We start from the raw sequence: 72,089 nt of genomic DNA, 5'->3' as shown, positions 1-72,089 counted from the left end.
TCTTGATTCCTCGCCAAGACCGTTTGCGGCACACTTACGTAAGGTCTTACTTTTTGTTTTCTATGACTCAATAGGAAGCGAGATCTAATAAGATTGGTGCTGGTCAGGAGGTTACCCAATTCGAAATCGAATACTACCATGGAAACCAGAAACGCAAGAGCGAATAGAAATTTTGTGCAATTATCTGAAAGTGGGCATTGAGATAACAAACTCGCAAAGTAGGTACTGAAGGAATTGGGATTTTATTTAATGACACTGTATAACCTTTTCTATCCCAAGCCGCATGACAACTTCGTAATTAGAAAATAGGGCAAAATACATCAAATCACATTTAAATTATACTCAAAAAGTCGAGTTTACATTCAAACTATACATGCGACCTATTACACCTTACATAATTAAAAAGTGAATTTATTTACTCCTGAAAGCTGATGTGGCACAAAATCTAAAAATAAGTAAAAAAAAAAAAAGTGTGTTTTGAGTAAAATTATTCTTTTTTTCTTTTTCTTTTTCTTTTTAATTACGAATTTAGATTTCCCCCCCCCCCCCCCCCCCACCCGTCCCTTTCTTCTTCATTTTCCACCCACCCCACGCTTCTTCTTCTTCATCACGCCCCACCCCCACCGGTCCCTTTCTTCTTCACACGAGCACTTGTCCACTTCTTCTTCACGTCTTCTACTTCATTTTTTTTTCTCACCACACTTCTCTACAACTTAATTTCTTCATCAGTCCATTTTTTTCTCATTAAACCCATCATAAATTTCACCACCGGAGAAAACCATTGGGAAGATGATGAGTCCTATTGGAAACCCCGCGAAGTCTTTGCATATAACTCATGATTTATTTTTTAACCCATCGAAACTCATCGGAGAAGACTCTCATTATTACACTGATTAGCCACCTCCTCACCGGAAAACTCCCATCCTTTCAAAAGGACTTCAATGGAGGTTAAATGAACATAATCCAGCAGAAACATAAGACTCATTCCTTAGAAGAACAAAATGAGTAAAAACAAAAGAACTCAGAAAGATCAACCTACTCGGAATTAGACTTTTCCGACCAAATCGCACTTGGAATTTCTTTCAAATCTTACCAAATTAAACAAAAGAACCCAAAAAAATACAAAGCAAAATTAAGTCAATTCATTGTAAAATGATTAATGTCGCAAGTGTGGTGAACCAAATGGAAACATTTGCTTGCACTGCAATATGCTGCTGCACCGAAAATTACAACACCACCACCACCTATTTCAACACCCATCAAACAAAAATATGCAGAAAAAAGTTATTGCAGAAACAAGAAAACGAGTTGCTATGTGATTTTCTCGTTGAAATGCAATCGGCACAGATTTTTGGGTATTTGTGGTGGTGTTTTGGGGGAAGAAGAAGGTGGGTAATGGTGGCTTCGGTGGTGGCAGATATGGTGTTTCTGGAGGGATAAGAGATGGGGTGGGCGGAGTTCTTTAATGATGAAGAAGATATAATTATTGAAGGATTTCAATGGTCAATTAAGAATTAATTAGTGTAAAATATAATTAATAAAAGAAAAAACAATGAATAAAGAAAGGAAAATGAAAAGAATATAAAAATTAGAAGATTTTTTTAGGTGGCGCCAACGTGGCAGGCGAGTGTGTAACACCTCCCCATGTGCAATTGGTTATAGATGTATCAGGGGTAAATAAATTTACTTTTTAATTGTGCAGGGGGTAATAGGTCGCCTGATTAATTTGAGTGTGAACTCAACTTTTTTAGTATGTTTAAGTGTGATCTGATGTATTTTACAGGGCAAAATACATCATACCTATACTAGGGGATGATGGCCGGTGACAGCACGGCCTAATACTATCATAAGTTTTAGTAAAACTTACACAAATAACTACCTTTTAACGGCTTCTAACAAGTTATAGCTATAAGTTGAAGATTTACAGTTCGTAGCTGCTTTTGGCTGTATTTCAGTTGTATCTCGCGTTTTTTAAATACAGCGAAATACAGCGCGACTGTTGAATAAAAAAAAGGCTATATTTATAGCAATAAAAATCTTTTTCAAATTATATGGTAATTTGTATTAATGGTTCCATGATTTATGCAAACCTCATGAGGTTCCATTACAGTTAACGCCTCTCTATCAAAATTACTCCATTCAAAAGTTTTTTGCTAGTTTTTGTTGTATTCGGTTGTATTTCGCGTTTTTGAAATACACGAAAATACAAAATTTGGCAGAGTAAAAATAGGCTGTATTTATGGAATATATTCTCTTCTTTCATTTTAAATGGTAAGTCAAATTAAATCAACCATGTATCACGGCATAACGGCTGAAGTTCCATAACAACCCAGGTTTCTCTCTCCAAATTACTCCATTCCAGACTTTTAGAAATACTTCCAAATACAGAAAAATATACACTTGAATACAATCAAATATGGTTGATTGTTTAAGAAATATAAAATTGTAGTATGCGTATATACAATGGAATACAATGAAATGTATCAGAAACTATTTCGTAAATTAGAAATACATTGAAATATAGCGAAATATACTGAAACGGTACACTGAAATATACTGAAACAGTACATTGAAATACACTAAAAAAATGACGAATATACATTTTCTCCTTCGAAATACAAAGCGAATACAAAAAAATACACTATAACCAAAAAAAAAAAAAAAATTACAACCACCACAACTCTACCTTGATACTTCTAAAAGCTACAAGTTTTTATGTGCATTGCAGTGTCCTTTTTCTAACATGTTGCTTGGATAATTACTTATCACTAGCTTCACATCATATGCCAACAAAGAGACTTGAATAAACAAAGTTAATCTGAAATTTGTTGTAGGTTTTTCTCAATTAAAACACTTCTAAGATTCACCAATTTTGTTGTATAAATCTGATATACTATCTGCGGCGGGTTATTGTAAAACTTGTATTTTACACTTTATTGGGGTTGGCATTTTGTTAACATTAATACCTAAAGCATATGGAGTTCAGATATGAAGAACTAGAAGCTTAAGGTTTTTTTTGAGTTTGGAGATGGAGATGGTAGTTATAGTGGTGGTGGTGGTGTTGATGGCGGCGTGGGTGGTGTAGATAGAGAAGGGAGGGAGGGGTACGTGAGGGGAGGAGAATAGAGGCTGGAGATAGAGAAAGGGAGGGAGAGAGGCGGCACTGAGGGGAAGGGGAGAGAGGAGAGAGAATTTTTTTTAGGGTTTGGAGAAGATGATAAATCTTAAATGTGTAGTGAAGGAGAATAGAGAGGTACATGTATTTCAAAAGTTACTGGACCAGTTATGAAATGTAATTTTGGAAAAATAAAGCTATAAAAATTAAATAAAAAATAAGGTAGTTATTATTCATAAATAAGTCTTAGAGGTAGCTATGACAAGTAAATTTTCCTAAGTTTTAATCCCTTTTTATCATATTACTAGCATTAGAACCCGCGCGATGCGTGGTGGTAGCAAATTATAGTTGTAGTCATATCTTAATTAAAATATCACGTCAATTTTTATTGCTTCAATATTTAAATTGACATATTTGCTGAGATTATATATTTTCTCTTTGTAAATTTAATTTCTAATAGTTAAATGATTCTTTATGAAGTTTCTAAGTTGGGAAAAAACGCTTTGAAATCTAATTTTTATATTGCTTTTATTTCACGAATATTATTTTCAATTATTTACCCGTCCCAATCTATAACTAATATCTTTTGATTTTTTTTTATATTAATACTTAAGTTCTTTCCAAATTGTTACTCCTATTATGTCTTCTTTATACTAAAAAATGATTATTTTTATATTTACAATTAAACAAAAACTAACTACACTCAATTTTAAAAGTTTATATTTCAAATAAAATACAAAATAAAAAATATTCTTGAGTTGGAGGTCTATCGAAAACTGACTGTCTACCTCCCAAGATAGGTATCAGGTCAGTGTATGTTCTACCCTCCCCAAACCCCGCTTTGTGAGATTATACTGAATATGTTGTTGTTGTTGTAAAAACTCTCAATTCTTAAATAAATTACACTCTATATTATTGTACTGCTGTTAATATTGTCTAAAACTTGTCATGTGATTTTATAATAAACCACTTGGCTAAATATTATTACCCACTTCACACACATATAAGATTGAAACTTATTAGATCTCCTTATAATTAATCAATATGGTTCACACATATTTCTTGACACAGTAAAGCAGCAAAAAGATTTAAACTCTGTTGAATAAGAAAAAAAGTACTCCTAAGTAATTGATAAGCACAGACTTTTTGAATAAGATATACTTACTAATTAATTTTGTTAATAATATTTATACATTTGTGCACGTAAATTATGTGAAGCCCGGTATCACATATATATTCACAAAAAATACATAGCTTTTCATTATTAAATTATTGTAATTTCTAATTCTAGTGTCTTAATTTCTTTCCTCTATATTGCATATGCAATTTTTTTTATTTCTATGATGTTCACTATTCAATACGTGTTACTTAACTTCTTCTCATAAACTGTGGTAGAGTCAAAATTCTCAATTGTTTCATTCCTTCTTCATCTAATATATTCAAGTTTCATCGATTTAAGAATGGTTATTGCTTATGCCTCAGCGTGTTGTGTGTGTGCTTTCTTTTTTCTCAATTTCGAATAGTGTGCTCGAAGTACATGTTTGCAAATCATTTTCAAAGATAAGGATATAAAGAAGACTTGTTGCTTATGGACTTTTCTAAGCCTTACTTCATCTTTACTCCAAAAAATAAAAAAATAAAAACGAAAGAGAAAGAGAAGATTCATATTAGAATTAAAAGTAATAATTCTATCTAAAACAAAATTCACGTAGAGAAATAAGAAATTTCCACTCACGCACTAGTCAAGCTAGCATATTGCATCCTTGCTCCAAAAGGCTAAAACACGTTCAAAAATAGCAAAAAAGCTATGAGCTCTCTAGTAAAAACAAAGCTATAAGTCATGGAAAAGCGAGATATTGTTAGCTTACTCCGTTCAATTTCTTGTTCTTAATTTTCCACATATCCCTCTTCCACAATGGTCTTATTTTCATTTCTACGACCATGTTAGCAAACTAAAGAACTTTTCTTCAGTTTCTCCACGTTCACCATCTTCTGAGTCATAAAATAGAATTAACGCTTGTTACTGACATCAATCAACAATATATTAAAAAAAATTGAAACGGAAATCGGCTCTACAAAATTTGGGCTTCAAACATAGATTACCTTCAAAGAAGAATCGGAGAAACAAAAATTTAAATAAGTTTCTTGACTTTCTAGGAAACTATATATTTTTCAATGCACTGAACATGTTCTATACCTTATATGTAGTCAAAATAATCAATATTATGCCTATCACTGTTGGCACCCAATTTTACCTATTCCACTAAGGAGAGTATAATGAATAATTACCTCCCGCCCATGAAAACAAATGATATGATTTTCTTTTTCATCTCAATATAAAATTTCCTCTGTTGTTTGCAATAGAGAAGATATAAATGCATTTAAAAAGTTACAATGAACACCGCATCAGATAATACAATCATACATATCTCAACATAAAACTACTCGTAATGAACAAAAGATCATCATAAAATAAAAAGATTTATTTTACCTCTAAAATCATATTTCTCTGTGATAACTGCATCCAATATATCATAGCCTAAGCGATAAGCAGCCTCTGCAAAGAAAAAAACACAAAAGATGTTAGTGTTACTGGGAATGAAGCAAGCTGAGTGAAATTTTGTAACAACTAACATCTATGACATATTCAGTATGGGTTTCTTTATAAATTCTTGAATAGCAGTCAAATGTTAACACCTGTTAGGTTGTTAACATGATAGGCTAAAATTCAGCATCCAACAACTATTTAAATTCTAACCGGGAAAAATAAAATAATTAAATCTGTGTAAAAATATAGAAGGATAAGACCTATGTATTTGAATTTGAATAGAGAAAATATACTTGAATTATGACAAGATTATATTATAAAATGGATAATACCACACAATAAAAACCATATATGGTGGTTCCTTTTTTGTTGGTAAAGGAAATGTAAATCGTGGTATTGATATATCATGCACAGATATCATTTTCTTTTCAATTTAATATATTTCCTTTTAAGATGATAATTACTGTAGAAAAACCTCACAATATTTTTGAAAAAAATGCTACGAAATCTTAGGGATTACAGTTTTTATCTAGCCTTCTAGGTGTAACAGGATAATTGAAAAGAAGTTCAATTCAATCCAGATTCGATTTTTTTTTTTTATCTCAATTCAAAGTTTTACATATTTCAATTCAAATTCAAACTTTCTTATCTCAATTCAAATATTACTATCATCTTTCAATCTAAATTTAAATTTAAATCATATTAAATTTAAATCATATATTTTCTCAACTTAAATGTTTTTATTACAATGTTTATTAACTCTGTCTTAAAATTGCCAAGTGCCTTAAATAGATGATTTGAGATAAAGAAAATGAAAAAAAAAAAAGTGATAAGCATCCGTATTTTGAAATTGAATAGAGTTGGAAACTATTCTAATTCAGATTTAACATCAGATTACGTGGAGAAGGATTCTATAGATTGTTGGGTTCTATAATATATCAACTACGAAAATTTAGGTTTATCTATAAAAAATACTTTAAATATTAAGTGGTTAATTTAAATTATAAGTAGTTATTAGTTATTACAATTCTTATCAACTTTGTCTTAAAATTGCCAAGTGGCTTGTTATTAGCTTGCCACTTGGCTTAACCATATTGCTTGTACCTCTCCTATTTTATATAGATAGATTATAAATTTTTATATATTTTTTTATGTGAATAAATTTTATATAGAATAAAATTTAATCAAATACTTATTGGTTTATTTTGCATATACAAGAACTTATTAATACACGTTATTTAATAGTAAAATATATTTACCCTCTCACAAAGGTAGAATCTTATATGTATTCGATTTTTACATTAAGTTAACAAATACTTCCTCCGTTCGTTTTTTACTTGTCCTATATTACATGATATTTCTCTTAGAAAGCATTTATTAGAAAATTATTTTATTAAATTAATTTTATTACTTATGCTCTGAAAATCTAAGTTTGATTATTTGTATTTTATATAGTTACTTAATGATAAGGGTAATATTGATAGAATATAATAAATCCCTCTTAATTTGCAAATATGCACAAGTAACACGAAAAAAAAAATTAGCACAAAGGCCAAGTAAAAAGGAAGAGAGGGAGTATACGACATATATTTATACATAAAATTTTAGTATTTATTAATAATAAATAAATATAAATTATCACCTCATTAAATAACATAACTACAATAAGTTTACACGCTCTATATATAATTGGGTATTGATAAATATTTGCCCATCACCATCTTCAAATGGAAAATATGTTGTTAACCGAAAAGAAATGGAAAATATATTGAGGATGGACCTTTTTTTTTTTTGGACTTGTTGATAAGGCCCAACTAAGTCTGACCCCATGTGTTACGTGTCAATTTTTGAAAAGTTTAATAGGCTCCACCATATTCAATGACTTTGCAATATATGGCATATCAGTAATTTAACATAAAAGGATGGACCTTTTTTTTTGGACTTGTTGATAAGGTCCAAGCAAAACAACTTAGAAGACAACTTTCCTAAGCAAGCTCATTTGGAAAATGTTTGAAAGACCAAAAATACCCTTAATTTTTTTAATTTTTTGACAATGAGCTAACTTGTTGAAACCAACTGCTCTAATATATTTCTATTACTAGTTTCACGAAGCCCGTACTAAGCTCAGGTCCAACTCCAAATATAAAAAGTAATATTTTAACTAAAAAAATATAATTTATGTTGGTAATAATTAAACTTCAAATAAGTATATTTTCAATATATAAAAGCAAAACTTTCATTTCACTCCCTTAATATCTTAACTTTTATTTTGATGAAATTATTTACTTCAAATTAAATGCAGAGCCATAATTTGAAATATATGAGTTTCGAATCCTAATTTTTTAAGTTATGTAGTTCTAAATTAATAATTTATACATATTTAATGAATTTTTAAGACAAATACAGAATTTGAACCAAAGCGCTACCGAATCCGATCAAATCGGTAGCTGACACTCTAATTCTGCCCTACTTAAAACTCATTTTGTGTTTAAAAGATTAATTTTAGTTAACTAAAGAAGTGGTTTTAAAGATAACCCGATCTTGACTGATAATATTGTCTTCATTTTCAATATTATATGGCATCATTTAATAATTTTCAAAACTATCTGAAAACTATTTTTGTACTAATCTCGAAAAAACATATTAGCTCATTAAAGTATAAATATAGAGTAAAAGAAATTCCTACATATGAGTAAAAGAATTTTAAGAAATTCTCAAATTTCATAATACAAATATAAAGTAAAAGAAATGCTTATACGTAAAAATCTATAATAAGCAACAAATGAAAAAGAAGAAAACAAAGAGCAACAAGAAGCAAGAATATCTAGCGAAGAAATGACTATTCTTTAGGTTAATAGATAAGATCAATAGAGTAAAGCAACGGGAAAAATAAAGTGCAGCGGATAGGGTCGTTCCTCCCTTAACCAGGGGTCTCGGGTTCGAGCCTGGGTATGAAAAATCCTTGGCAGGGAGCGCTTCCCTCGATTGGGCCCTATGCTACGCGAATCTGGATTAGGCGAGCTCCAATGCGGGTACCGGATAGAAAACAGGTAAATAAGGCAGAATGTTCAACAGCTTTTAAAAAGTAGACCATAAGAATAAAAAATAAATTTGACTTTATAAAATAAGGTCATGACCTAGAAGTAATTAATTGAAAAGTTTGACATTTTTGGAAAAGTTTTGTGAGGACTACAAAAGCCCTTTTTTGTCCCTTCTATATAGTAGTAATATATAAGTGGCAAAGGAGGACGAACACAGCATTAACAAATTGTACCAAAAGTCTGATAGATTGTACTATAAATTTTGCCAATTTCATTAATGATGAATGGACAACGTGTTTGTACCAAAAGTTTAGTAAATTGTACACTTTAACCAAACTTCTTTTTCATCCCACTTGTACATAAATTATGGTACTAAATATTTATTCTCGTGTCCTATATACACGCGTATGCACTTCATTCTAATCCTCCTCTTTTGAGTGGCACATATTTACACTCTCATATTCAAAATAATTGTTTACTTAGCTTTTTTCACATCTCTTAAGAAAATAGTAGCTTCTACAAAAAAAATAGGTATTTTGACTAAACTATTCTTAATTAATAAATTCTTGCTTATTTATTGTCTTGAGTAAATAAAGTCAAATCTGGAAGAATACAATTAATTCCTTGATTATGTAAGTTAACACTTATTTTGAACCACAGTAAAAAGGCTAAGTAGACACTTATTTTGAATGGAGTACCTTTTTATTCCCTTTTTCCTTCTTTGACATTACTTTACTTATTTTTATTCTCCTTTGTATTCTCTGATTATTGTTTCTTTTCATTTATAAAATTATAAAAAAAAAAAATATTTTGACTAAACTATCCTTAATTAATAAAATTCTTGCTTATTTATTGTCTTGAGTAAATAGAGGCAAATCTGGAAGAATACAATTAATTCCTTGATTATGTAAGTTAACACTTATTTTGAACCACAGTAAAAAGGCTAAATGGACACTTATTTTGAACGGAGTACCTTTTTATTCCCTTTTTTCCTTCTTTGACATTGCTTTACTTATTTTTATTCTCCTTTGTATTCTTTGATTATTGTTTCTTTACATTTATAAAATTATAAATATAGAAATGGGAAAGGAGGACGAACACCGCATGCAACTTTGTACCAAAAGTTTAGTAAATTTTACACTTCAATCAAACTTGTTTTTCATCCCACCTGGACATACGTCATGGTACTGAATATTTATTCTCTTATCCTATATACACGTGTATGCACTTCATTCTAATCCTCCTCTTTTGAGTGACACATATTTACACTCTCCAATTCAAAATAATTGTTTACTTAGCCTTTTTCACATCTCTTAAGAAAACACTAGCTTCTACAAAAAAAAAAAAAAAAAAAAAAAAAAAAAAAAAAAGTATTTTGACTAAACTATCCTTAATTAATAAAATTCTTGCTTATTTATTGTCTTGAGTACATAGAGGCAAATCCGAAAGAATACAATTAATTCCTTGATTATGTAAGTTAACACTTATTTTGAACCAGAGTAAAAGACTAAGTGGACACTTATTTTGAACGGAGTGCCTTTTTATTCCCTTTTTCCTTCTTTGACATTACTTTATTACTTTACTTATTTTTATTCTCCTTTGTATTCTCTGATTATTTTTTCTTTACATTTATAAAAAAATTTACTTTATATTTTCATTTAGAAATTTGATAATTTACGATTTTATGTCTATCTTTCTAATTTTTATTTCTTTGTAACAATTCTTTTAATCTATAATTGTTGATATAAAAAATTCTAATGTAACTGATTTACCCCATATTAACTTATTTTTTTTAATTAATTTTAAAAATATTTTATTAGTTTTTCTTTTATGAAATCCAATATATACAACAATTGTTCTTAAGTTTAAATATGAACAAACAATTAGTCAATAGCGATGGATATCAACTTGTTGGGATACATATTAGATATTAAAAAGTTAAAAGAAAAAACAAGAATCAAAATATTAATTTTTCCTCAAATTCTTACTAATTTTCTTTTTCCCATCGATGAACAACTTTTATTGATATGTCAACAAGGAAAAAAGTCCAACTCTTTCCATCTCAAAGACTTAATTCTATCATACATATTTGAGATTTCAAAAGAAAATGATTTAAAACACGTGAAACTTATTTGCATTAATGTTAAAGTTAGAAGATATATTTAATTTTTAAACTCCACTTTTTAATTTTAATTAAAGTGATGGTACGTGAAATACATTTTGTATATATTAGAAAATTAGAATGCTACTAAAAGCTGCTTACAAAATACAAACCTTAAAGACTAGGTGAAGTGAATAACCAAATTAACCATGTTGGGCACCATGCATTGCACGAGCATACATTGCTAGTACAAATATAAATGTTACTCCCTATGTCCCAATTTCTATGACACACTTTCATTTTTTAGTCAGTTTAAAAAAGAATGACACATTTTTTTATTTGACAACAATTTAATTTTAAACTTTACCTTTTACGCTCAACGAGATGATTTATAACCACACAAATATCTTTGTCTTGTTTTAGACTATAAGATTCAAAAGTCTTCCTTTATTTCTTAAAATACGTGCCCAGTCAAACAACATCACATAAATTGGGACGAAGGGAGTAATAAAACAAGAAAGCACTCTCAACCATATTCCATAGCAACATGGCCCCCAATTCTCGGCGCACGTTAGCCATGTTCTCTCTCGGCGCACGCTAACCTTATCATGCAACACACCATGGGTAAGAAGAACACGGTTGCGAATCCTCCGGAACAAAGTGCAAGAGGTACAACAATGAGGAAGGGAACTTATCAAAGTAAGAGGAGTGATGCAAATTCCTCAATTTCAGAAACGGGTCCAAACACAGGTAACTTGCGTGCGCGATCAATTACTAAAATTGTACAATCGGGTCCAAATGGGAGTGTTACACTTCGAAAAAATTTCATGGCGCCATGAGATAGATAGACTAATGCAGGGTGAGATGAATATGATGTTTCTATAAGTAAGAAAGGTTATTTAACGATCCTAGTTAAGATTTCAAAGATGTTGGAAGTAAGAGGAGAAAGCACCTTAAGAAGGGCAAAGTATATGTGGTGTTTTGGAAAAGCTCCATAAAGTACCGGGCCAATGTTGAGTTAATGATGTCTTAAAGAAGAGTTGTAACTCTCCTTAGATTGGTAATGAAGTGTTAAACAAGTGTTAAGAAGGTTCCATAAGGATTGGAGATCGAACGAAGCGACGGAAACCATTTCAAGGAAGTGGAGTTATACGACCACTTATACGGTCCGTATAACTTTACACGGTCCGTATAACTTTATACGGTCCATATAACCCCCAGCAGGAAGATGTTTTTCATTGTGGTGAACCACGACCACTTATACGGGTCGTACAATGTTATACGGAACGTATAAGTTGTCACGACCCAGCTAGGGGCCGCGACGGGTACCCGGGGCTAACCACCGAGCACCACTCGTTCTATGTCTCATCATACTTATTTCATGCTCTTTTATTACTTTTATACTCAAATCGTAGGAAAATCATATTTCATATAAAACATAAATACTTATATATATGCCTCTTGGCCATTAAAATAACATTTATACTAATTAGCATCTCGTGAGACCATCTAACCCACACTGCGTATCTACGAGCCTCTACTGGAGTACTAAACATAAGGACGGGACAAGACCCCGTCATGCCCAAAATACATATACGTGAATATATACACAAAAAGATAATCATGAGCACCTCCGGAACAATGGAGTGCTCTCAAAACAGCTGACAGCTACTACGAATCTGGGTCGAGCTCTCCTCCTTGCCTACCTGTGGGCATGAACACAGCGTCCAAAGAAAACGGACGTCAGTACGAACATTGTACTGAGTATGAGAGGAATAACAATGAAAATACGTCAATGAGATGAATGAAGCATCAATAAGGACGCAACTGTATATGACTGTAACTTATAGAAGAAATAGCACATACTGACTTACTCATAATCATCATCATCTCATGTATGCAATAATGTATAAGCTGCCCGTCCATATAGGTACGGTGTGATAATGTATAAGCTGCCCGTCCATATCGGATCGGTGTGATAATCATAGCCTGCGTCCAGGCCTCCCGCGTCCGGGGTATAAGCTGCCCACTATAGTGGTGTGTATGTCTGCCCGTCCATATAGGAGCGGTGTAATATCATCATCATAATATGCTCATCCTTATATACTCATCATAATACATGCGTAAGAACTCAAGGACAACTATACTTTGTCGGGGTGACGTAGGGTCGTGATCCCCCGACTTTATTATGGACATCTACAAGTATTCTGCCTCACCTTGAAGGGACAATACATAAGGTGAGTGTATACAATACATGACATACTAGCATTATAGGAACGTCATAACATGAACTCTAGATTCTTTAGACTCAAGCTTATCATCATTGGACTCATAACATCTCTCGTCTCATATAGCTATTCATGATCATAGATTTTTGACTTTCTGGGATATATATAGAGAATTCATGTAGAGAAAGGAGAATCATACCGTCGGATTCATGCCATAGAAAGAAAGGACTAGCCTCACATACCTTTGACGTTTACTATTCTTATCGCTTGCTTGCTTCCCCTATGATGCACTCATGTATACCTTCAAGAGAATTCATGCCGTCATTAGCTAAGCAATTATAAGAACGGACTGCTATTTTTAGGGAAAATTGGGCAGCATTTCCTTTGTTTCTACTACTTTTCCCATGTCATATTTCAACTCCCAACACTCACAATACTACTCACAATATCACAATCCACAATCGTCATTTATGTACATTTAGCAAAATCCACCATTTTCTTCCAATTAACTCACATTTATGGTTTATGGTTCATCATCGCGTTTTCGCATATCTAATTCTTATTTCGTGGTCTAAATATCATTTATAACGTGTTTGTAATCTCAACATATCCATTTTCATGATTTTCATATAATCTCATCCATTCAAGACCCACTTCCCATGCTTTTCTACAATTCAAGTATACTAGCTTTCCAATACCTTAAATAATATGGTAATGTTATGAAATTTACCTCAAATGATAGTGGAACAAGCTTGGAGTAGAATTCCTCCTTTTGCACCAAAACCCTTCTTCACCTTCCTTGGGATTTCTTGAAAGAGATGAACTTTCAATCAAGTTTTATACACCTTGTTCCATGAATTTTGTGTTGTTGATCTTGATTTACCTTTGATTTTTCTTGTGGATGAATATTGGAGTGGGTTCTAGAGGGTTCTTAGAGAGAAGTGTGGAAAATGAAATGAATTTATGAACTTGGGTCCTCTTTTTAATGGCTTGAAATCTGATCCTTCGGACAATTCTACGCCCATTTTTACGGACCGTCAAACTGTTTGACGGACCGTCAAAATGGACCGTAAAATTGCCCAGCAAAAAATGGGTTTCTGTGACCGTTTTACGCTGGTCTGGGTCCATTTTACGGACCGTAAAAATGTTTTACGGTTCGTCAAAAATTTCTACGGACCGTCAAATGGTCCGTAGAACTTCTCTGCTCAGACAGTCTGTCGTATAATGGCCATAACTTTTGATCCCGATATGCTGTGAGGGCCCACGACCTATGGTTAGAAATCTCTTTCAAATATCTACAACTTTCATCCTGTGGTGTTTTTCCCAAATGCCAACTTTATAATAGCGTTTTGTCCCCTCCAAACCAGATCATCCGAAAATGTTTTCCTTAACTCGCCCTTTTGGATGGCTTATGCCCATATTTGGCTTATGGGTCCTTCTTGACACCTACTTAACACTTCATTACCAATATAAGGGACATTATAACTCTTCTCCAAAATATTATTAAGCCATCATTAATTCGATACTCGAAATTCTTACCTGACACACAACATATATCTTGCTTTCCTTAACAACTTTCGTCTCCTACCTCCAATGTCGTTGAAATCTCATTTAGAATCATTAAATATTATTTCTTACTTATCAAAACATCATATGCATCATGTCCTTCGTCAGTCAATTCACTGTGCATGAACGGAAAATTTTCCGAGGTGTAACATAAGTGTCCGTATAGTATCCGTCGGGCAGAATTTAAGTTTTTGTATAAATAGTTGCCTTGGTTCTTTAATTTCATTTTTCATATTCTACAAGCATTGAGATCTCAAAACCCTTCTCTAAACTTATTCCACCCCAATCCTAGATAAAGCAAAGATCAAGAGGCAAGAATCAAAGTGTTCGTACATTAGAAGGTTCCTTAGGGTTTGTAGACTACAAGAAAACTTAGGCATTATAGCTAGGGTTTTGCACAAAGTTGATAGCTGCTGCAAAGCTTGTTTCCATGGGATGAAAAGGTTAGTTTTCATGCTTATTTCATATTGTTGAGAATGTTTGGTTGTGGCAAAACTTAGGTAGAAGGAGGAGGTAAAAAATGAAGTCTAAATGTAGCTTTTATGATGTTTATGAGTAGTAATCTATATGCAGTCATGATTCTTAGTATGATATGGATATAACCATGTTATGGGACGTAATAATGGTGATGAAGAAGAATTATATGAAAATGTGCTAAAATGGGTATGAAGTTGCTAGTATGAGTTGAACATGGGGGTGAATATTGAAGGCTTAGTGTAATGTGATTACTTGAATTGGATATTATGAGTGTATTATGGATGTTATTGTGGTTGTTGGGAGTTATTTGTGATATGGCGGAAGTTGACGAAATAGGGGAAATGCTGCCCAATTTTCATTAGACTATGATTTATTCTAGTTTGAATTTAAAAGCATCATTAAGGCTTAATCATGGCATGAATCCTTCTAAATGTAGATTATCCAAGTTTCAACGGTGAACGCTAGATAGTTGAGAAGACAAAGAGGTATGTAAGGCTAACCCTTCTTTCAGTAAGGCATGATTCCTTATATATATATATCCTTTCATGAGTTCTATAATGTCCTCCAAATGATTCTATCTCTAAAGCTATTAAAGCTCATGACCCTCGATACTTTCCCGATTCCATTGCATCCTCTCTATGATAGTTGATCCTCCAAGGATAGACGTAACAAAAACGATAATGGTAATGATGCTGATGATATTTATGGACTCTTAAGTATTGGTGTCTAAGTATGTATGACTATTATGTAACACTGAGCTTATATGGTCGGGTATGATATCTATTGCGCGCACACCACTGCAGTTGGGTACGGATACCACTGAGCCTTGGTAGGGCCAGGTATGTATAATCACCGAGCCTTTTCATAGCCGGGTATGTGAAACTACCGAACTTTCATGGTCGGGTAGGCTATGGATATGAATATGTATATGAATACGGAAACGAATATGGATACGGATATAGATATATGTATATGTTTGTATGTAAGTACACGAGCACCCATTAGAAATGGAAGGTCCCTATGAAAGACAAGTAAATAAGTAATGATGATGATGGCTTTATTATCTCCCAATTCTCCCATCTTATGTTGTCTCTTATGTTCCTATTATGATGTTGATTATGCTTTACATACTCAGTACAATATTCGTACTGACGTCCTTTTGTTTGTGGACGTTGCGCCTTGCCCGTAGGTGGCCAAGGAGACAGGCTTGATGCATAGCTTTTTCTTATTCAGGGACTACTTAGGGGAGCTCCATTTCATCTGGAGCTACAACTTTTGGTATTATCTTTTGTGTACATACATGGACACGGCGGGGTCCTGTCCTGCCTATATGATGTTACTTACTGTTCTTAGAGGCTCGTAGACAGTTGTATATGGTTAGATGTCTTGAAGCCTTGTCGGTTTATATTTTGTACATCGTTTTGATGGCCTCGTCGGCTTATGTACATTGATGTGGGCATAGTTATTAATGATGGTATAAATGTGTTGTTGCCCAATGAGTTTAGCATTATTGATGTATATCATTCATGAGTAAGCTATGTGATCCACCTAGCTATGAATACGAATGTACGATAAGAGGTACCCGGGAGGGTTAGCACCGGGTGCCCGTCATGGCCCCGGGGTCAGGTCGTGACAAAAGTGGTATCAGAGCAGTTCTGTCCTAGGGTGTGTCTGCGAGCCGTGTCCAGTAGAGTCTTGTTTATGGGCGTGTTGCGCGCCATGCTTATAAACGGGAGGCTGCGGGCATTTTAGGAATGAATGACCTTCTTTCTTCATAAGATTGTGCGGTAGAGCTATGATATAAGGACTTCTCTTTCCTTAACCATGTGTTATGTATTTCATAAATGCCTGTAAAGAGAAAGGCTACGGCAGCCCAAAAGGGCAAGACAGTGGTAGGAAAGCGGGCTGAAAGAGCATCGCTAACGGATATTGAGGAGGGTGAGTCCCAGAATGTGGCTCGATCTCAGTCCTCCCTTTCAGTGCCTATTTCTGAGGAGTATAAGGGAGCCTCAGCCCCAGCTCTTCCACCGGATGCTTCGAGCCAAGATGTAAAAAAGGTCATTCATTTACTTACTCAGTTGGTTGCCGCCCAGACACAGTGACAAGGTACGGGGCAAGGTGATAGGGCTGTTAGTGCAAGGGCCCGTGATTTTATTAGCTTGAACCCTCCGGAAATCTTCGGGTCAAAGCCGGAAGAGGACCCTCAGAATTTTATTGATGGAATGTTTAGGACACTTCGGTTAATGCATGCTTCAGACGTTGAATCAGTGGAGTTAGCATCCTATAGATTGAGGGATGTCGCAGTTCATTGGTATACAGTTTGGATGGCTTCACGGGGAGCCAACGCACCTCCCTCAGTATGGCAAGAATTTGTGGATGCCTTCCTCCGACATTACTTGCCTCCAGAGGTTCGGCAGGCTAGAGCCGATAAATTCCTGAATCTTAGGCAAGGGAGTATGAGTGCTTTAGAGTATAGTCTCTGCTTCAATTCTTTGGCTAGGTATGCTTCGGCCATGGTAGCGGATATGGGTGACCGAATGCACCGATTTGTTAGAGGCCTAGGGCCACATTTGATGGATAGGTGCTTGACTGCGTCCCTTCATGACAACATGGATATCTCACGCATTCAAGCCCATGCCTAGGATTTGGAAGAAAGCCAACAACAGCAAAGAAGTGAGCGTGAGCATGATAGAGGGTATAACAAGAGGGCTAGATCTTCAGGTCTGACGAGTGAGTCTAGAGGTGGGCCGAGACAACAGTTTTCTAGGCATTTAGTACATCCTATGACTAGTGCACCTCCACGGTTTACAGGCCAGAGATTTGATAGATCTACTTATTCCGGGCCAAGTCAGAGTTTCAGGGCTTCAAGTTCTCAGTTCAGAGATGACTCGGGTCAGGCGAAGCCACCCATGCCACGATGTTCGCAGTGTAGGAAGTTACATTGGAGCCAGTGTCGACTAGGTTCAGAGGTTTTCTATGCATGCGGTCGGCCAGGCCATATTATGCGCGATTGCCCCTCGGTTGGTGGTAGGGGTAGAACCCAGCCTTCAGGATCGGTAGCCGGATCTTTATCATCTATACGCCCTATGGGGCCAGTTTCACATGTGCCAGTTAGCCATGGTAGAGGTAAGGGGAGAGCCCCCAATTCTAGCGGTCCTCGGCACCGTATTTATGCTCTGGCTGGACGCCAGGATCTTGAGTCTTCTCCCAATGTCTATATTATTAGTATTCTCTCAGGATGTATATGCTTTGATAGATCTGGGCTCCACATTATCGTATGTTACTCCATATATTGCGGGTCGATTTGGGGTCAAACCGGAGACGATCAAACCTTTTGAGGTGTCTACACCAGTTGGTGAGCCGGTAATAGCTAGTCGAGTATATAGAAATTGTTTAGTTTTGAATTGTGACCGTCGTACTATGGTTGACTTATATGAGCTAAAAATGGTGGATTTTGATGTTATCATGGGCATGGATTGACTGGCTTCTTGCTATGCCAATGTTTATTGTAGAGTGAAAATGGTTCGCTTCCAATTTCTGAGAGAACCAGTTTTAGAATGGAAAGGGAATACTGCATCACCAAAAGGTAGGTTTATTTCCTATCTTAAGGCAAGGAAAATGATCACAAAAGGTCGTATTTACAATCTTGTTCGGGTTCAAGATGTAGAAGCTGAACCGCAAGCTCTTCAGTCTTTCCCCATAGTGAATGAGTTTCCGGATGTGTTCCCGGAAGAGCTTCCAGGCCTCCTTCCAGAGCGGGAGATTGATTTTGCTATAGATGTGCTGCCGGATACTAGACCCATATCTATCCCTCCTTACATAATGGCTCCCGCAGAGTTGAAAGAGTTGAAGGAGCAATTGAAGGACTTGCTCGAGAAAGGCTTTATTAGGCCTAGTTCATCCCCGTGGGGAACACCCGTGTTGTTTGTGCGAAAGAAAGATGGCTCCTTGCGAATGTGTATTGATTATCGACAACTGAATAAGGTAACGATCAAGAACAAATATCCTCTTCCGAGGATCGATGATTTATTTGATCCATTACAAGGCGCCAAATGGTTTTCAAAGATAGATTTGAGATCCGGGTATCATCAAGTGAGAGTTAGGGAGAAAGCTATCCCTAAGACAGCCTTCAGAAAAAGATACGACCATTTTGAGTTCTGAGTAATGTCGTTTGGGCTAACTAATGCACCGGCATTATTTATGGATTTGATGAACAATGTGTTCAGGCCCTTCCTAGATTTATTTTTCATTGTATTCATCGATGATATCTTGGTGTATTCTAGGTCCGAGGCAGAACACGCGGATCATTTGCGTACCGTTCTTAGAGTTCTTCAAACTCGAGAATTATTTGCCAAATTTTCTAAGTGTGAGTTTTGGTTGAACTCAGTGACCTTTCTGGGGCATATCATTTCAATCGATAGTGTCCGGGTAGATACCCAAAAGATTGAGGCCGTGAAGACTTGGCCAAGGCCCACGACTCCTACAGAGGTTCGTAGTTTTCTGGGCTTAGCAGGTTATTACAGGAAGTTCATAGAAGGATTTTCTTCTATTTCTGCACCACTCACGAAGTTAACCCAGAAATCAGCCAAATTTCAATGGACAGATGCTTGTGACCGTAGTTTCCAAGAGCTAAAGGATAGATTAACTTCTGCCCCAGTCCTGACACTTCTAGAAGGATCGGAAGGTTATGTTGTGTATTGTGACGCTTCAGGCGTTGGGTTAGGCTGTGTGTTGATGCAACATGGTAAGGTGATTGCGTATGCTTCAAGACAGTTACGGAAACATGAGAAGAATTATCCAACCCATGACCTTGAATTGGCTGCAGTGATTCATGCACTAAAGATATGGAGACATTATTTGTATGGTGTCCATGTGGATATTTATACAGATCATAAGATCCTTCAGTATATCTTCAAGTAGAAAGAATTGAATTTGCGACAGCGGCGGTGGTTGGAATTATTAAAAGACTATGATGTTGACATCCTGTATCACCCCGGGAAGGCATATGTTGTGGCTGATACTCTTAGCCGTAGATCCATGGGAAGTTTATGCGATGTACAGCCAGAAAAATGAGAAATGGCTCGTGAGCTCCAGCAGTTAGCTAGCCGAGGAGTTCGAGTAGTGGACTCAGGTAGCATGGGAGCTACCATTCAGAATTCAACGGTTTCGTCGTTAGTAGTGGGAGTGAAAGAGCGACAATACGAAGATCCCATGCTAATTCATTACAGAAATACCCTCCCTCAAAAGGAGAAGTCATCATTTGAGATTTCTGGAGATGGAGTTCTCCGATTCCAAGGCAGGTTATGTGTTCCTGATGTTGCAGGATTACGCCACCAAATATTGAGAGAAGCTCATTGTTCCCGTTATTCTGTCCACCCAGGAGCAACGAAAATGTATCATGATCTTAAATCTGTATATTGGTGCAATGAGATGAAGAAAGATATAGCGGAATTTGTAGCTCAATGTCCTAACTGTCAGCAAGTGAAAATCGAGCACCAAAAGCCGGGCGGATTGTTGCAAACCATAGAAATTCCAACTTGGAAATGGGAAGTAATTAACATGGATTTCATTACAGGTTTACCCCGTTCCCGACGTAAGTATGATTCTATATGGGTGATTGTGGATAGACTTATGAAGTCAGCTCATTTCTTACTGGTCAGGATTACATATGTAGCAGAAGATTATGCAAAGCTTTATGTTAAAAAGAGATAGTGCGGCTTCACGGTGTTCCAGTATCTATTATCTCTGATAGAGGGACTCAATTTACAGAAATTTTTTGGAAATCTTTCCAAGAAGGTTTGGGGACTCAGGTGAGCCTAAGCACGGCATTTCACCCACAGACGGATGGGCAAACTGAACGTACCATTCAGACTCTTGAGGATATGCTACGGGCATGTGTATTGGATTTTGGAGGTAGTTGGGATGATCATTTACCTCTTATTGAATTTGCCTATAATAATAGTTGTCATTCTAGTATCCAAATGGCACAGTATGAGGCTTTATATGGGCGGAAGTGCAGATCCCCAATTGGGTGGTTCGAGGTAGGACAGACTAAATTGATAGGGCCAGACTTGGTCCAGCAAGCTATAGAGAAATTTAAGCTCATACAGGATCGATTATTAACAGCTCAAAGTCGTCAAAAGTCCTATGCGGATAATCACCGAAGGGACTTAGAGTTCCAAGTGAAAGATTGGGTATTCTTAAAGGTGTCGCCGATGAAGGGTCTGATGAGATTTGGCAAAAAGGGGAAGCTTAGTCCCCGGTACATTGGACTTTATGAGATTGTGCGCAAAGTAGGCAAAGTGGCTTACGAATTAGATCTACCTCTTGAGTTGGAGTCAGTTCACCCAGTTTTCCATGTATCAATGCTTCGTATGTGCATAGGAGATCCTTTTAGAAAAGTACCAATAGATGATGTTCAAGTTACAAAGCAACTGTCTTATGAAGAAGTCCCCATTGCCATTTTAGATAGGCAAGTACAAAAGCTCAGAACAAAAGAGGTAGCTTCAGTTAAAGTTTTATGGAAGAATAATAATAGAGAGGAAATGACTTAGGAAGCCGAAGAAGGCATGAAATTCTGGTACCCATATTTATTTTCACCCTCAGAGGAGACTCAGGCAGAGACGCCATCATCCTCAGGTATGTAATGCTTTTCTTGATGTTTTCTTGGTCGTGTGTGGCCATGGTATTTGTTGTTGTTGTTGTAGCCCTGTGAGGCGATGTATTTTGGGTTGCTGTGCAGGATGGTAGTACCATAATATAGGGGAAACTCTAGCGAAATTTTTATAAAATCCCCGAGAACCTAACATTTGAGGACGAATGTTCTTAAGGGGGGAAGAATGTTACACCTCGAAAAAATTTCATGTCATCATGAGATAGATAGACTAATGCAGGGTGAGACGAATATGATGTTTCTATAAGTAAGAAAGGTTATTTAACGATCCTAGTTAAGATTTCAAAGATGTTTGAAGTAAGAGGAGAAAGATCCTTAAGGAGGGCAAAGTATATGTGGTGTTTTGGAAAAGCTCCATAAAGTACCGAGCTAATGTTGATTTAATGATGTCTTAAAGAAGAGTTGTCACTCTCCTTAGATTGGTAATGAAGTGTTAAACAAGTGTTAAGAAGGTTCCATAAGGATTGGAGATCGAACGAAGCGACGGAAACCATTTCAAGGAAGTGGAGTTATACGACCACTTATACGGTCCGTATAACCCCAAGCAGGAAGATGTTTTTCATGGTGGTGAACCACGGCCACTTATACGGACCGTACAATGTTATACGGACTGTATAAGTGTCTGTATAGTATCTGTTGGGCAGATTTTAAGTTTTTGTATAAATAGTTGCCTTGGTTCTTTTATTTCATTTTTCATCTTCTACAAGCATTGAGAGCTCAAAACCCTTCTCTAAACTTATTCCACCCCAATCCTAGATAAAGCAAAGATCAAGAGGCAAGAATCAAAGTGTTCGTACGTTAGAAGGTCCCTTAGGGTTTGTAGACTACAAGAAAACTTGGGCATTATAGCTAGGGTTTCGCACAAAGTTGATAGCTGCTCCAAAGCTTGTTTCCATGGGATGAAAAGGTTAGTTTTCATGCTTATTTCATGTTGTTGAGAATGTTTGGTTGTGGCAAAAATTGGGTGGAAGGAGGAGGTAGAAAATGAAGTCTAAATGTAGCTTTTATGATGTTTATGAGTAGTAATCTGTATGGAGTCATGATTCTTAGTATGATATGGATATAACCATGTTATGGGAGGTAATAATGGTGATGAAGAAGCATTATATGAAAATGTGCTAAAATGGGTATGAAGTTGCTAGTATGAGTTGAACATGGGGGTGAATATTGAAGGCTTAGTGTAATGTGATTACTTGAATTGGATATTATGAGTGTATTATGGATGTTATTGTGGTTGTTGGGAGTTATTTTGTGATATGGCAGAAGTTGACGAAATAGGGGAAATGCTGCCCAATTTTCGTTTGACTATGATTTATTCTAGTTTGAATTTAAAAGCAGCATTAAGGCTTAACCATGGCATAAATCCTTCTAAATGTAGATTATTCAAGCTTCAACGGTGAACGCTAGATAGTTGAGAAGACAAAGAGATATGTAAGGCTAACCCTTCTTTCAGTAAGGCATGGTTCCTTATATATATATATCCTTTCATGAGTTCTATAATGTCCTCCAAATGATTCTATCTCTAAAGCTACTAAAGCTCATGACCCTCGATACTTTCCCGATTCTATTGCATCCTCTCTATGATAGTTGATCCTCCAAGGATAGACGTAACAAAAATGATAATGCTAATGATGTTGATGATATTTATGGACTCTTAAGTATACGTGTCTAAGTATGTATGACTATTATGTAACACCGAGCTTATATGGTCGGGTATGATATCTATTGCGCGCACACCACTGTAGTTGGGCACGGATACCACTGAGCCTTGGTAGGGCCAGGTATGTATAATCATCGAGCCTTGTCATAGCCGGGCATGTGAAACTACCGAACCTTCATGGTCGGGTAGGCTATGGATATGAATATGAATACGAATATGGATACAGATATAGATATATGTATATGTTTATATGTATGTACACGAGCACGCATTAGAAATGGAAGGTCCCTATGAAAGACAAGTAAGTAAGTAATGATGATGATGGCTTTATTATCTCCCAATTCTCCCATCTTATGTTGTTTCTTATGTTGTCTCTTATGTTCCTATTGTGATGTTGATTATGCTTTACATACTCAGTACAATATTCGTACTGACGTCCTTTTGTTTGTGGACGCTGCGTTATGCCCGCAGGTGGCCAGGGAAACAGGCTTGATGTATAGCTTTTTCTTATTCAGGGACTTCTTAGGGGAGCTCCATTTCATCCGGAGCTACAGCTTTTGGTATTATTCTTTTGTGTACATACATGGGCACGACGGGGTCCTGTCCCGCCTATATGATGTTACTTACTCTTCTTAGAGGCTCGTAGACAGTTGTATATGGTTAGATGTCTTCAAGTCTTGTCAGCTTATATTTTGTATGTCGTTTTGATGGCCTCGTCGGCTTATGTATATTGATGTGGGCATAGTTGTTAATGATGGTATAAATGTGTTGTTGCGCAATGAGTTTAGCATTACTGATGTATAGCTTTCATGAGTAAGCTATGTGGTCCACCTAGATGTGAATACGAATGTACGATAAGAGGTACTCAGGTGGGTTAGCACCGGGTGCCCGTCATAGCCCTCGAGTCGGGTCGTGACAGCGAGTAAATCTAGAATGCAAATTGGGGATTCGAAACCAAAAGAACAAGCTAAACAAGTAAATAATACTGCTATAGAACAAGTGAAATCTGGTGAAGCAACTGGGAGTTTAAGAGAACATAATATAATAATTGGAGATAAAGTAGACAAGAACTTAGACAAAACGAGTTCACCCAAAACAACAACTATGACAGCAAAGGAAAATGTTATCGAATGGATGGAGATCACAAGTCCCCTAACGAGTGGAACTAAACAATCATGGGCGGATGAAGTAGAATCAAACCAAGCACACCAGGAACCAGAGAGTGAATCAATGGCATCGATTTGGGACAACTTTGACATAGCAAAAATCTCGAATGCTAGGTTTAAGCTAGATTACGTAAGGCCATTAACTGAAGGGGATCAACTTATTGTGGAATTTGAGGAAGAAGACATTAGTACTGAAATCGAGTATTAGCAGAATGCAAGAGTGTGCTATGTCCTTGGAGCACATCCACCATTCTCAGTACTCAATGGATACATACAAAGACAATGGGGGAAGCTGGGTATTAACAAAATTGCCATGTTGAAGAATGGTATTGTTCTTGTGAGGTTTGATGGTGCAGATGGGAAAAATAAGGTGTTACAGTATACACCATTTTGACAACAAACCTTTGATTGTCAAAGCTTGGAACTCAGACATGGAATTCTCAAGAGAGGAACTCTAGTAAATTCCTATATGGATCAAATTGCCTGGGTTGGATTTTAAGTACTGGAAGATGTGGTATATTTTAAGAATGAAAAGGGAACCTAATAGAACAATAGGTTACCTATGACTGGAAACCTACAGTGTGTAGTATTTGTCAAAAGTATGGACACTCAGCAGATGAATGTAGAAGGAACAAAGCTAACAAAACACAAGAGAAACCAAATACCACACTACCAGAGAAACAAAATACTGAGGTAAAGATAGAGAAACCTGATGGAGTAGATAAGAGTAAAGAACAAAGGGATGAAAGAGATAAAGAAAAACATGCTACTCAGACTCAGCAAAACAAGGAAGGTAGATGGAAGAAAGCTTATGGATGGAGGAGATATCAGCAACCAAGACAAGGACAACCATCAACTAGTGGAGTCTAGGTTGCAAATACCTTTAAGCCTATTGATCCAGGTGGAATAGAGAAGGAAGTGCAAGCCACTAAAGCTGGCCAGACTGGGGGGACTGTTCAACACTTCTCAGATCATGGTTAAGATGATCAGTTGGAATGTTAGAGGCCTTAATGGCCTCAATAAATAGAAGGAGGTTAAACTCCTCTGTAATGAGCAGGAAGTAGGGTTGGTTAGATTCCTAGAAACTAGAATAAAGGTGAATAAAATAAAAGAGATAGCACAAAACATGTTTAATAGTTGGCAATACGTGTGTAATCATTCTTCCCATCATAATGGAAGAATATGGATGGTATGGAGGCCTGATTGGTTTATTATCTCAGTCCTGGAAGAAACAGCACAATCAGTAACATGTAAAGTAAAATTTATTCCATTACAACTGGTGTTACGGTTCACTTTTATGCGAGTTAAGGCATAAAAGTTACTACGAGATTGTTGGTGCTCTAATTGGATTTTAATATTTTTAGAGTCGCCACCTAATTTATTATGGGAAACTAGGAAAACGAGGTTTAAATATTTTTCATGAAAGAGAGAAATCTTTTGGTACCAAAGTTTGAGGTAAGGATTCTGGTGATCCCCTAGGGAAGGTTTTACGCACCCTAGTATTAAAGATCCATAGAATACGATTGACCTACGAGCTTCAATGTGTGATTTAACAGTATTAATTTGTTTTTAAAAAAAATATTTAGTTTTCCGCAAAAAATCATCATTCATTTTTATCATAAACTCAAGGAAAAAATTGGCAAAAAATCCCCTTAGAAAAGGGGGTTTTGGGTTTCAAAAATCCATATAAGTATTCAACTCACTTCATTTCCAGACCAAGACACACTCGGAATTCCTCCTGAGTAGAGTCACTACTATTTTGGTCCTAATTATATGAGTTTAGTCCTTATAGGTTTTATACATATAAATAAGAAAATATGGAGTATATCTCCTATTTTGTACATATATACATAGGAAATGCAAGTTTTTATTGAATCCAAATTTTATTTATTTGAAGCTCATATAGGCCAACTCATAGTCTAGTCCAAATTCCATCTTACTTCAAACTTGGTCCAAATATATTTCTCCTTGATTTGGTCCCTTAAGTTTGGGCTTTTGGCCCCAAAATAACCTTTAGCTTATTCTGAAAAAGAGTTTGTCCAATTTAAAGGCAAAATGAGTCATTGTCTTGATTCTAAAAACTTGGTCTTTTACATCTATTTTTCTCAAAATTCAGTCTAAGTTATAATCCCCAACGGTTGTTAAAATACCTCTGATGCAGTTCAAATTATAACCAAAATCGTACAGCCTTGTTTTCCTTTTTCAAAGAAATTCTTTTGTGGGCTTGAGGCCCAAAAACCATTTCCGTTTGATCCGTTTATATCTGAATCGCACAAGGGGCAGAGAGCCCAAAATCATTCAATTTCAAACAAGTTATTAGACCAGTTCAGATTTAACAAATTAAATACCGATTTCATGTAAAATTAGGATTAGTCGAGTTTGAAAATCTTTGGGTGACATTCCTACTAATACTAGCATTTTTCCTAAATTCTAACATTCATAGGGTTTTCAATATTATACATATGTTTTCACAAATACATTTACATCATGTGAAATAAATAAAAGGAAGAGAGTTTAGGCTGGTGGGCCTACCTAAGCTCACCAGTTGCCTATTTTCATCCATAGGTGGGCCTTTAAATGCAAATGTTAGCTTCCCTTTCCATTTTTTCCCACGGACTCGATCGAGAAAGGTTATTGGGCCTTTGGCCCAATGGGTTTATGCAATAAAAATCGCCCAAACAATGATGTTTCATGCAAGCAAAAAGGAAGGGAGATATGGATTAGGAAATGTTTAAACTGAGACTTAAATAAAAGAAAACCTTTGTAATAGATGCATATAAGGCATGTAATTCTAAAATATACATTGTCATGCCCTATTTTTAACGGGTTAAAACTAGTTCACAACTTATGACTATGTTTTCTCTGTTTTGTAAATTTTCAGAGTCGCCACCTAATTTTAGGAAATATTAGGAACTAATTGTAAAAATGTAAACTCTATTTTTAGTCTTTGAAACCTGTGAGATTCTAGGTAAGGGTTTTATTTACCCCGAGGGGAAGGTATTAAGCATCCCTCAGAGCCTATCATCGGATAGTCTTTAAACCTAGTTTAATTAACACTAAAGGGGGATTATCTAATTATTTATTATCACCTATTTAAAGAATTGCGGAAAAGAAATTACTCTCTCAAAAACTTTTTGTATAAAAAAAAGGGTTTTTAAGGTAATTGTAACTATGTGAGTAAATGCATATATATAAAGGAAGTAGTTAATGCTAATCTGTGCACGAGAAAAATATGTATGACATTTGTTTTATCTATAGCAATATGGATAATATAGAATATATATATATATATATATATATATATATATATATATATATATATATATATATATATATATATATTATAAGAAAATACGTGTATACGTGATGTGTATATCATGGATAACTAAAATAGTTATTGATGACATGATAGTACTATATAGATGCATATATGTAAAGACGGCCAAGAGAATTAATGGAAATGAGGTAGTATATGTATGATACGTGTTAAAAATAATAGTATGTAGGCATACTCATTGTAAAGGAAAGTAATTAATTCGAGTTGTAAAATTATATGTATTAGGGACGTATCTTGTTTACAAAAAGAGTACATGTGTATTTTTTGAAGATTAGGTATAAATATGACTATTGTATACAAGGACATAATATAGAGTATGAAAATATATATTTTTTATAAGAAAATAATATATACATGGAGTATGCTTATCATATATAAAAAAAAAAAAAAGTATAAAAAAAAGTATACTTTTAGAAATAGCCATGGAAAATATAATAATATGTATAAGTACTGTGATATAGATAAGTACGCGCATAATGTAAAGATGATTGGATGATTTAATAAGAAATAAAGTATATATGTATATGAAAAATAGAGCATATACCTGGTGGCTTTCATAAAATAACTTATGCCACTATACTTGAGCCCTAATATAATTTTCTTGTTTTCACCTTGAAAAATAAAACCTGCTCGACGTTAGTGCAAAAAAAACAAATTCTGAAAATATGTTTTGGGTCACTCAAGTTCTTATTTTTTTTACTCTCCAAAAACTGGTGTTTTTATCACTTCTAAAAAAAAATCCATGTGGGGACCTTTGCATAGAATATGCCTAGCTCTTGCTTGAAACACTTGAAAAACGTATTTCAAAAGAAGTCTCCAGTTTCACCTTTTAGAAAAATCCAATTTTCTTACATGATGAAAAAAAACGTTGACATCCTTTATGTGACTACTCCAATACGCCTAATCCGAATAAATACACTAAGTTCAATATCTTAAAAAAGAGTGTAGGGAAGATAATGACTAAACTTACTAATATACTTAAGTCAAGTTAGGCGTTCAAAACAAAACTACAGAAAATACAAATTCACAAGAGTGTTAGTCAAATAATATAAACAGCATGTATCAAACAATATGGAGGCTTGAAATTTTGAATAAGGAAGAAGGACGGAGACTCGAGACGTGGACGAGGTGGGACTGCTGGACACGAGCAAATAAATTTGTTGCTGGCCGCTCTTTGATATGGGCAGAATCCGGAGTTGTCATAACTCCAAATGCTCCCAAAGTTGCTCATGAAAAAAAAAAAAAAAAAAAAAAGATAAGGACTAGAAACAATTCTCAACAAGAAAAAAAGAAGTCTATATAATTTTAATTATTAAAAGCTAGATAAAAGAATCAAATGTAAGGAAAAAATAACATATAAGGAAAAAATAATTTAGCATATTAATTGCACCCGAACTTGAGTATAGCAGCCCCGCTCCCTTTTATGCAAGTTTTAAGTGTTCAAATCAGTAAACTTTCCATCAAGTATAGAAATCCGTTCTTTTAAAAGTGAGGCCTCAAGTTAAACAACTTTTCATCGGCCCAAGTGTAACACCCATTCAAATCAGTGAAAATTCCCAAGTATAGCAATCTATTCATTTCGAAAATGCCAAGTTTATTCACTGTGTGTTTCGAGACGGCCTTAAAGCAGCAAATTTTAGCCAAAACCAGAGCTATGTTTGGCTTCAAATGCAATAGATAATATTCCCAAATACGCAGCAACTGTTTGGTCAAAAAATGCAACATAAAATCTGCCTGAATACAGCAGTTACTTGGCCCCAATCTGCCTAGAGTGCAGTAGCCAGAGCAGCCAGTATTTTGCTCTTAATATTGTCTCAAAAGTGCCACATCTTGCAGCCACAAGACACAGCAATACTTTGGCCAAAACGTGCAGCCACTGGCAGCCTTAAAGTGCCGCAAATAACCCATAAAAGTGCTCAAAACAGTAGCAAATTAATTCAACTAAAAGGGTAACAACGAGGCAGCCTCAAAATGCAGCAGCAGGGCAGCTCAACAAGGCAATGTGTGCATAAGACAGTACTAGAAATAACTCAAAGTGCAGTCATTGCAAACCAAGCAGCAACAGCAAAATGGCATCTTTCATCCCCAGTAATGCAGCAATGGCACAACAGCATATAGCAAACAACAACCATTTTTATGTGCCCCTTTTAAATTCAGCAGTACATAACAGGTCATGGCAGCAAAGTAAATAAGGAGGAGAGGGTTCAAAGCATTCATGATCTTTATTAATCTTCCATTTTTCAAGTTGTTTTAAGGATTAGCAGCTTATGAATATTATATGAGAACTCGAATTAAATAGCAAAAACAGATACAACTATATGCCAAGACTAAACAGATTTCTAAAAATCTTCCAACACGGCGTCCATTTAATTTACGAAAAAGAATGATTTATGCTGTTCACAGTTATTAAAAATTTGAAATAAACCGAGCGTATTAAATAACTTAAAAAAAACTCATAGTTTGCATACTTGTTTGTTCTTATTTGCAGGAAAGGAGTTGCAGGAAAAGAAAACACTCAAACGGCTACACTGGTCTAGAAATTGGAATGAAATAAAAGACGAGTGTGATTACATATTCTCATTTTTAAGAATGTCTTGTGCATTCCCGTAAGCATGAACTAGCCCATATTCCCGAATCATATTCGTAGCACTATAGCAGCAAACAGATTGGAAAGAATCATAGTAAATGATTTTTGAGTTATAAGCATGAAAAGAAACTACTTAAAATAACACTTTAGGAATCCTTTTTACATGCTAAAGCAATGTTTTCTTGCAAACTCCATCAGAAGCCTCCTTCAGGTATGGTTTCCTTGTTAGCTTGATTCTAATTCTAATAACACAACCCATGTGAAAAATGGGCAAATTCACTTCATAAAAATGAACATAACCTATTTATAAGCATTCAAAACATAAGCAAAAGATAGTTACAACCATTCTCCTCTCTTTTTCTTTTCTTTTTCAAACAAAGTAGACCTTAACTATAATCAACCTGAAGATTTAATTTTTAATCCAAAGAGGTGAAGTCATTACTCTATCTTTTGTTTTAACCTGATTCTCCAACTATGGACTGGCATAAATCATTTGAAAATTATAGAATCAACCCCGGGTTCTTCTTTGGAGGAAGTAAGCTCGCTTTTTTTTTTTTTTTAACTTCTGCAATCCTTTAGGCAATGTTTCCTAGATGTAGAATCTAAACGCCAAATAAACTCCTCAAATAAGTCTCAAAACCAATCATCAGAGATTAACTCAAGTGGGATTAAGATTCTAAAATTATTTCATCTAAGTCTAAGGGAAGGGAACAGATTCATGTCTGGGTTATAAACAAATTTCATGCAAGCAAAGGGAAGTATTAACCATACCTAACCTATAAGATGAGCAAACAGATATGATTTAACTAGATTGTGTAATAGCCTGCTGTCAATGTAAAATTTCAAAGCCTAAGACTTCATTTCTAACCCATAAAACATACAGGAACACACGACATACTGAACCAGATTTTAGCATGGAAATTATGTTTGGCGAGTACTTGTTATGCAAAAGTTTTCAGAGACAAAGTTGACAACCATCATTTCTGGATTCTCAGCACAAGTTTGGCTCTCATACTTAGATAAACAAAATTCCCCAAGTCATGATTTAAACAGGAAACAATATCAAAGGACAGACCGAAGGCTCGTTTTCAAGTCTAAGCTTGTTCTAGATGTGCAACATAGATGTTAAAAAAAGGGAACAAGACGACTGTATTCTAGAAAAAGATACACCTAAACAATTTATTTTCTTAATTAAACTAACACATATTTCCTTTGAAATAAAGATGGTTTTTAAAGCAAGAATTTAACTACACAAGAGAGGTAGAATCACGGATTATGAAGCATGTGTTCAAGTTTATTATTCACACTTGTGGATATGTAAGAGCATCAAAATCAGTCACTAGATCTTCTCGAATCCATGTTTCATGCATGTGAATACATAACCATATAAACAAGTTCATATTCCAAAAATGATAAGTATGAAATCTGTTGCATAAAAAATATCACCCAATAGGGGGAACTTGGTTTCATACTCATGATCAAAGTAAAGTAAGTGCAGCCTCCTATTGACATGATTTATAACTCTTTTTTTTCAAATAACCTAAAATATAAGCATGCTTGCGCAGTACCAAAATTAGTGAGGGGATACCATGCTAGTCATAGGAAATTTAGAAACAATTAACACTTTTGCTCCAAAGGGAGTTTGAACATGTATAAGCTACGACTCCATTCAACATCACTATTTTGAGATGAAATCATGTAGACAAATCCTTAATCCAAATCCTAAGGGTACTATTAAACTTTACACTTTCTGCACACACATTTGATCAGTACTTTCATCAAAGATGCCAAACAAACACATATATTTACTCCGGACAGATTCATAAACATTCTGATGCATCCAAAAAATACATTAATTATGAGAAGGAAGTAGACTAAAACATGCAAACCAAATGGTCACTAATAATCCCCTTTTATCCTAACAAACCAGTAGCTTTTCTCAAGCAAAACCACAGTTCATACTAGCTATTTATATACTAACTTCTGAATAAAGAAATGACACCCATGGATTCTAATGTACAGTCAAAACAGAAATATAAACAAATGACATGCGTATTCCCATATTCTACAAATCGATCAAAATATCCCTATAAGCATTTTTAATCCTCTCCAACCATTCTTACATATCAATTTATAGCAACATCCAGTGAAAAACAAGTTCGAGCAAATAACATTGAACAAACGAGAAAAACAGCGGAACGACTACATTTAATTGTACGAAACTCCAATGAAAAGAAAGGCGAGGGATATTACTGACCTTTTTTGGGACAGCGAACTGAGGCTATTGTCGTCGTCGAGTCTTCGAATCCGCTCGGAAAGCTTATTTAGCCGAGAACCACCAAGAATTCGACAAAAACAAACTTAAAGTTAAAAGAGAGATTTTTTTTTTTTAAGAAAACAGATGAGATTTTTTTGGGGGGTTATTCCAGAGGGACTTCCAACACTTGAACCTTGTTAACTTAGGGGATTTTCTACACCTTTTTCAACTTGTCAAAACAGCCCACAAGAGTCTGTATTTATAGAAAAATATTGAGGGGTTTCTAAAACTCGAATTCGAAGTTCGAAAATGAAGAAAAGGGGGGAAATTCTGGGAGACGTTTTCAACTGATGAGATGATGAGAATGGGGATGGGACTTACCCTAAAATCGGCTGAAATTGCACATGGAGCCTGCAAGCTTTCAGAGATGGAATGTGAGAAAAGAGAAGGCCGCGGATTTCGTGGGATATTGCTGTGGTGGTGGTGAAGTGATGGAAGTGACGGGGAGTGGGGTGGCAGCAATGACGTTGGGAGAGAAAGAGAGAGAGGAGCGTTTGATTAGGGTTGGTGATTGAAGGAGAAAAGGGACCGATTAGGGACTTAGGGGGCTGTTTAGTTTACATAGATTTGGGTCGGGTCAGTGGGGTTTTGGGCTGGGGCGGTTCGGTTCGGTAGGAATCGGGCTAGAGGTGTTTTTGGGCCACAGATTTTGTAGGATAGGAATAGGATTTGGCCCAAATTTTAGGTAGATAAATTATTTTCTCATCCCTTCTTACTTCAACCAATTAATTAAAATATGCTCCTTGGTCCTAATTAATTCCCACAAACATGTACATATGAAAATTATAATACAAGTAATTTAATATACGTATTTAGTTTTAAAATGGAATAAACGATGATTAACATAGTAATAAATAGGATCAAAGGAAAAATGCCAACGTCAATATTGATATGGGAACATCAACACTATTTTTGAGTGATTTAATTGTAAAGCATGATGTTTAGTAATAATAATTTTTTTTAATTATATATATATATATATAAATAATGATGTTTCGGTGATTTTTAGAAACGATAGAAATCTTTCTTAGTTTCAGAGAAATAATAATATCTTAAAAATAGTGTAATAATTAGTGAAATATTCCAAACTCATTTTTGGGGAATTTTCACGACTGAGAAGCATAGTGAAATCAATTAAACGGAAAAAAGAGGGTCAAAATTGGGTGTCAACATACATCATTCAATGAAATAGGAACTAGACTAGACATTCGTACCCATATAGACTGGAAACAGCAAAGAAATAGGCCCAAAATTGCAAATAACTATAGACTTACAACTTTAAAGCCCATATAAATTAAAACAGCACAGAAGCAGGCCCAACATCAAAAATAAAAAAACAGGCCCACAAGATCATCTTCTTGAACAAAAATAGGCAATGCCACACAAACAAATATAAACAACCATCAGCCAATATACCATGGATATACACACCCATGGAGATACTAAAATAACCCAAAAAGGAAAGCTTTCACCCTCTTGTTCCTGATGCCGCACAAGATCCAAGGGGTTTCCAGGAACCCCAGGCATGACAGACACTAGGGAAGGCTTAAGCTTAATTCTTAAGAGCTATTTGGCATCTCCGTTTATGTGTTAAGCTCATGGTACATAGGAGAGGAGTGTTCAAGATTGGTATACTAAACTTACAATAAGAAACTTAGCTATACTTATCCACACACAGAGTATACAATCACATAATTAATTAAGTTAATATGACACAAAGGTCTGGCCCAAATACAGATGGCCCAACTGAACCAAACTTTAAAAGAAATGAAAAAAGTAAACAGCCCAAACTCTAATCGTATACTTAAAGAAAAAAGTCATATGAGGTTAACAGATTTAGATCAAGGCAATTATGGCCCAGAAATGAGGCCTAAAGAGTTTCATAACAATCAATAAAGTTAAGGGTCAACAACAAGACATAGAGGAGTAGGTCCAAAACCAAGACACAACTTAACAGCAAAGGCAACATTTATGGACTCATATGGGTGGTATACCCACCATATACCAAGTATACAAATCCTCATATACTATAGACAATCATGTATGCCTAGTATACTGGGGTATATCCCTCATGTACAACATGTATTCACACAATCCACTTCGTAAAAACTCACTCAAATACACATTGATATACCTCATATGCATTCAACAAACAAATTCACATCTGGACAGAGATAGTGCATGCTTAGGATGCTATCTTAAATATGTAAAAGGGCTTTCCCTAAAGGAAGCACTACATTCAACAGGCATTACTCCACATGTAGACAACAGTTTAACAAGGTATGCATTAAGACACTTAAGGGAAATAGTAGGAAAGCACAAAGAGGAAGGCAGGTCTCAACAGATTACATTTGACACTTTTAAAAGAGTTTACAAAGAAAACCTTGAAGGACTTAAGCAAGATTCCAATCAAACACAGAAAGCTTTATTCACATATGCTCTTAACTTAAAGAAATTTGTAATACAACAGTTGACTCACGGAAAAACCATTCTAAACACCAGCATGTATCAGACTCAATCAAACAAGATGCTGCAACCACTATGTTCAACTAACATGCTTCCTAGTCACAACTAGCTTTCAAAATAGGATAAGACAAGCAGGGGTAGGCTTTGACAATCAAATGGACAAAAAACATGACCATAGTAGCAGGATACCCATATAGAAAACTTAGTTTCAGCATTTAAACACAAAGAGGCCACACACCCAACTAATTAGGTCCAGAAACAAGCACATAGAGTAACAACATAGGCTCAGACTCTCAAGTTCACCATGATCGGTATGTGAAGCGACAAATGAACTTAACTATAACATACTTGGACCCTTTTAGACTTCATGTTTCATATTGTTAACAGGAAGCCAGGTGACCTAATCTAAGGCAGACATGTTATAGATTAATTAGGCATATAAACATGATCAATAGGGTCTCAACCCATACAACACCCACAACTAATCACACAGCAATGTATAATATGTGTGCAGAATCTATTAACATTTTAGTATTTTGCACATTAGATTATCAATTGAAAGACATGGTCCAGTCAAGCTAAACAAACGTCTATATAAACTAATTGCCTCAACACTTTAGACCTTGACTGAGATTTAGACATGTAGAATGACAGCACATGCTCAGATTCTCAAACTTACAGGGAAGACTTGCATACACAGACTCAAGTAGGCATGTATATGAACTTAACCATAATTAGGCATGTCTAGATAACATGTACATCCCTACTTCATACTTCACATCATTTTGCTGACAGAATACTCAAGTAACCATAGCAGATAGGTTGACCATAAAACAGTCAGTACATACAAACATAGATGTTAAGCTAAATAAATTGAACTAACATGAGTTTGGAGAACACGCTAATCGCAGGCAAAAATCATTTTAACATAAAGCTAGTAGATGGCTAAACTAGTTCAAACAGGCCTAAACAAAATTTATCCTCATATACTAAGACTATTAAAACAAACATGAACATAACTTGAGCCTATCTAAGGCGAGTGATAAAAACCCCAACAATAAACAACTAAACTAAACCAAGCTAAGCATAACAAACAGGTTTCAACTTCTTAAACAAAATATGGACATTATTCAGCTGATTACAACTAACATGTACTTAACAACCAACTAAGCTTATACCTAATCTTCCTATTAAGCTAAAGCAAAAAATGTAATTTATATGCTTGAACAAACTAGACTAATATACCAACATGTTAACTACACAGATCAAAACAACAATATGCAAGCCGTACAGAAAAGCAATAAGCTAACACAGAGTAACTATAGAATAGGAAAATATGCAGAAAAAATTAAAAAAAAAAGATAGGAAATTACCTCTTTTTGGAGCAGCCTTAAGTCAAGATTTGGACTTGGAGATCTTCTCCTCCCATATTAACTCAACCACGAACCCAAATAGAACAAAGAAGACACAAAAATTTTAAACTAACTAACTTAGAAAAATTAAAGGTCTCAAAATAATGAAACCCTAGGGTTTTAGAGTTTTCGTGTATGCAAGTAAAAAAAATAAAAATCAGATCCTCCTCCCTTTGCAAAGTTGGGGTTCTATAAATAGAACCCCTAAATCATAAAACCCTAAGTTCCAATTGATGTGGGACTTTTGAAATTTCTTAATTGCATGTTATCACAACAAACATCAAGGACTAAGAAAAATCAAATGAACAGATAAAGGGTTAGATTTAACCCAAAAATGAGTCGATCTTCTCGGTCCTGGCGAACCAATGAGATTCGTCGATTCAAACTTGCAACACAACAAAAACCATTAAAACTTCTCAGTGTATTTTACCGTTGCTATACGAAAAAGTAAAATAATAGAGAAAAAGTGAGAAGATATACCGTGTTTGGGGTTCAGTTTGGTGAAAAGGGGTGAAGATAATAAATTCTTTACCTCAAATGGCCGGATGAATACTGAGAAAAGCAAAGGCAACCTGCTCCTTACCATTTTAAGTTGGTGTGACGAAGAGAGAGGGAGAGAGAGGTTAACATGGCGGGCCTGGGGTTTCAAATGAAACCTCAGGTTGAAGACAAAAAACCCCTAAAGGTGTTTGTTTGGCCGTCCACTTTCCCCTATATACTTATGCTGTAATGGGCCGGGTATGACCCTGTATTGGGCTGGACTCGGCCAAATAGAAATAAAATGGAGGGGCAGCCCATCGTATATGCGAGATACATATATATATATATATATATATATATATATATAGCAAAAAATGCCTATTGATTATATATGTATATTGTACAAAAAAATGATTCTTTAAAATATAGCAAAAAAGACATACTGAAAATGCCTATTGATTATATATATATATATATATATATATGTGTGTGTGTGTATATATGTATACTAGTGTATACACGCGTATACATGGAAGGGTACAAAAAAATTATTCTTTAAAAGATAGCAAAAAAAACATACTGAAAATGCCTATTGATTAAACCTTTCAATTATGACCAAAATTTGTCAGTATTTAATTAATTAATTAATTAATTAGAGACACGGCCAATTGCATAAAAGGACTTTTAATTGCAAACGTAGCCTTAATTGGCTTGATCAGGCTATTTTATTTATGGTCTTATTTGGTCTAATTAGCCATCTTAGGGTAACATTTGCAAAAATGACCTTAACTACTTAGACCAATGATTTTGGCCCTTTCATATAAGCTTACAATTAAACTAAATACCAATTAAAAAGCTAACTTTGCAATAATGACTTCAAATAAGGAAATTGATTTTTAATTGGGTCATAACTGGACTATTAATTGATTATTTCAATTATAGTCATTTAATGTGTAATTTACAAGATAAACCACAATTAACCACTCAATTAATTATGATAAATTCTAATAAATTGATTAAACAAGGATTGAGGGGTACAATGATTAATTTATTTAATTAGCCGGATTCCTTGTATTAAACAGAGTAAAATACTTTGCAAAATTGACATTTTAACAATTTAGACAATTAAGTGAATAATTGTGGTAAATTATTTTCTCTCTTGGTTAATTTTAGCAAAAGTATTATAATTGTCAAATACTTAAATTAATTTTTAATATTATAGTAATTATTTTATCAGTTAAAATTGGTAAATTATTATCTAAATAATTTTATAAAATTATTTTGAACTTCTGAAAATACATATTTCACTCTGTTTAATATTCAAGGACTCTGAATAATTAAAACAAATTATGGGAGGTCAAAAATTAGATGTCAACAACTGGAATATATTATTACTTTTGTTTATGCATACAAACTGAAGGAGGAGAGGAAAGATTTGTGTCATCTCTGTCAACTTAGTGGAAAATATAAAGAAGCTTGGATAGTACTAGGAGACTTTAATGTTGTTCTGAAGGATGATGACAAAATATGAGGGAATGCAGTCACACTAGCTGAGGTGGTAGATTTCCAAGAATGTGTAGACAAGAGTGGGTTAGAGGAAATGCAAACTTCAGGGTGCCAGTATACTTGGAGTGATAAGCAGGACTCAATAATATTTTCAAGAATTGATAGAGTATTTATAAATGTTGACTGGATTGACCATATGCCCACTATGAGTGCTTAGGTACTCCCTGAGGGTATTAGTGATCATTGCCCCATAGTGGTGCAACTGATGCAGCCTACAAACAAGAAGAATAAAGCACTTAAGTATAGTAATGCATGGAGCACATACCCTGGGTTCCTCAATATAGTCCAAGAAACTTGGGGACAAAGAATAGATGGATGTAAAATGTTCCAATTAGTAAAGAAGTTAAAAATGTTAAAACAAAGTTTAAGGAGCTTGCATTCACAGAATTTCTGCAATCTAGTGGAACAGTCAAATCAAGATAGAGAAGCTCTGAGGGAAATCCAAAAGCAGTTACAGCTAACACCACTGAATGCTAAATTGCAAAAGCCAAAGAAGGAATTGTGTAGTAAGTTTAGAAGATCACTGTACCTAGCTGAATATCCATTAATTCAAAGGAGCAAAGTAGCATGGTTAAGGGAGGGAGATGACAATACCAAGTACTTTTTCTCAGTCATAAAGAAAAGGGGGATGGTACAGGCTATAACTCAAATACAAGATGCTCAAGGGCAATGCAAACATGACAAGGGCAGGTGGCAGAAGTATTTGTGAACTTCTACAAGCAACTTTTGGGTGAGAATGGAGGGGCTAGGAATCAAGCAGATGAGAGAATATTCAGTCAAGGGCCGAAGGTAACAACAGAACATCAATGTGATCTTTTAAAAGCTTATACTAAAGAGGATGTTCAGAAGGCCATTTTCAGTATTAAAACACATAAAATCCCAGGACTAGATGGTTATGGTGGAGGATTCTATAGAGATTCTTGGAGTGTGATAGGTGTTGACATCAATTCTGCTGTTTTGGAATTCTTTAGCTCAGATAAGCTGCTGAAACAACTCAATGCCGCAATCATTTCTATTATTCCAAAAGTTGATAAATCAGGAAATGCTAGTCAATACAGGCCAATAGCTTGTTGTAATGTGTTGTATAAATGCATCTCAAAACTACTATGCAACAGACTTACCAAAGTGTAACCTATCATTGTTAGTAATAGCCAAGCTGCATTTGTTAAGGGCAGGTTATTAGTCCAAAATGTTCTTGTGTGCCATGATCTGCTGAGGCATTATAATAGGAAAACTTCAGCTAGATGTCTTATGAAAATAGATCTCAAGAAGGCTTATGACATGGTGAAATGGGAGTTTGTCAATGAAATGTTAGTTGAATTTGGCTTTCAACCAAAGTTCATTCACCTAATAATGGAGTATGTCACTACAACTTGGTTTTCTGTGAAAGTAAATGGAGAAGGGTGTGGATTTTTCCAAGGCAAGAGAGGACTTAGGCAAGGTGACCCAATATAAACCCTCCTATTTGTCCTATTGATGAAGTACTTCTCCAGGATCATGGCAAGAATGAGCCAATTGCTTGACTTCAGGTTTTATCCTATATGCAAAGATAAAAAACGTACCCATCTTACCTTTGCTGATGACTTAATGATTTTTTGCAACGGGACAGAGTCAGCTGTGACAAGGGTTGTTGAAGCAATAAAATGTTTCTCAAACACCACTGGCCTGGTGGCCAACAATGACAAATCAAGTATGTTCATATCAAGAGTGGGTGAAAGAACCAAGACAAGGATACTAGAGATCACTGGATTTACTGTAGGCACACTACCAATCAGATATATTGGGATACCACTTTCACATAAGAAGTGAAGCAAAATGGATTATCATCAACTCAGTCTGAGAATTACAGAGAAAATCAGAGCTGCTTCCACAAAACACCTCTTATATACAGGTAGATGGCAAGTAATAAACTCTGTTTTATTCTCACTTCATAACGTTTGGGGAGCAGTCTTTATACAGCCTCAGAGTGTTTTGAAGTTGGTGGATAAGAAATGCAGAGATTTTCTATGGGGATCAACTGAAGAGGCAAGGAAAATTGCATTAGTAGCTTGGCATGACATATGCTGGCCTAAAAAACAGGGTGGTCTGAATGTGAAAAGTTGCAAACTGTGGAGCATAGCAGCTTTTGGGTAGCTGATTTGGCTATATTTGAATGATAAGGAGCAATTGTGGGTGAAGTGGGTACATGGAATTTATATGAGAGGGGATGATGATTTTTGGACTAATACCCCCCCCCCCCCCCCCGACTGCAGCTGGTATTGGAAACATTTGCACAAGATCAAGTTGAGCATGATGACTTGGTATCAGCAGGGCAAATATGGTCTAACCTCAACTGGTAAATATTCCTTGACACAGAGTTATCTAGCACTGTTGGGGGGATAGACCAAAATCAGAAGATGCTGAGATGATTTAGAGCAAAGAATTGCTACCAAAGCATAGAGTGATGGTATGGTTAGCTATGAAGCAGAGACTACTTACAAGGGCAAGGCTAATCAAACTGGGGATTAAATGTGAGGATGACTTATGTGTACTGTGTGGAGCAGCCAGGCCTGAGGATGCAACTCACTTGTTCGTGGATTGTGTCCGGGCAAAAGAGGTATGGCAAGGAGTCCAGACTTGGTTGGGGATAACAATGTAGCTGGAGGAAGTATTTTACTCTCAATGCAGCTGGAGTAAGTTTTTTACTCTTGTAGAGGGTCAAAAATAAACAGTGGAGCAAATTCAAGAAAGAAGTTGTGGCAGCTAGTTATGGAGCTATGATATATCACATTTGGCAGGCTAGGAATGGTAAAATATTCAAGGGACAACATGTAAATACAGAGTTTGTTATTCAGCAGATAAAAGTAGAGGTGATAGAAAGGATAGGGAAGTATAGGAGTCAGAAATTAGCAAGGCAATGTACTGGGTTTTTAGATAGGATTTGTAACTCGAGACGAAGGCCAGATGTGAGAACTGGTGCTCCTTAGGTGTATGAAATTTGCTGGTATGGTAATTTTTACAGTTTATTGCCAAAAAAAAAAATCATGAGCACTTCAACCTTAGTGTATTTTCTCATTTTTTTAATCAACAAATCAATAATTTATTAAAGAAGATCCAACTATCTAAACGGTAAACCATCAGCACACGATTTACCTTGGAAGAACTTTTTCCAAGAGACATCATTTAGAAGGAAAAAGTGAAATTTCAGTAAACTATTACTATGATTAACTATGATCTTTAAACTATGTCCCTCATCAGTCCAGGGGCTAAATTTCTCCATCGAAAGTAATTCGATGTTTTTTTCCCGGACAAGTTATGCCAAAAGTGATAAGGGAGACGAATCTTTTCGCAAACAATTCATTAATCTTCTTAATAATCATCTCTTCTTAACAAAAATACGAAACTCTACTCTGAAATTGTTGAAAAAATATTAGAGATGATCACATTAAGAAGAACAAATAACAGACAAACAAAATATAGTAATAATAATAAAGACCTATGAACAACAGACCTATTATTTATAAGGTGTAGAAAATAACTAACACGCCTTTTCAAAGAAAGAATGTACCCCTTAAGATTGGATAACACCTTTTCATAATGAATAGGTATATCCTTTAAAGAATTGGTAACACCTTTTCACAATGTATTCATGAAAGGTGTGTTTAAATTTGAATCACTCCTAAAATAAATTCCAACAAAACATAGCTTAATGGTGGAGCAGATCTTTCTACCTCATTTGGCTACTCACATTTTTCCTTTCTTTCTAAATGAAAAGGAAAAACATGAATAGCTTGAAATTAACATTTTAAAATAATGACAATCCATAAATGTAACGATTGTCACTTGGTCTTTCCTTTGCACAAAATTAAAGAAAGCAAAGGTCCTCAAAGTTTAAGTGCAATTAATTTCAGCTTTAAAAATTATGGAAGGCACTTTAATTTTGACCACACACAAGTATACGTACGACAGAGTTAGTTGGGGGTAATTTGTGAAAGGTATAATCTTCATCTTCAACAAGAAGTGCATCCTTAAATGAAGTTTAGTTGAACTTCGACAAAGAACAGCTATGAAATGAACTTTTAATTTTGACGGCAATACAATGTTCATAAAAAGAGTGCATTGCTAGGGATAGGTGTAATCTTCACGTTCAAGGTATAAAACCAATTTTAAGCCGAAAAAATTGAACTATTCTAGTTTTTATAAAAGAGTTTAAGTTTTGTACACCGTCAGCGTAATAATTTATTGCACGATCAGGTTATTCAAAAGATACCGACAGATAAGCGTCCTTGAAAATGTGAAATTTCAGATCTTGAAAATAAGATATGTTACTTAATATAAGCGGTTTTACCAAGAAGACCTGATGGTGTAAAATTGTTTACACTAACATTGCATATTATTTAAACCCTTCTATCATTACATGCAAAATTTTGTGAATTACATTAATTGTAATTTGATAAATATTAATAATTAACCTAGTATAACATGTTAAAATTCACACCATCAATCATCAATGTACAAACTTAAATTTTTCATCAAAAGCCTATCAATCTTAAGGTGATTAAAATAAATCAGCTTGAATTTCACAAGATCTCCAAATCTACTGCAAACTAATATCTTTTGTAGAAAAGTCAACAAACTGATCTGAAGAGAAGGGAAAAACTAGGTGAATATTATTACTTAAGATTATCTATCAAATTGATAATCACGATCGAGGATTATGGTGGATGAATAAGAACTTTTCATCCTTAATCAGCGATCTCAGATTCAAATAGAAAAAGATTATGATAAAAAGCACTTCATCTTTTTGGTCTCTCTACTCTCGGCAAATCATGCACGCCACAGCTCTATATGAGCTGGTAGCAATACAAAAACAACTTTGGATTCGGGGTTAAGCTCGAGAGGCCCCAGGGCTGCGGGAGATAACTAGTGGTCCAAATGGTGCCACCAGCCCTCAACTGATAGAGAGGATCCGCCGGTTCTGATTAAGCGTGCATATTGGGTTCCGATCAACAAACAAACACTTTTGTCAAAAAGAAAGAAAAAAAAAACTTCATCTTAAATGGATCTCATGCTCGGAGCTTTAAAACGGACACCAAATATTGCGTGAGAAACCAAAAAAAAAAAAATGGCAATCTCTTACAACGCATTTATTGTCATTTATAATATTATTATTAATGACACTGCTATTGTTGTGATGAAGAGGCAACATATAAGAGTGAGTTGCCTAAGTTTGAGGGTAACCGATGAAGTAAAATCAATTCATGAGTTTGTTTACCTCGAATTTGGATAATCAATTAAATTTGTGAGTGAGATATAAGATATGTGGTTATGCCTTGAATCTAGTTGATAGAGAAGAGAAATATATGAATATACTATGAAGAAGCAATTGATAATCGGTGATTTGCTAATATGTGAGTGTTGCTTGATTGAATAAATTTAAGAGATGAACACAAGAGTGGACCGAAATCAGATATTTGAGAGAGAGTTCATATAATTTTTGCTATTACAAGAATTCTTGATATGAGGGAGCCAACCCCTTTAAAGTGGGCAATGACCCTTATTTATAGTGTTGCCTCATGGGCTCCATACAATAAGAGAAAACTAAAAATAAAGAAAAACTCTGACTTGGATTAGATTGGGTTAGGTTGGCCGTACGGTCTGACACCTGTACGATTGACATTTGAGCATGGCAGGACGTTATCGACGCGTGGCAATCGCGCAACGGATCTCCCGGACCAACGGCCACGAATAAACGGACTAACAGCTACGACCAAACGGACCAACGGCAACGACCAACTCGGCCATGAAGAAATCGGATCAAATGATGCCCTTCCTTGTCTCCGGTCCAAGCGTTCCTCCGGTTCAGAATGAAAGTCCTCGTGCATGTTCCTGTCCCCTTCTTCCTTCGGTTCCGGGTCTCACCGGTTTAGCGCGTGTCCGACTTTTACCGTATACAGCTAGTCTCCACACTTCCCGGATCGTAGATTTATCGGAGTAACGGGAAGTGGATGCATCAAGAAATCGGCGACTCCGTTTGTCCGTTGTTATCTTCTCATTTTGGCGGGAACAGTTGCGTCACGTCCCCTTTTCTTCGGCCACGTGTCTTATTCCGGATGGTCAACTCTGACAACCGCCGTAACGCACGTCGCTTCAGGTCATCCCTCATTAATTATGGGACACATGGCTCCCCCTGGTTGGCTGGCATCGGTAACCGATCCATTCCCATGCCTATATAAGGCTCTTCACCTCTCCATTCAAACATTTTCGACTCTTCCATTCACTTTCTCTCTTCTGAAGTTCTTCACTTCTCATCTTTCAACTCTCATTATTTGTTGATTCGCTGTTTGTACTACGCAAAAAAGGAAACGATTTTACCAACTTCGTCAATAGTTGCTCTTCTGCGTTGCTGCTTCTTCCTCACGTTTTCTGCCATTTTTGAATTCCCTGTCTGCTCCCTTACTCCACCTTTTAACCTTTCTTTCGAATTTTTGCCAAGTATCCCTTTGTAATCTCCAAATGTCTGAGACCACTTCCCATGATATTCCCTCGGTTTCATCTCAAGGAACCGAGCCTACTTCTCCACCTAAGGCGAAGAGCACCTTCGAGCCCACCGCCTCGGACATTATACCGGCCAAACCCAATTTCAACAAAGATTTTGAGGTCGAAAAACCTTCCCCGGTATCCGATAGAGGATTTGATGTGAGACGGTATCCCTCGTTTGTTACCGAGGAAAAACCCGACTTGGTCCGGGCTGATTGCGAGTGGGACACCCGTTCAGTCCAAGTTTTTTCCCCCGGGCCAAGTGAATCAGTCACTGATCACCGAGAAGGTTTCTTGTATGTTTACACTTACCCATTCACTCTCAAGCTCGATCCCCCGGTCGATTAGGTCATCTTAGACATGTGCCGGACCTGTAACGTGACCTTTGCACAGATTGGTCCGATCATTTGGAGGGTCGTGGCTTGCCTCCGGCTGCTGGCCAATAATGCTGGGAAGGAGCTCACGCTGGCCCACTTGATGCGTTTATATTCCCCGAGGTTGTTCCGGGGTGGCGTAATAAAACTTGCCAAGCGTAGCCGGAATCCATTTTTCTCAAAAATGGACGAAGATAGAGACAGGGGCTGGTTGGAGCGATATGTCCGAGTGCGGACCTCGGACATCATTTCGGACAATTACATGCCTTTTCTGGAAAGGTGGAACAATAAGCGTAAGTTTGAACCCTTCTAATAATTGCCTCTGTATGTTTTGTCAAACTTCAGTTCCACATTCTCACTACTTGTCTTTTTATCTATATTAGCCGTGGGTTGGATTCCTCCGGTCGTCTGGAATCTCCACGACTGGGTTACTGCTCTCCTCAGCCAGCATGCCCACGATGACCGGTCATGGGGTCACCTGTCACGCGGCCGGTGGGTCGCCCAGAACCATGGTAATACTTCGCTTCCATCCGTATTTGTCGCATCTTCTATCCTTCTGTAACACCTTCGCTTTTCAGGTTTACTTAGGGGCTCGGTGGATCCAAGGCCGGAGTCTTCAGCCGAACCCGCAACGTCGGCATCCGAGTTTGATTCGGCGGGTGCATCTCGCATCCTTGCTACCGCCGCCAAGAGAAAAAGGCACTCGGACAAAGGGCAGAAAACAAAGAAAAGGGCGAGGAGCGTCGTTAGGACTTTACGGGATGAAGCAGAGCCCAAGCTCCTCGTCCGGAGTATCAGTGCGACCCCTTCCGTGGTTCCTGTTCCGGAAGAGGGTATCACCGCTTCACCCCTTCCTTCAGCCGTAGAAGGACCTTTGGTTCCGACGTTACCCACATGTGCGGAAGAAATTCTTTACCTGACTCCTCTAAGGTCGATTGATTTCGTCGACATTTTAGGTGAAGCTTCTTCCGAAGAAACCCCCCTGCAAAGGGAAAGTAGATCTGGGGGGCGGCTGCTGCCGAAGCTGATCAAAGAACCGAGCCTGCCCCCGAGAGCGAAGCTCCAACGGTCACTGGCCCGTTACCCGACTATGAGACTGCTGCAACTATGGAGCCCCTGTCTTTCCTGAAGCTGCTGAGGCCGCTCCAAGTTCTCTAACTCCGGCTTCGAGGCCGGATGAGTTTGAGGACATGTTCTCGAGCACTCCTCCTGCAACCGGCGAAGCCGCGGGTTTCAGACATCTCCAAATCCCTCAATCCACGAGGTCGGTTGGTCGGGCCACCGAGTCCGGTGCTAGGGATAGCTTGGTCCGCACCTTTCCGGCCCCCAGTGTGGAGCCGAGGAGGACGAGGTCGGCTGTGATCACTATTCCCGAGGATTGTAGCTTTCTCTCTCCCCCGTTGGGCGTGGCGAGCTACTTGAGGCCCCTTATCTCGGACTCGGATACAAAAAAGATGAACGGGGTCTCTTGGCAGTGCCTCATCAATGAGGGTATGCACGCCGACAATCGAGTAAGTTTTGTCAACTGTCCGTGCATGCTTTTCTTAAGAATTTTTGTCTCGTTTTATGAAAAGTGTTTGACTTGCTTCTTTTTGCAGAGTGTGGTGCTTGTTAACGAAGCCTTCGTCCGTGCCCAGCAAGAGGTGGACGATCTCAAGGGCCAACTGGATGCCCAAGGCCGGGAAACAGAGAAATATCTGCACCTTCTTCGGGAGAAGGAGGAGGAACTGAACCGAGCAGTTGCTCTTTCCAACCTCCGACCCGAGCTCGATGCAACAAAGGCTGAAAATCGTCGATTGAAGGGTGAGCTAGCCGAGATGGTTGAATACAACCGGAGTTTCGAAGCGGACAAGATCGGTCTTAGCCGAGATAACGCTCAATTTTCCTCGAGGCTTGATGAGCTCGAAACCACCCTTTCTCAACTCCGGCGGGAGCTGGATTCGGTGAAGTCTGATGCTGCGAGCTTGGTAGAGAAGAATCGGCTGCTCGAATCTGAGAGTGCCCGGTACAAAGAGCGCATGCGGGTGTTCGAGGAGAAGGCGGAGAAGAGGGCCCAGATATGCGATGATCTGAAAATCGAGCTTAAGGAGACGGCCGATGCTAATGACGCCCTCAAGGCCGAGCTCGAGTCGGCCATCCATATGCAAGATGTCCTCGGAGAGGCTCGGGATGTTCTAGCGGCAAAGTTAGCCCAGGCCAAGGCTGATTTGGAGGAGGCTCTGAAGAGCGTGGAGGCTGCCGAGGCTCATGCCACTATCGCTGCCGAGTACGAAAAATGAAAGTCTCGGAGGATCACTCTTGAGCAAGCCGAGCATGGCTTTGCGGATCTTCCGGCCCTTATTCTCGAGGCTAAAAGAGTCGAGGAAGAGGCTAAGGGTTCCCTCGGGGATGACTCCGACGACTCTGAGCAGACAGTGTCCGAACACTCCGGCTCCAGCCATTCCGGATAGGCTAGGGCCTATACTTAGCCTTTTTATTTTTTGCTTTCGCAGTGGACTCCAATGTAAAATTCTTTGTATAAATAGAACATGTATTTTCCTTGATTCTTTTCTTCGAATGAATGTTTGTTATGATTTCCGCCCGAATTGTCGGTTTGTTTTTAAGGAGTCACTATTTCTGACTGTGCCTATGTATCGGCTTTTCTCCTCCTTCGGTATATGCCGTCCGGGAATTTTGTAGAGTGTTTGCCCGTGGGACTTATCTTACGCTTTTGTGAATTTGGACGTCTCCGAATCACGACGGGCGTTGTTAGGGCCGGTATTTTCGGCTATTTTTAGGGCCGGTATATTTCGGACACCTGAGTCTTAGCCTTAGCCGGATTGTGATGTAAAAGTCCCCGTTTGTGGAGTTAACGATTTTGGTTCGGTTCGCTATGACCTTGTTGCCTTTGTCAAATTTCGACCGTAGTTCCCGGTATAGGGTGTATGAATGAAATAGTGCCGAAATACGACGGTTATCACCGGGGTGAACTGTTTTAACAGGAAGACATCCGAGATATCGTTTATCCAAACTTTCGATAATTTTTGCATTGCAAGTGTTTGTGTACATGAGAATGAATTTTTCCCTTCCGCTTTTGCCGTAGCAAATATTAAATGGACACGATTCATTCTGATCGTTTGGTCCTTACATCGGAACCTAATGCAGAAGATCCAGTTCTTGGTTTTGCCGTAGCAAATATTATGTGGACACGATTCGTTCTGATCGTTTGGTCCTTACATCGGAACCTAATATTGAAGGTCCGGTTTTGTTTTGTTGAGGGCGGCCTCCGGTTTCAGCTAACCGGGGTAAACTTCGGAGTGGGCGTGATAGTCCCCTAGCTCTTATCCGAGCTGCAAGATCGGGTGAGTGCTATTAAGTCCCCACTCGTTGGGTGTGACCCCGAGTTTCCGGGCGTCTGTCTTCGTCTTCGTTGAGTAACACGTTGTACTTGTTGCCTCATTAAAAACCTTGTCGGAAACCGCGTTTTGGGACAAACCCGCACTAAGGAAAAGAGTGCAACACGTGTTTTCAGGCCTAAATTCTTGTTATATCCCGTATTTTTGAACGTCAGATTAATTGCTGAGGTGGGACCCACACATCGAGATTTTTTTGGGACATCTGAAAATTCATATGAATCACATATGAGAAGTTAAACACAACTCAAGAAGGACCCTTGGGCCAAATCAAAGTGGAAGTCCTCCAAACGAATATTTTTAAGAAAATGTTTTCGGGTGATCTGACTTCTAGGGGCAAAAACGGTATTATAAGTTTGGAATTTGGAAAATACCAAGAAATAGAAGTTGTAGATAATTGAATTAGCTTTCCAACCATAGGTCGTGGGTTCCCAGGTGACATCGGTACAAGGAGATATGGACGTTTTAAGGTCGAAAGGTCAGTGGGCTAGGCCCAACTCGGGATCAACCGAGTTGGCCCAAAAAAATAAAAAACGAATTAAGGCCCAAAGGAGAGGGGTGGCCGGCCATCTTATGGCCCAAGCCCACAAAATTAATAAATTTCCCATGTGATAATTAATATAAAGGATCATTAAATTGTCTTGAAACATTTAGAAGTTTCAAGACAATTGAGAAAGAGAGAAACAAGAGAAAGAAGAGCAAGAATAAGAAGGCCATTTTCGGCCAAGCTCTAGACCAAAAAAAAAAAAATTTTTTTTTTTTCAAAAATCATTTTCTACCAATTAAAGGGTCCTTTACAACTTGGTGTAATTATTTTGGAAGAAAGAACACTTGTTTCTTCAAGTTGACAACTTGGTCAAGTGAAGAAGATTGTAGAAAAAGGTAAGAATTAATCCCTTTTTATTATGTTATGAAGGTTGGTTTATGTTGTAGTATGTAGAAATGAGTAGAATTTATGGAAATATGGAAGTTTACAAAGTGGGTGTGCATATATGTAAGTGGACATATATGTATATTGTTGTATAAATAATATGAGTTGAATTTTATGTTGTATTCTAGTTGTGGTTATGGTGAAATTTATATTGGAAATGGAAGAAAATGGTTCAAGTTGGCATGGAAAATTATTGGGAATAGTTATAGGAAATTATATGATTTTAATGAAGTTTTTATGTAATTATAGAAGTGGAGTTTTAAATGTGAATTATTATGTTAGTTGGTGAATTTGGAAGGATAATAGTCCATATTGGCATGAAAGATTGGTTGTTAAGTGGTTATGAGAAGTTTTGTGATTTTATGGTAGATTTATGTAATTATGAAAATGAAATTATTAAGGTGCAAATTATGATTATGGTTGATGAAATTGGAAGATGGAAATATGTTATGAATATGTAGATTGAAGATTTGAAGTTTTGGATGGATTATGGTTTTGGTGGAAAGTTTGTATATTTTGTGTATCTTGTGAATATTTGGTAGAAATGATATGAAATGCTTCCGAATTAGATTGTAATGATCTTGATTAGTAATGAATGTAAAAATATTGAGATTGGTTTGGAAATGTGAAGTTGGAACGAAAGCTATTGCATTATGTTGGAAAGAAGACTAGTTGTGTTATATTGTGTTTTGTAGTCATGGTTGTTGTCATTGTGTTGATAGTTTGGCCGGGTTGAATTCCCGGATTGTTGTTGATTAAAAAAATTGGCTAAGTTGAATTTTGGGGATGGTGTATTTATAGGGGAGATGCTGCCCAAATTTTTGTAGACAAGTATTGGTTAAGATTGAAATCTTAAAGCCTTACAATTAACATTTGGTAATTGTGACCAAATTGTAGATTTTGGCGAACTTGAAACTTGATTTTGGAGACGTGTATGAATCGGAAAAGGTATGTAAGGATTCACCCTTCCTTCTATGGCATGTCTTAAACGTAATAAGTTGGATACGAGCCTCGGGGACAACTCTATTCTCCGAAATCCGCACCCAAAGTTTCCCCTTTTTCATTCAGTAGAATTGAATTAAATATTGTATGAAATGTTGAAAAATTGCCTAAACATCTAGAACTTACACAAATAGGACCCGACTACCTTAAAACTCTCACAAGTGACGTCATGAAATGTAACGTATGTAAATCGTGTACGCCACCTCATTTGACCCGAGGTGGGCCCGTTATTCCCGGACTTTCTTAATTGTTTCATTTATCGAACGATAAGTATATGTACATGTATATGGGGAAGATTGGGAAAGAGAAGGCGCTATAGACGCATAGCCACCTGATCAGTTGGAGTATGGTACATGATATCGTCCCGGACGCGGGATGCCCGGACGCAGGATATATGGTTAAATGGATCGGAGCCGACGCCCCGGCAATATGATACGTTCTATGTTATATATATATGAAAAGAAATGTTTTCCAAGAAAGCAAAGTATTATATGTATATGGATCGGGCTGCACGTGCCGCAGCAATACGTTATAGTATATGCACATATGGATCGGGCTGCACGTTCCGCAGCGCTAAGCATGCATGGTATCCGCCAACGTGCACTTATATGTACAGGTTGTGTTTCTACTTCATGACATGCGCTATATCTCTTTTATGTTATTATTCATGCCTTACATACTCGGTACATTACTCGTACTGACGTCCCTTCTTGTGGACGCTGCGTTTCATGCCGCGCAGGTCAACAGGTAGACAGATTTGACTCTTAGAAGCTCCATCAGCAGTACTGTGGCAGCGCTCCAGTTGTTCCGGAGCCTCAGTTTCTTGGTACTACTTTTGTGTACATATTCGGGCACGGTAGAACCGGTCCTTCTTGTATATGTAGATGTACTTTGTTTAGAGGCTCGTAGACAGATATGTACAGTCAGATGTTTTGTACTTTTGTGGTCCTCGTCGTTGTATAATGTGCTAGCAAAGTTTATAAGTCCATGTCTACAATTATGCCATTAATGTTAGCGTTAAGCAACAGAAAAAAAAAAGATACGGTATAGTCTATACGGCCCACCTAGTAGTAAAAGTACGATACGAGATAAGGGGTGCTCGGTACAAGTATCGGGTACCCGTCGCGGCCCCTAGTTGGGTCGTGACAATTCTAACTCTATCCGGCTCTCGATTTTTCTGCAAAAGAGAAAGGTTAAATAGAAAACATGGGGAGTCCATACCTTAACAGTAGTATCTTTTCAGATGAGCCACGTTCCAAATGTTGCGCAACCGTTGCCCGTCCATGGACTCCAACTGATACGATCCTTTGCATGTTATCCCGGTTATCTTATACGGACCTTCTCAGTTCGGACCCAGTTTTCCTTCATTGGGATTCTTGGTGTTCAAGGTAACTGTTATACCCCGTATTTTCATACGTCGAAATGTTCGCAAGGAATCGACGCGGGTTAAGAACGGAACCCCAATTTCTTTTAATTTCTAAATTTGTATCAATTGTTATAAATTTTATTTAGTGTAAAAATATTATTATTTGAGGTTAGGAATCAATTAATTGTGTTTAGATTATTAAGTGGAATTTAGTAATTAATTAAAATTAATTAAACTAGTGGGCCCCACCCGATTTATATATATAAAAAAAAAATTATTACGTCTATACATGTATGTCAATAGAGGAAAATAGTTTGTATTCTTTAAGATAGGAAGAATAGAGTCATATCAAGTCATTTATAAAGAACACATGCTAACTGCTTCATATAATATTCATATCCATTTGAGAGCAAAACTCGTATTCGTGGATATTATGTGGTTATCAAATGATACATTAATTGATACATTCTTTACATCAATTAGAGATGCACGCTCCCTCTCTCCATATATATAATTTACATATTTATGATTTCCATTAGGTGACACCTAGGGGGGACACGTGGGGAACCTAGGGGAAACATATAAATAGTGTGAGAATGACTCACAAATCATTCTTCATCCGTGATTAGCAACTAAGAATAAAAAAAAAAAAACTTAAGAAAATTTTGAAGGATTCTCGGCCAAGTTGAATCTTGCCGAGAATTGAGAAGTTGAAGGAGGAAATTGTATATTTCAAATTGTTGTATATATTCAAGGATTCCAACGTGAATTGATTTTCGGAGTCGAGTTGAGAAAGGTAAGAATTGATCTCTTTTTATACACATTTTGGAGGCAATTTTAACATGTATAAGTTTATGGATATATGATGGAAATAAAAAATTGTGGATGTTGATGTTAAAAGATGAATTGAGCCGTGTAGGGGCTGTTCTAATTAGGCATGGAAAATTTATTTTAAGTTGCATTATAGTTGTGATTATCATGGATTATATGGCGAAGGGTTTAGAAAGCTAAAATTGAAATTGTGTTGATATGAACATGTTGTTGTTCTTGTTGAATTGAAGGAATTGGAAATATAATTGTATCCATATATTGTTGTTGGTATTTTTGTGTCAACAGGAGAGCAATTGAAAATTTAGGATAGGTGAACATATAGGGGAAGTGCTGCCGGATTTTCGCTAAATTTTAGATAATAGAAAATCTTAAACGAGAATATGTATAAGCTGGAATATAGGTTCGATAAGAAATAGGCCATGGATTTGTAAACTAGATAATATAATTACTAACAATAACGTTACTCTTATATTAAATAGGCTAAAAGAACGACGAGGCGAACGGATTTACGAATAGCCTCTAACAGGTATGTAAAGCCTATCCCTTCTTTCTTTTGGCATGTCCTAGATATAAGTAAGATATAATATGAGCCTTGGGGTAATTCTACTCTTTAGTTCCAAGCATGACTCATGATTTTTATTCGTTTCTTGATGTTAGAACTTTCAGGATAGTCGAGCTATTGTCTCGAGTCTATTATATGATTGACTAATATATGATGTATAGAAGTTCCTACTCATAAGGAATTCCATAATTAGAGGTGTACTTGACTTTCATAAGTTATCTCATGTTAATTTGATACATGTATATGATCCCTGAAACGTTCCTTGTTATAGTTTGTGATGATATTTAGAAAGAACTAATTATGATTATTATCCTGATACTTGAGAGCTAATTAGTTTACTTATCTATTGAGTCTCAAAGATGATTTGTATGTATATGGTTGCTTATCACTCTGCTCGTGCTTACCGTTATATCCTTCACTGAGTCCCGGGCCAGGACATGTTTTCGTGCGCAGATCCACTGCATTATTCACCGAGTCCCTCACTAGAGGGCCGGGACACGTTATATATATATATATATATATATATATATATATATATGTATATGATGATATGATGACATGATGATATGGGGATGGCGACAGGATGGCATATGATCATTTATTCACCGAGTCCCTCACTAGAGGGCCGGGAAACGTTATATGTACATGTATATGATGATTTTATTTACCGAGCCCCTCACTAGAGGGCCGGGACACGTTATATATATATGCTTATATACAGTATGATTATCTAGTTATGTTATTAAATCCTATAATGGTATGAGTATGATGTTGACACATATGATTTATGTTCAAAGGTAAGTCTTATGGCTTTCTGGTTATTGCACTGGGTCCTACACTCCTTGTCACAATATGATCCTATTTACTATATTTCATGCTCTACATGCTCAGTACATATTCCGTACTGACCCCCCTTTCTTCGGGGGGCTGCGTTTCATGCCCGCAGGTACAGACGCTCGTTTCGGAGATCCGCCAGCCTAGGATATCTATTCAGCTATTTTGGAGTGCTCCTTTGTTCCGGAGCCTAGCTTTGTGGTATAGATCCCTTTTGTTGTATATATATGTGTTTGTTCAGGGTACGGCGGGGCCCTGTCCCGTCATATGATATTGTTGTTACTCGTAGAGGTCTGTAGACATATGTGTGGGTCTGTATATAGTTGTTGTTTCGTTGTGTGGACATGACTTATGTGTGGGGCATACCCATTCGTAGTGGCAGCCTTGTCGGCTTGCGTAGATATATATATATTTGTTGTGGAAGGTGTGTATAATGGTAGCCTTGTTGTCTTATGTATTACTGGGACGTTCCCCTATATATGACAGCCTTGCCGACTTATGTGCGATATAATCTGTTGAAAGTTGTAACTCCTCAGGAGACAGGTGGCTATGACATGCATATATGCAACAGCTTTAGAGTAACGTCTTGTCTTTATATATATAAGTTCTTGTCATGCTAGTTGTAGATGATTATAGTTAATAGGTGTATACGAGTGTCCAGCTCGGGCACTAGTCACGGCCTACGGGGTTGGGTCGTGACAGTAACTTTTCGAAGCACCAAGTCCCCAACTTGGAAATGCCGAAAAATGGCTCTTCGGTTGTAGTACCTTTCCATTCTCTGCTTCTGGGCTGTAATACGGACTAACGCGTTTTCGCGAAGTTCATCCGTGAGGTCGAGTTTTATGGCCATGGCCTCCTCGTTTGACTCCCCGGTAGTATAGCTGAACCGGAGAGTGGGTTCACCAACTTCTACGGGAATAAGGGCTTCAGCCCCGTAGACCAATGAGAAAGGAGTTTCTCCCGTACTTGATTTTGATGTGGTTATGTATGCCCACAACACCTCCGGTAATATTTCCCTCCAGTGATGCTTTGACGCTTTAAGTTTTTTCCTCAAATTTTGGATTATTATCTTGTTCGTGGATTCCGCCTGTCCGTTTGCACACGGGTGATACGGGGTCGATACAATTTTCTTGATCTTCAATACCTCGAGAAAATCATTGACTTTGCCACCCACGAACTGGGGTCCGTTATCACAGGTTATCTCAGCAGGGATGCCGAAGCGACAAATAATGTGGTCCCATATGAAGTCAATGACTTCCTTCTCTCTGATTTTTTCGAAGGCCTGCGCTTCAACCCACTTAGAGAAATAATCAGTCATAAACAGGATGAAACGGGCTTTACCTGGTTCCCATAGTAACAGACCGATAATGTCCATTCCCCACTTCATGAAAGGCCAAGATGAACCCACCAGACTAAATTTTTCGAGTCTTCGTCCATCCGGTTCCAGTAATAACCGGCCCTGATGATCTTTCAGACCAGAGCTTCAGCACCGGAGTGGTTGCTACAGGTTCCTTCGTGCACCTCTCTCAACACATACTCCGTCTCTCCGGGACCCAAACACTTAGCCAAAGGGCCGAAGAAAGATCGTCGATACAATTGGCCGTCTACCAAGAAGATACGCGCAGCTTTGGTCCTTATTGACCGTGATTCTTTTGGGTCATTCGGGAGCTTTCCATCATGCAGGTAGTCGATGTACTTGTTGCGCCAATCCCAAGTTAAACCCATTGTATTTATTTCAGCATGTCCGTTTTCTATCGCCGTGTTCAACAAGTGCACTGGTGCCCCGGGGTTGATTTCTTCCCCTTTGACCGAGGATCCCAAATTCGCCAATGCAGCGGCTTCGCTGTTCTGCTCCCTCGGTATATGCTGCATGGTCCATTCTTTAAACCGATGTAGTATCACTTGGATTTTTTCAAGATACCTCTGCATCCGTTCGTCCTTGACCTCGAAGACGTCGTTCACCTGGTTTACGACCAAGAGCGAATCGCACTTTGCCTCGATTATTTCGGCCCCCATACTTCGGGCCAATTCCAAACCTGCAATCATAGCCTCATACTCGGCTTCATTGTTAGTCAATTTAACGGTTCTAATAGACTGTCGAACGGCGTCCCCGGCCGGGGTTCTAAGGACGATTCCTAGCCCGGAACCTTTGAGGTTCGAGGCTCCGTCCTTATGTAGCGACCAAATACCCGAGGCTTTCCCCGAGGTTAGCAGAAGCTCTTTCTCAACCTCGGGGACCATAGCCGGGGTGAAATCTGCCACAAAATCAGCCAAGATCTGGGACTTGATGGCCGTTCGAGGTTTGTACTCGATATCATATCCGCTAATTTCGACGGCCGACTTAGTTAGTCTACCAGATAATTCTGGTTTATGCATGATGTTTTTCAGGGGGTAAGTAGTTACTACACATATTGGATGGCATTGAAAGTAGGGCTTGAGCTTTCTAGAAGCACTTACTAGTGTCAATGCCAATTTTTCCAAGTGGGGATAATGGGTCTCCGCATCCCCCAAAGTTCTACTTACGTAATAGATAGGGAATTGCGTACCTGATTCTTTTCGGACCAGAACGCCACTTACCGCCACCTCGGAGACAGCAAGGTAGAGAAAAAGCGGCTCGTCCGCCTTTGGTGTGTGCAACAGCGGGAGGCTAGACAAGTATCTCTTCAATTCTTGTAAAGCTCTTTGGCACTCCGGTGTCCAAACGAAGTCGTTCTTCTTCCTTAGTAAGGAGAAGAAACGATGACTCTTGTCCGAGGACCTCGATATGAAACGACTCAACGCCGCTATCCTTCCGGTGAGCCTCTGTACTCCTTTGATTTTATTCACTACCTCGATATCCTCGATGGCCTTGATCTTGTCCGGGTTGATTTCGATCCCCCGGTTTGACACTATGAAGCCCAGAAATGTGCCGGAGCTTACCCCGAAGGCACTTTTTTTCGGGTTAAGCTTCATGTTATACTTGCAGAGCACGTCGAAGGTTTCCTGCAAATGTTTTAAATGGTCCTCTGTTTCCAGGGACTTGACCACCATTTCGTCAATATAAACTTCTATTGTTTTCCCTATTTGTTCTTCGAACATCTCATTAATTAGGCGTTGGTAAGTTGCACCGACATTTTTTAGTCCAAAAGGCATGACATTATAACAGTAAGTCCCATATCGGGTGATGAAGGATGTTTTCTCTTGATCCTCCGGGTGCATCCGAATCTGGTTATACCCGGAGTAGGCATCGAGAAAACTTAACATCTCATGCCCGGCCGTCGCATCGATCATTCTATCGATGTGAGGCAACGGGAATGAATCCTTCAGGCATGCTTTATTTAAATCCTTGTAATCAACACACATTCAAAATTTATTACCTTTCTTGGGCACCACTACCACGTTAGCTAGCCAGTCCGGATACTTTACCTCCCGGATAGAACCTATTTTTAAAAGCTTTGTTACCTCGTCTTTTACGAAGGCGTGTTTTGCTTCCGCCATGGGCCTTCTCTTCTGCTTCACTGGGGGAAACTTCCCGTCTAAACTGAGCTTGTGAGTTGCTACTTCCGGTGATATACCTGTCATATCTATATGGGACCATGCGAAGCAATCTGCGTTAGCTCGAAGAAATTTAATTAACTTGTTCCTGAGCTCCGGGGTTAACCCCGTGCCCAGGTATACTTTTCTGTCCGGTAGGTATTCGAACAAGATGATCTACTCCAGCTCCTCTACTGTCGACTTGGTTGCATCTGAGTCATTCGGCATGACGAATGGTCTGGGTACATCAAAATCGTTCTCTTCATACCTCGGGTCCAAACCCGTGTGCTTTGATTGCTATTTGGTGTTCGCTCCTCCGGTTGGATCCGCTTCCTCGTGAACCGATTTTTTGGGGTTGGCTTCCTCGACCGCGAACATCTCCCTTGCAGCGGGTTATTCACCTCGGATGGTTTTTATTATCCCTTCCGGGGTTGGGAATTTCAGCAACTGATGCAATGTTGAGGGCACGGCCCTCATGCTATGTATCCAAGGTCTACCCAGCAATGCATTATACTTCATGTCCCCTTCGATTACATAGAACACCGTTTGCTGGATAGTGCCATCGATGTTCACCGGCAACGAGATCTCCCCCTTTGTGGTTTGGCTCGCCATGTTGAACCCGCTGAGTACCCGGGCTACCGGTACGATCTGATCGAGTAGCCCTAGCTGTTCGACCACTCTCCACCGGATGATGTTGGACGAGCTACCTGGGTCAATCAAAATACGTTTAACCTGAGTTTTAAAAATAAGTACAGAAATTACCAATGCATCATTGCGCGGTTGAATGATGCCTTCTGCATCCTCGTTGCTGAAAGAGATGGAACCCTCGGGTAAATAATCCCGGCTGCACTTTTCGCGAACAACAGAAACCTTGGCCCGTTTCATCACCGGCCCTCGAGGGGCATAGGTACCCCCAACTATCATGTTGATTATATGTTGGGGTTCTACTGGCTCAGCCCTTCGATGAGCCTCCCTTTCCTTGTAGTGACTTTTGGCTCGTTCACTCAGCAATTCTCGGAGATGACCATTCTTCAGTAACCGGGCTACCTCCTCTCTTAGCTGGCGACAATCCTCGGTTCTGTGATCATGGTTTCCATGGTATTCACACACCATGCTCGGGTCCCGTTGGCCCGGATCCGAACTTAGAGGTCTTGGCCATCTTACATCCGGGACACAGCCAATAGCCGAGACGAGGTACTGACGTTGAAGTCGTACTCCGATATCTTTGGTAAATCCTTGTTGCCGGCAGAGCTTCCGGCATCGTACCTGAATGAGAGACCCCGACTATTCGACGGGCGCTCGACCCGTTTATTACCCCGACCGGAGAAATGGCTTGGGCTGGCCCTTGATTTCTCCGACCTAAAGCTTGGCTTCTCCGAATGGGAGTATGGCCAATACCTTTCCCTCGACGATTCGGCCTTCGTTTCGTAATCTTTCCTTGGTCTCTCAAAACTTTTGTTCATATTTATCGGCCCCGGGGGAAGCTCGAATTGATCATCCTCCACCCGAATCTTCAACTCGTATCGGTTATGGACATCAGTCCATGTCACAGCCTCGTACTCCAGCAAGCTTTCCTTTAATTTGAATGAAGCCGTTGAGCTCTGAATATTGAGCCCCTTTGTGAAAGCTTGTGCAGCCCATTCTTCTGGAACCGGAGGGAGTTCCATCCGTTCCCTTTGGAATCGGTTGACGAATTCACGCAGTAATTCGATGTCTCTTTGGGCTATACGAAAAATGTCGGCCTTACGGGCCTGCACCTTTTTGGCACTGGCGTGAGCTTTGATGAAGGCATCGGCGAGCATTTCGAAAGAGGTGATCGAATGCTCGGGCAGATGGTCGTACTATGTTAATGATCCTTTTGACAGAGTTTCCCCGAACCTTTTCAACAATACCGATTCAATTTCTTCCTCCTCCATATCATTGCCTTTTATAGCGCATGCGTATGAGGTCACGTGTTCGTGTGGGTCCGTTGTGCCGCCATATTTCTGGATATCCGGCATCTTGAACCTCTTCGGGATTAGTTTTGGAGCTGCACTCGGAGGAAAAGGCCTTTGGATGTACCTCTTCGAATCCGGCCCTTTCAGTAAAGGCGGAGCCCCCGGGATTTGGTCTACCCGAGAGTTGTATGTTTCCACCCTCTTCTTGGTCGAGTCTACCCGTTTTGCCAAAGTTTCGAGCATTCTCAGAATCTCGGTGGAGGACCCCGTTCCCGACCCATCGCTCTCAACCATCCGTGCCTCATCTCTTCTGGGTTCAGCAACACCCTTTGCCTCATCCGAGGTCATTTTATCCCCTCCGTTTTGCAACCGGGCTATTGCGATTCCCTGTTCGGCAATCGTCGCTCTCTGTTCCTGCAACATTTCAAAGATTAAACGTAAGTCACCGTTATCATTCGGGGTATCCGGTTCTTTCCGGCCCTGAGTCCGGGACAAAGTAATCGAATTGTGCGTATTTAAAGGGTCGGTAGCCGGTTGAGCGGCATTCTCCTGGTCCACGGTGTTTTGATGGTTGAGGCCCTCCCTCAAATTAACGGGGTTAGGATCAGCGGGGTTTGGTAATCCTCGTGGACCACTGCCTTCGTTTTTGGCCACGATCTCGTTGTTGTTGACGTGACCAGATTGCCCACTGTCAGCCATTTAGTCCGTTCTTTCAGTGACGAACAGAAGATGTTTTCGATTTTGATGCGTAAGGTAGAGATCAAGATAAAAGACCACTATTATCCTAGCCCCACGGTGGGCGCCAAACTATTTACCCCGAATTTGGATAATCAATTAAATTTGTGAGTGAGGTATAGGATATATGGTTATGCCTTGAATCTAGTTGATAGAGAAGAGAAATATATGAATATACTATGAAGAAGCAATTGATAATCGGTGATTTGCTATAGATTTGTGTATTTGCTAATATGTGAGTATACTCAGACTCGGAGGTTTACAGACAGAACCTTCATAAGACCCAAGTGAAATACATCAGATGTATTAAGGTGCAACACTTTACCCTCGGACAAAAAGCTGGACTCAAATTGGCAGAAGAAAGGGAGTCTAATACTAAGTACTTTCATAGTACAATTAAAGCAAGGAAAAGAAGAGAGCTCAAATTTATAAAATCAAAGACAAGCAGGGAGTACGGGTGGAAGGCAGCAATGACATATCTAATTTTGCTATTTAATACTTCAGCAAGATGTTTTCAGAACAGCACAAAGATATTAATTTGGATTTTATCATAGGTTGTAATAATCTGATCAGTTACGAAGATAACAATATGTTGACTAGCATCCCTTCAAAAAAGGAAATCAAAATGGCTACAAATTCTACAGATACTAATAGTTCTGCAGGACAAGATGTATTTAATAGCTATTTCTTCCAATTCACTTGGAACATTATTAAAAATGAGGTAGTTTCTTATGTACTTTCCTTTTTTCATGGAGCTGAGCTGACTCAGTATTTTATCCACTCTTGTTTAGCCTTAGTTCCTAAGTTACCTCTCCTGACCATTTCTCTAATATTAGACCCATTAGTCTAAACATATTTTTCAAACAAAATTTTATCCAAAAATTTAGCTCTGAGAATTAATTGTATTCTGCCTAATTTCATTTCTGTCATATCTATATGGGACCATGCGAAGCAATCTGCGTTAGCTCGAAGAAATTTAATTAACTTGTTCCTGAGCTCCGGGGTTAACCCCGTGCCCAGGTATACCTTTCTGTCCGGTAGGTATTCGAACAAGATGATCTACTCCAGCTCCTCTACTGTCGACTTGGTTGCATCTGAGTCATTCGGCATGACGAATGGTCTGGGTACATCGAAATCGTTCTCTTCATACCCCGGGTCCAAACCCGTGTGCTTTGATTGCTATTTGGTGTTCGCTCCTCCGGTTGGATCCGCTTCCTCGTGAACCGATTTTTTGGGGTTGGCTTCCTCGACCGCGAACATCTCCCTTGCAGCGGGTTATTCACCTCGGATGGTTTTTATTATCCCTTCCGGGGTTGGGAATTTCAGCAACTGATGCAATGTTGAGGGCACGGCCCTCATGCTATGTATCCAAGGTCTACCCAGCAATGCATTATACTTCATGTCCCCTTCGATTACATAGAACACCGTTTGCTGGATAGTGCCATCGATGTTCACCGGCAACGAGATCTCCCCCTTTGTGGTTTGGCTCGCCATGTTGAACCCGCTGAGTACCCGGGCTACCGGTACGATCTGATCGAGTAGCCCTAGCTGTTCGACCACTCTCCACCGGATGATGTTGGACGAGCTACCTGGGTCAATCAAAATACGTTTAACCTGAGTTTTAAAAATAAGTACAGAAATTACCAATGCATCATTGCGCGGTTGAATGATGCCTTCTGCATCCTCGTTGCTGAAAGAGATGGAACCCTCGGGTAAATAATCCCGGCTGCACTTTTCGCGAACAACAGAAACCTTGGCCCGTTTCATCACCGGCCCTCGAGGGGCATAGGTACCCCCAACTATCATGTTGATTATATGTTGGGGTTCTACTGGCTCAGCCCTTCGATGAGCCTCCCTTTCCTTGTAGTGACTTTTGGCTCGTTCACTCAGCAATTCTCGGAGATGACCATTCTTCAGTAACCGGGCTACCTCCTCTCTTAGCTGGCGACAATCCTCGGTTCTGTGATCATGGTTTCCATGGTATTCACACACCATGCTCGGGTCCCGTTGGCCCGGATCCGAACTTAGAGGTCTTGGCCATCTTACATCCGGGACACAGCCAATAGCCGAGACGAGGTACTGACGTTGAAGTCGTACTCCGATATCTTTGGTAAATCCTTGTTGCCGGCAGAGCTTCCGGCATCGTACCTGAATGAGAGACCCCGACTATTCGACGGGCGCTCGACCCGTTTATTACCCCGACCGGAGAAATGGCTTGGGCTGGCCCTTGATTTCTCCGACCTAAAGCTTGGCTTCTCCGAATGGGAGTATGGCCAATACCTTTCCCTCGACGATTCGGCCTTCGTTTCATAATCTTTCCTTGGTCTCTCAAAACTTTTGTTCATATTTATCGGCCCCGGGGGAAGCTCTAATTGATCATCCTCCACCCGAATCTTCAACTCGTATCGGTTATGGACATCAGTCCATGTCACAGCCTCGTACTCCAGCAAGCTTTCCTTTAATTTGAATGAAGCCGTTGAGCTCTGAATATTGAGCCCCTTTGTGAAAGCTTGTGCAGCCCATTCTTCTGGAACCGGAGGGAGTTCCATCCGTTCCCTTTGGAATCGGTTGACGAATTCACGCAGTAATTCGATGTCTCTTTGGGCTATACGAAAAATGTCGGCCTTACGGGCCTACACCTTTTTGGCACTGGCGTGAGCTTTGATGAAGGCATCGGCGAGCATTTCGAAAGAGGTGATCGAATGCTCGGGCAGATGGTCGTACTATGTTAATGATCCTTTTGACAGAGTTTCCCCGAACCTTTTCAACAATACCGATTCAATTTCTTCCTCCTCCATATCATTGCCTTTTATAGCGCATGCGTATGAGGTCACGTGTTCGTGTGGGTCCGTTGTGCCGCCATATTTCTGGATATCCGGCATCTTGAACCTCTTCGGGATTAGTTTTGGAGCTGCACTCGGAGGAAAAGGCCTTTGGATGCACCTCTTCGAATCCGGCCCTTTCAGTAAAGGCGGAGCCCCCGGGATTTGGTCTACCCGAGAGTTGTATGTTTCCACCCTCTTCTTGGTCGAGTCTACCCGTTTTGCCAAAGTTTCGAGCATTCTCAGAATCTCGGTGGAGGACCCCGTTCCCGACCCATCGCTCTCAACCATCCGTGCCTCATCTCTTCTGGGTTCAGCAACACCCTTTGCCTCATCCGAGGTCATTTTATCCCCTCCGTTTTGCAACCGGGCTATTGCGATTCCCTGTTCGGCAATCGTCGCTCTCTGTTCCTGCAACATTTCAAAGATTAAACGTAAGTCACCGTTATCATTCGGGGTATCCGGTTCTTTCCGGCCCTGAGTCCGGGACAAAGTAATCGAATTGTGCGTATTTAAAGGGTCGGTAGCCGGTTGAGCGGCATTCTCCTGGTCCACGGTGTTTTGATGGTTGAGGCCCTCCCTCAAATTAACGGGGTTAGGATCAGCGGGGTTTGGTAATCCTCGTGGACCACTGCCTTCGTTTTTGGCCACGATCTCGTTGTTGTTGACGTGACCAGATTGCCCACTGTCAGCCATTTAGTCCGTTCTTTCAGTGACGAACAGAAGATGTTTTCGATTTCGATGCGTAAGGTAGAGATCAAGATAAAAGACCACTATTATCCTAGCCCCACGGTGGGCGCCAAACTATTTACCCCGAATTTGGATAATCAATTAAATTTGTGAGTGAGGTATAGGATATATGGTTATGCCTTGAATCTAGTTGATAGAGAAGAGAAATATATGAATATACTATGAAGAAGCAATTGATAATCGGTGATTTGCTATAGATTTGTGTATTTGCTAATATGTGAGTATACTCAGACTCGGAGGTTTACAGACAGAACCTTCATAAGACCCAAGTGAAATACATCAGATGTATTAAGGTGCAACACTTTACCCTCGGACAAAAAGCTGGACTCAAATTGGCAGAAGAAAGGGAGTCTAATACTAAGTACTTTCATAGTACAATTAAAGCAAGGAAAAGAAGAGAGCTCAAATTTATAAAATCAAAGACAAGCAGGGAGTACGGGTGGAAGGCAGCAATGACATATCTAATTTTGCTATTTAATACTTCAGCAAGATGTTTTCAGAACAGCACAAAGATATTAATTTGGATTTTATCATAGGTTGTAATAATCTGATCAGTTACGAAGATAACAATATGTTGACTAGCATCCCTTCAAAAAAGGAAATCAAAATGGCTACAAATTCTACAGATACTAATAGTTCTGCAGGACAAGATGTATTTAATAGCTATTTCTTCCAATTCACTTGGAACATTATTAAAAATGAGGTAGTTTCTTATGTACTTTCCTTTTTTCATGGAGCTGAGCTGACTCAGTATTTTATCCACTCTTGTTTAGCCTTAGTTCCTAAGTTACCTCTCCTGACCATTTCTCTAATATTAGACCCATTAGTCTAAACATATTTTTCAAACAAAATTTTATCCAAAAATTTAGCTCTGAGAATTAATTGTATTCTGCCTAATTTCATTTCTGTCATATCTATATGGGACCATGCGAAGCAATCTGCGTTAGCTCGAAGAAATTTAATTAACTTGTTCCTGAGCTCCGGGGTTAACCCCGTGCCCAGGTATACCTTTCTGTCCGGTAGGTATTCGAACAAGATGATCTACTCCAGCTCCTCTACTGTCGACTTGGTTGCATCTGAGTCATTCGGCATGACGAATGGTCTGGGTACATCGAAATCGTTCTCTTCATACCCCGGGTCCAAACTCGTGTGCTTTGATTGCTATTTGGTGTTCGCTCCTCCGGTTGGATCCGCTTCCTCGTGAACCGATTTTTTGGGGTTGGCTTCCTCGACCGCGAACATCTCCCTTGCAGCGGGTTATTCACCTCGGATGGTTTTTATTATCCCTTCCGGGGTTGGGAATTTCAGCAACTGATGCAATGTTGAGGGCACGGCCCTCATGCTATGTATCCAAGGTCTACCCAGCAATGCATTATACTTCATGTCCCCTTCGATTACATAGAACACCGTTTGCTGGATAGTGCCATCGATGTTCACCGGCAACGAGATCTCCCCCTTTGTGGTTTGGCTCGCCATGTTGAACCCGCTGAGTACCCGGGCTACCGGTACGATCTGATCGAGTAGCCCTAGCTGTTCGACCACTCTCCACCGGATGATGTTGGACGAGCTACCTGGGTCAATCAAAATACGTTTAACCTGAGTTTTAAAAATAAGTACAGAAATTACCAATGCATCATTGCGCGGTTGAATGATGCCTTCTGCATCCTCGTTGCTGAAAGAGATGGAACCCTCGGGTAAATAATCCCGGCTGCACTTTTCGCGAACAACAGAAACCTTGGCCCGTTTCATCACCGGCCCTCGAGGGGCATAAGTACCCCCAACTATCATGTTGATTATATGTTGGGGTTCTACTGGCTCAGCCCTTCGATGAGCCTCCCTTTCCTTGTAGTGACTTTTGGCTCGTTCACTCAGCAATTCTCGGAGATGACCATTCTTCAGTAACCGGGCTACCTCCTCTCTTAGCTGGCGACAATCCTCGGTTCTGTGATCATGGTTTCCATGGTATTCACACACCATGCTCGGGTCCCGTTGGCCCGGATCCGAACTTAGAGGTCTTGGCCATCTTACATCCGGGACACAGCCAATAGCTGAGACGAGGTACTGACGTTGAAGTCGTACTCCGATATCTTTGGTAAATCCTTGTTGCCGGCAGAGCTTCCGGCATCGTACCTGAATGAGAGACCCCGACTATTCGACGGGCGCTCGACCCGTTTATTACCCCGACCGGAGAAATGGCTTGGGCTGGCCCTTGATTTCTCCGACCTAAAGCTTGGCTTCTCCGAATGGGAGTATGGCCAATACCTTTCCCTCGACGATTCGGCCTTCGTTTCGTAATCTTTCCTTGGTCTCTCAAAACTTTTGTTCATATTTATCGGCCCCGGGGGAAGCTCTAATTGATCATCCTCCACCCGAATCTTCAACTCGTATCGGTTATGGACATCAGTCCATGTCACAGCCTCGTACTCCAGCAAGCTTTCCTTTAATTTGAATGAAGCCGTTGAGCTCTGAATATTGAGCCCCTTTGTGAAAGCTTGTGCAGCCCATTCTTCTGGAACCGGAGGGAGTTCCATCCGTTCCCTTTGGAATCGGTTGACGAATTCACGCAGTAATTCGATGTCTCTTTGGGCTATACGAAAAATGTCGGCCTTACGGGCCTACACCTTTTTGGCACTGGCGTGAGCTTTGATGAAGGCATCGGCGAGCATTTCGAAAGAGGTGATCGAATGCTCGGGCAGATGGTCGTACTATGTTAATGATCCTTTTGACAGAGTTTCCCCGAACCTTTTCAACAATACCGATTCAATTTCTTCCTCCTCCATATCATTGCCTTTTATAGCGCATGCGTATGAGGTCACGTGTTCGTGTGGGTCCGTTGTGCCGCCATATTTCTGGATATCCGGCATCTTGAACCTCTTCGGGATTAGTTTTGGAGCTGCACTCGGAGGAAAAGGCCTTTGGATGTACCTCTTCGAATCCGGCCCTTTCAGTAAAGGCGGAGCCCCCGGGATTTGGTCTACCCGAGAGTTGTATGTTTCCACCCTCTTCTTGGTCGAGTCTACCCGTTTTGCCAAAGTTTCGAGCATTCTCAGAATCTCGGTGGAGGACCCCGTTCCCGACCCATCGCTCTCAACCATCCGTGCCTCATCTCTTCTGGGTTCAGCAACACCCTTTGCCTCATCCGAGGTCATTTTATCCCCTCCGTTTTGCAACCGGGCTATTGCGATTCCCTGTTCGGCAATCGTCGCTCTCTGTTCCTGCAACATTTCAAAGATTAAACGTAAGTCACCGTTATCATTCGGGGTATCCGGTTCTTTCCGGCCCTGTGTCCGGGACAAAGTAATCGAATTGTGCGTATTTAAAGGGTCGGTAGCAGGTTGAGCGGCATTCTCCTGGTCCACGGTGTTTTGATGGTTGAGGCCCTCCCTCAAATTAACGGGGTTAGGATCAGCGGGGTTTGGTAATCCTCGTGGACCACTGCCTTCGTTTTTGGCCACGATCTCGTTGTTGTTGACGTGACCAGATTGCCCACTGTCAGCCATTTAGTCCGTTCTTTCAGTGACGAACAGAAGATGTTTTCGATTTTGATGCGTAAGGTAGAGATCAAGATAAAAGACCACTATTATCCTAGCCCCACGGTGGGCGCCAAACTATTTACCCCGAATTTGGATAATCAATTAAATTTGTGAGTGAGGTATAGGATATATGGTTATGCCTTGAATCTAGTTGATAGAGAAGAGAAATATATGAATATACTATGAAGAAGCAATTGATAATCGGTGATTTGCTATAGATTTGTGTATTTGCTAATATGTGAGTATACTCAGACTCGGAGGTTTACAGACAGAACCTTCATAAGACCCAAGTGAAATACATCAGATGTATTAAGGTGCAACACTTTACCCTCGGACAAAAAGCTGGACTCAAATTGGCAGAAGAAAGGGAGTCTAATACTAAGTACTTTCATAGTACAATTAAAGCAAGGAAAAGAAGAGAGCTCAAATTTATAAAATCAAAGACAAGCAGGGAGTACGGGTGGAAGGCAGCAATGACATATCTAATTTTGCTATTTAATACTTCAGCAAGATGTTTTCAGAACAGCACAAAGATATTAATTTGGATTTTATCATAGGTTGTAATAATCTGATCAGTTACGAAGATAACAATATGTTGACTAGCATCCCTTCAAAAAAGGAAATCAAAATGGCTACAAATTCTACAGATACTAATAGTTCTGCAGGACAAGATGTATTTAATAGCTATTTCTTCCAATTCACTTGGAACATTATTAAAAATGAGGTAGTTTCTTATGTACTTTCCTTTTTTCATGGAGCTGAGCTGACTCAGTATTTTATCCACTCTTGTTTAGCCTTAGTTCCTAAGTTACCTCTCCTGACCATTTCTCTAATATTAGACCCATTAGTCTAAACATATTTTTCAAACAAAATTTTATCCAAAAATTTAGCTCTGAGAATTAATTGTATTCTGCCTAATTTCATTTCTGTCATATCTATATGGGACCATGCGAAGCAATCTGCGTTAGCTCGAAGAAATTTAATTAACTTGTTCCTGAGCTCCGGGGTTAACCCCGTGCCCAGGTATACCTTTCTGTCCGGTAGGTATTCGAACAAGATGATCTACTCCAGCTCCTCTACTGTCGACTTGGTTGCATCTGAGTCATTCGGCATGACGAATGGTCTGGGTACATCGAAATCGTTCTCTTCATACCCCGGGTCCAAACCCGTGTGCTTTGATTGCTATTTGGTGTTCGCTCCTCCGGTTGGATCCGCTTCCTCGTGAACCGATTTTTTGGGGTTGGCTTCCTCGACCGCGAACATCTCCCTTGCAGCGGGTTATTCACCTCGGATGGTTTTTATTATCCCTTCCGGGGTTGGGAATTTCAGCAACTGATGCAATGTTGAGGGCACGGCCCTCATGCTATGTATCCAAGGTCTACCCAGCAATGCATTATACTTCATGTCCCCTTCGATTACATAGAACACCGTTTGCTGGATAGTGCCATCGATGTTCACCGGCAACGAGATCTCCCCCTTTGTGGTTTGGCTCGCCATGTTGAACCCGCTGAGTACCCGGGCTACCGGTACGATCTGATCGAGTAGCCCTAGCTGTTCGACCACTCTCCACCGGATGATGTTGGACGAGCTACCTGGGTCAATCAAAATACGTTTAACCTGAGTTTTAAAAATAAGTACAGAAATTACCAATGCATCATTGCGCGGTTGAATGATGCCTTCTGCATCCTCGTTGCTGAAAGAGATGGAACCCTCGGGTAAATAATCCCGGCTGCACTTTTCGCGAACAACAGAAACCTTGGCCCGTTTCATCACCGGCCCTCGAGGGGCATAGGTACCCCCAACTATCATGTTGATTATATGTTGGGGTTCTACTGGCTCAGCCCTTCGATGAGCCTCCCTTTCCTTGTAGTGACTTTTGGCTCGTTCACTCAGCAATTCTCGGAGATGACCATTCTTCAGTAACCGGGCTACCTCCTCTCTTAGCTGGCGACAATCCTCGGTTCTGTGATCATGGTTTCCATGGTATTCACACACCATGCTCGGGTCCCGTTGGCCCGGATCCGAACTTAGAGGTCTTGGCCATCTTACATCCGGGACACAGCCAATAGCCGAGACGAGGTACTGACGTTGAAGTCGTACTCCGATATCTTTGGTAAATCCTTGTTGCCGGCAGAGCTTCCGGCATCGTACCTGAATGAGAGACCCCGACTATTCGACGGGCGCTCGACCCGTTTATTACCCCGACCGGAGAAATGGCTTGGGCTGGCCCTTGATTTCTCCGACCTAAAGCTTGGCTTCTCCGAATCGGAGTATGGCCAATACCTTTCCCTCGACGATTCGGCCTTCGTTTCGTAATCTTTCCTTGGTCTCTCAAAACTTTTGTTCATATTTATCGGCCCCGGGGGAAGCTCGAATTGATCATCCTCCACCCGAATCTTCAACTCGTATCGGTTATGGACATCAGTCCATGTCACAGCCTCGTACTCCAGCAAGCTTTCCTTTAATTTGAATGAAGCCGTTGAGCTCTGAATATTGAGCCCCTTTGTGAAAGCTTGTGCAGCCCATTCTTCTGGAACCGGAGGGAGTTCCATCCGTTCCCTTTGGAATCGGTTGACGAATTCACGCAGTAATTCGATGTCTCTTTGGGCTATACGAAAAATGTCGGCCTTACGGGCCTGCACCTTTTTGGCACTGGCGTGAGCTTTGATGAAGGCATCGGCGAGCATTTCGAAAGAGGTGATCGAATGCTCGGGCAGATGGTCGTACTATGTTAATGATCCTTTTGACAGAGTTTCCCCGAACCTTTTCAACAATACCGATTCAATTTCTTCCTCCTCCATATCATTGCCTTTTATAGCGCATGCGTATGAGGTCACGTGTTCGTGTGGGTCCGTTGTGCCGCCATATTTCTGGATATCCGGCATCTTGAACCTCTTCGGGATTAGTTTTGGAGCTGCACTCGGAGGAAAAGGCCTTTGGATGTACCTCTTCGAATCCGGCCCTTTCAGTAAAGGCGGAGCCCCCGGGATTTGGTCTACCCGAGAGTTGTATGTTTCCACCCTCTTCTTGGTCGAGTCTACCCGTTTTGCCAAAGTTTCGAGCATTCTCAGAATCTCGGTGGAGGACCCCGTTCCCGACCCATCGCTCTCAACCATCCGTGCCTCATCTCTTCTGGGTTCAGCAACACCCTTTGCCTCATCCGAGGTCATTTTATCCCCTCCGTTTTGCAACCGGGCTATTGCGATTCCCTGTTCGGCAATCGTCGCTCTCTGTTCCTGCAACATTTCAAAGATTAAACGTAAGTCACGTTATCATTCGGGGTATCCGGTTCTTTCCGGCCCTGAGTCCGGGACAAAGTAATCGAATTGTGCGTATTTAAAGGGTCGGTAGCCGGTTGAGCGGCATTCTCCTGGTCCACGGTGTTTTGATGGTTGAGGCCCTCCCTCAAATTAACGGGGTTAGGATCAGCGGGGTTTGGTAATCCTCGTGGACCACTGCCTTCGTTTTTGGCCACGATCTCGTTGTTGTTGACGTGACCAGATTGCCCACTGTCAGCCATTTAGTCCGTTCTTTCAGTGACGAACAGAAGATGTTTTCGATTTTGATGCGTAAGGTAGAGATCAAGATAAAAGACCACTATTATCCTAGCCCCACGGTGGGCGCCAAACTATTTACCCCGAATTTGGATAATCAATTAAATTTGTGAGTGAGGTATAGGATATATGGTTATGCCTTGAATCTAGTTGATAGAGAAGAGAAATATATGAATATACTATGAAGAAGCAATTGATAATCGGTGATTTGCTATAGATTTGTGTATTTGCTAATATGTGAGTGTTGCTTGATTGAATAAATTTAAGAGATGAACACAAGAGTGGACCGAAATCAGATATTTGAGAGAGAGTTCATATAATTTTTGCTATTACAAGAGTTCTTGATATGAGGGAGCTAACCCCTTAAAAGTGGGCAATGATCCTTATTTATAGTGTTGCCTCATGGGCTCCATACAATAAGAGAAAACTAAAAATAAAGAAAAACTCTGACTTGGATTAGGTTGAGTTAGGTTGGCCGTACGGTCTGACACCTGTACGATTGACAATTGAGCATGGCAGGACGTTATTGACGCGTGACAATCGCGCAACGGATCTCCCGGACCAACGGCCACGAATAAACGGACTAACAGCTACGACCAAACGGACCAACGGCAACGACCAACTCGGCCATGAAGAAACCGAATCAAATGATGCCCTTCCTTGGCTCCGGTCCAAGCGTTCCTCCGGTTCAGAA

The 72,089-nt window shown here is 38.9% G+C and overlaps 3 long non-coding RNA genes across 3 annotated transcripts; 2 read left to right on the top strand and 1 right to left on the bottom strand.

The window, feature by feature from the left end:
- Positions 1 to 28,861: 28,861 nt before the first annotated feature.
- LOC132609175 (uncharacterized) lies at positions 28,862 to 37,365 on the bottom strand. The gene is made up of 2 exons (XR_009570729.1): positions 32,757 to 37,365; positions 28,862 to 29,138 (listed from the first exon to the last, which is right to left on the bottom strand). It is a non-coding gene; the product is annotated as an uncharacterized LOC132609175 (long non-coding RNA).
- An 11,982-nt stretch (positions 37,366 to 49,347) lies between these two features.
- On the top strand, positions 49,348 to 52,098 carry LOC132611289 (uncharacterized). The gene is made up of 3 exons (XR_009571528.1): positions 49,348 to 49,907; positions 50,854 to 50,904; positions 51,698 to 52,098. It is a non-coding gene; the product is annotated as an uncharacterized LOC132611289 (long non-coding RNA).
- Positions 52,099 to 52,970: 872 nt separating this feature from the next.
- LOC132611350 (uncharacterized) lies at positions 52,971 to 55,048 on the top strand. The gene is made up of 3 exons (XR_009571585.1): positions 52,971 to 53,120; positions 53,635 to 53,681; positions 54,664 to 55,048. It is a non-coding gene; the product is annotated as an uncharacterized LOC132611350 (long non-coding RNA).
- The last annotated feature ends 17,041 nt before the right edge of the window (positions 55,049 to 72,089 follow it).

Source organism: Lycium barbarum, chromosome 9 (genome assembly GCF_019175385.1).
Source record: "Lycium barbarum isolate Lr01 chromosome 9, ASM1917538v2, whole genome shotgun sequence".
NCBI lineage: Eukaryota > Viridiplantae > Streptophyta > Magnoliopsida > Solanales > Solanaceae > Lycium > Lycium barbarum.
The sequence above is the reverse complement of the archived record's forward strand: the minus strand, read 5'-3'. Positions and strand labels throughout refer to the sequence as shown.